At 39.3% G+C, this 72089-nt stretch overlaps 1 protein-coding gene across 1 annotated transcript; it reads right to left on the bottom strand.

Annotated features, from left to right (window-relative positions):
- Window positions 1-46175: 46175 nt before the first annotated feature.
- LOC140817844 (uncharacterized) lies at window positions 46176-49448 on the bottom strand. Its single transcript, XM_073177635.1, has 4 exons — window positions 48993-49448; window positions 47694-48251; window positions 47202-47585; window positions 46176-46802 (listed from the first exon to the last, which is right to left on the bottom strand). Exons 1-4 carry the CDS (start codon window positions 49446-49448, stop codon window positions 46176-46178), a joined length of 2025 nt encoding a protein of 674 aa, XP_073033736.1.
- Between the last annotated feature and the right edge of the window lie 22641 nt (window positions 49449-72089).

Genomic DNA, 72089 nt, shown 5'->3' with positions numbered 1-72089 from the left:
TTTCTGTTAAAATCATACGAGCGCCCAAAGCAAAACATATTTTGATTGTCAAAATAAATAAAAATTTTAAACTTCCGCTGTGTTTGGGCGTGTAGAAAACCGAGATCCAATAGTGGTATCAAAGCCAAGGTTTTTCTAAATCGTATGGTTTGATATTGAATAATTTATTTCTAACCACACAAGAAAATTTTTCAGAAAATTTAGCACCACGCAAATTTATTTTTTTCCAGATTTTCGAAACAAAAAAAAAATTAAATCTGCCTGGAACTGTTCCGGGCAGTCCGTGCGCGCAGGCGCAGGCGCCGGACGCCTGCGCGCCACGCGCGTGGCGTCGGCGCTCCAGCGCGCAGGGCCGCTGCCCGAAACGTTCGGGCAGCGGGCGGGCAGCGAGGGCGGCTGCCCGGGATAGTCTCGGGAAGCGTGCTGAATGTTGGGCCTGAATTGTTTGGGCCTAGGGTGCAATTTTCTGAATTTTAAAAATTTTTGGTAAAATTGATATTTTTGAAAATTGGTTCAATTTTAATTTTGGAAAATTGATTTTAAAAAATTAATAATTTTCTTGTGAAATAAATAATTAAAATATGATTTTAATTATTTATGGTAAAAATGAGTTTTACATGAAATCAATTATTTTGATTTATTTGGAAATTAAATAAAGGAGTTTATTTAATTTGTTAAATTCTTTAATAATTGTGGTGGTTAGTGATAAAATTATTAGATATATGATTTATCAATTAATTAAATTGTTTAATTAAATTGATGTTAATATTTGATATTAAATGCATGAAGGATGATCGAGAGCCTTGACCAACGTGTTAGGTGTATGTTAGGATATTTTACTGTTTTATTCATTTTGTTAATATTTGATATTTTAAATTGGGCCTGGTTTATGGCCCGTTCCAACCCATGAGATGTATCCTTTATGTGCCATGGCTATTTAAATGTAATTATTAGAAATAGTGGGAGATCAAGACTGGAAGATGGTGGGCCCGATGAACGAGATGAATACATGTAAAAAATTAGAAGCTCTTGTAATAGTTGCATTTGCATCCCTGCATTCACCTAGGTTTGGACCTGGATCCATGTATGGCTCACATGGATCTAATAGTGTTGGCTATCGATCATCCTTATTTATTGTTGAATGTCATATTATGATATATGTGATATATAGTAGTATGCATGTATGTATATTATTATATAATATAGTTGCATGAATCCGGAAAACATACAAACTCGTGGCACGCGATTTTAAATTAAAATGATGAGACAATTTTAAAATTAAAATCCCTCATTTTGAATAAGATTCAAAATATATCAAACCGAAAAAGTAAAAATTAAAGGATTTTAATTTTTCCTTGCCTTCCATCAACCGTGGTTGCATGTTGATCGCTGCCCGCGAACAGTGTCTGGCTCATATTATTGGGGAGGCCTATACGCCGGAAAGCTGTGACTTCCACCAGACATATGATGTGAATTGAGTGGAACTCCTATGACTTCGGCTCATATTATTGGAGGAACTCATGGCGACCGTCTACTACAATTCAATATTGATGGGTTGGTTTGACACGCGAAAATAAATGACGTCATATTATTGGGTCCTTATTAAACATGAGGCAAAACACGCGGAGGTTGCATAGGGATGCAATTGCATTCTTCTTTTTAGAAATTATAATTGGCTGATATTATTCGGGATTATAATTGGCTAATTGGACTCTACGTGCCCACTAAAGAAATACGATTTCTCTTTTTCATCAGAGGGTGGTGGAAATGTCAAAATAGTGGGAGGGAATTTATAAAATAAAAATCCATATTTTATATCTTAAAATTATTTTAAAATAATCAGCAACTATTATTTTGTTTCCGTATCAGTATATTTTCGATTTCGTCACGTAATAAATTTTTTAATATTAACAAGCTAATCGAATCTAATTTTCAAGACTGGTTGGGAAAATTGTTCTGAATTCAGAGAAAATGGCATACACACTAATGTCAGTCCTGTTGAACCGACAAAGCATGCAAGATGGTAGGACCATAGTATGCAAGCTAAATTGTAACATGCTCGCTTCTTTGTCAAATGAACTGTAGGGACAGTTTGAGGAAACTTTGAATGCTGCTGATATTCGAATGCACGTGCAAGAGTTGCATGGTGCATGAAACTATGCACACCACTTTCAAGGAGCTCATGACTACATGCATGCAAGACAGGGCTTTGGCCCATGAGCATGGTGTACATATGACTGGGCTTATTAAGAATGTGATGGCCTGGAATATGTGATTCCTAATGAGTTACTAGATAACATCAATTTGTTGTCTTTCTCATCATCATTTGACGGGGTTATGGTGAACTTCAATTTGAATAAGATAGGTGATAGCCTTGAAGAGCTAGTCAATACGCTTATAACTTATGAGATCACCATAAAACAGGGAATTGTTATTTTTCTAATGGGCCTCTCGTCAGACGAAAAATAGCCCACAAGGTAAGGGAAAGAAATGTTCCGCCCCTCACAAGAAAAACAATCCCAATAAGAGGCAAACTCTGAAAGACACTTAAAAGGCCTCCAAAGCCCGATAAATTAGAACATATTTATTTCACTGCAAGAAGTCCGGACATAAGAAATTATATGTGCCATAAATGTTCTGGAAATGATAAGTGAATGTCAAAGTAAACATTATTTCAACAACAAACAAAAGAAAGTTAGATGATCCAAATCCACACAAATATGGCACGCTAGACTATGTCACATTTCCCAAAGAAGGATGCACAAACTAGTGGGAGAAGGCATGTTTGACTTGTCAGACATAAATTCTATACCTACTTGTAAATCACGTCTAAAAGGAAAAATGACAAAGGCTCCATTCGATGGAAACGTGGAACATGCGCATGGTCTATTGGATTTGATCCACACAGACATTTGTGGCCCGTTAAGTGTTAGCACAGAATATGGACAATCCTACTTCATTACCTTTACTGATGACCATTCGAGGTATGGGTATGTTTATGAAACACAAATCTGAAGCATTTGAAAGGTTCAAAGAATTCAGATCTGAAGTAGAAAACCAGCTAGAAAGAAGTATTAAGGCATTTCGATCTGATCGAAGTGGAGAATACTTGAGTGCTGAATTTTTGGGTTATCTAAAAGAGAATGTGATTCTCACAGTGGACTCCACCAGCAACACCAAAATTGAACGGTGTTTCTGAACATTGTAAGCGAACCTTGTTGGACATGGTTCGATCAATGATGAGATTCACTGAATTGCCTACATCGTTTTGGGGCTTTGCGCTTGAAACTGCGGCAATGTTGTTTTATAATGTCTATACTAGAGCAGTGGATAAAACACCATATGAGATATGGATGAGAAAAACTCCCAATTATTCTTACATGAGAATATGAGGATGTCTTGCTTACGTGAAGCAGACAGTGGGAGACAAATTGGATAGTAGATCCACTTTGTGCTACTTTGTAGGATATCCAAAGATTTCTGTTGGATATTATTTCTATCTTCCTAATGAAGCAAAATTGTTTGTTTCAAGAAATGCCACCTTTTTGGAAAAGAAATTTCTATTAGATAGAAAAAGGCAAGATGATAGAACTTAAAGAAATTCAAGATACTCCCTCAACTATAGTAGTTGAACCTAATCTCCAACAACCAGTAGTTGAAGTACAAGCTTCTAGGAGGTCTGATAGGCTTATTAGACCACCTGCTAGATATACGCTTCTTCATGAACAAGACCATGATGAGTCTTGTGTTGGATATGATCCAATGAACTTTAAGGAAGCAATATCTGATACTGATTCAACCAAATGGCTTGAAGCCATGCAATAAAAAATGGACTCTATATATTCAAACCAAGCCTGGACATTGGTGGATCAACCTCAGGGAATCGTTCCTATAGAGTGCAAATGGTTCTACAAAAGAAAGCTTGGGGCGAATGGGAAGGTAGTGACCTTCAAAGCAAGGCTGGTTGCAAAAGATTATATTAAAAAGCAAGGAGTTGACTATGAGGAAATTTTTCACCACTTGATATGTTTAAGTCCATTAGATTACTACTAGCCATAGCATCATGGTATGACTATGAGATATGGCAAATGGATGTAAAGACTGCATTCCTCAAAGGAGACATCAAAGAAGAAATTTATATGTGTCAACCTGAGGGATACACATCATTAGGAAGTGAGCATAAGGTATGCAAACTTCAGAGATCAATATATGGTCTCAAGCAGGAGTCAAGGAGTTGGAACCTCATATTTGATAGCACTATCAAAGAGTTTGGTTTTGCTAAGAATCCTGAGGAACCATGTGTGTACAAGAAAGTTAGTGGGAGTGCAGTGACATTCCTAGTACTTTATGTTGATGATATCCTGCTCATTGGGAATGATGTAGGATTACTGAAATCAAATAAAGTATGGTTAGCAAGTAAATTCTCCATGAAAGACATGGGTGGAAACGAAATTACGGCGTTTGACAAAAGATTTACCAACGGAATCCAGCAACTGAATTTGACTAACTGATCGACGTAACTGAACACGTCACCAGTCAACTGATCGCTACAACTGAAGTCTACTCCATCGTCAACTGATCTTTACCAGCTGATCTCTCAGCTGTACACGTCATCAGTTGAAAGCAACAACCGACAAATAGTACAGCTATCTGCAACTGGTAGTGGCTCGCCGCATTTCAGAATGAACAGTGTACGATTGTCAGAATATATCGACGTGGCAATCAATGGTTAGAATATTCAAATATATTTAATGTTACCGTTGAGAGGGAAGCCTATAAATAGTCAAAGACAGCAGCTGAAGAAGACCCCGACTCTCAGTTATCTTATCTTACTTGCTATTACGCTGCAAAAATATCCAATTACATTCAGAAATCAAGCTCACGCTTATCAGTTATATCAGTAGTATTCTAGACTACGCTCTTGAGCTTATATAGCACTTTGTAATCGATTGATAAATTCTATAAGTTGTGCTAAGATCAGTTACGATCTGTAAAAGTGTTGTATATTAAGAGTTTCAGTATTGGCAAAGTGATAAGTCCAAACTGAAGTGGGTCAGTACAACTTTTTGTATTTGATCAAAGTCTTTTAGTAAATATCTTATCTGCGTGATAGAAGGGGTGACGTAGGAGTTATTCAAGTCTCCGAACATCCAGAAACAAATTGTGGTGTTACTACTTCCAGTTATCATTTTCAGTTAGATACTCTATCTTTCAGTCAGTTAGTTTTCCGCAACTGTTTGTTCAGTTTAACTGATTGTTGTTGACCGAAAAGATATTTTAGATTCAGTTTGTAATACAACTGAAATCAGTTTGTCGAAGAATAATTTTAATCGAGCAGTGTTTATTCAACCCCCCCTTCTAAACACTCTTCACCCGTTTCATCGATCCTTTCAAGTGGTATCAGAGCGAGTCATATCCTTTCAAAGAATATCTATACTCAAATCGCTCACTATGATTTCATTCAACAAGATTCCTATGTTCTCCAGAGAAGACTTCGACGATTGGAAAATCAGGATGCAGGCTCATCTAGCTGCACAGGATGATGACATGTGGTACGTTATAACTGACGGACCCATGAAGATTTTGAAAGCCAACACAGCAGTTGCAATCACAGATGGGGCACCTCACCGTATTGAAAAGACCAGAACTGCTGAAGACAAGAGAAAAGCTAATTTGGATAATGTAGCAAAAGAAATATTGTATAAAACATTGGACAAAGTGACGTTCAGTAAAATCAAGATGTGCAAAACAGCCAAAGAGATTTGGGAGAAATTAATTCAGCTTTGCGAAGGCAATGAAAAAACTAAAAAAAACAAGCTATATGTTGCTGTACAAAAGTTCGATAACATCAGAATGAAAATTGGAGAAACAATGCATGAATATGATGAAAGAATCAGCTGCATCATCAACGAACTGAATGCACTTGGAAAAGTGTATACCAATAAAGAAGTAGCATTGAAGGTTATCAGAGGTCTTCCCAAAGAATGGGATCTGAAAACCATGGCTATGAGGGAGTCTAAAGATCTGAACAAAGTTGAACTCCATGATCTGTTCGCTGACTTAAAAGCATATGAGTTTGAACTGCAAACTCGAGAAGGAGAACCATCTACCCAGCAGCAACTACTGCCTCAGCTGCTGTAAGATCAGAACCAACTGGTTCAGTTGAGAAAGCTGCAGATCAATTAAGCAATGACGCCATGTCATTGTTCATCAGAAAATTCGGAAGATTCATGAGGAAGAATCAAGGGAATTTTCAGAAGTAGTACCAAAGAAACAATCCCAGAGAAGAGTCCAATGCATGCTACAACTGTGGCAAACCTGGTCATTTTATTGCTGACTGTCCCAAGCCTAAAAAGGATAGTCAAGTTTCAACTGAAAGAAAGAAGAAAGTGTATGAGCATAAGAGGAGATCTAAGGACGACAAGAAGCCTTACAGAAAGAAGCATGAAGTACTCCTAGCTGAGGATAGCAAAGCCAAATGGGCAGAGTGACAGCGAAGAGTCAGAACCAGAAACCTCTTGTAGCTCTAGTGAAGATGAGGAAGAAGTGAAGTGCTTGATGGCTGATGACACAGAAGTTCAATGAAGCAGCCAACAGGCAATAGGTACAAGCATTGGATCTATATGGTATTTGGACAGTGGATGTTCACGTCACATGACAGGAGATTCAAATTTATTAACTCAACTGATCAAGTACACTGGACCAAACATCAGCTTTAGAGATAATTCTAAAGGTAAAACTGTGGGTAAGGGTAAGCTTATCCATGGTAATTTCACCACTAATGATGTTTTATTAGTTGAGAATCTCAGGTATAATCTGATCAGTATCAGTCAGTTATGTGATAATGGATTCTCAGTTCAGTTTGACAAACATTCTTGTTCAGTCAAAAACTCAACTGAAGAGATCATCCTAACTGATAAAAGGTGTGGAAACACTTACAAAGTCAGCTGGAATGATCAACCTTATGCACCAGTATGTTTTATTGCCTCAAAATCTTCTAAAAACTGGTTGTGGCATAAGAGATTGAACCACCTAAATTTCAAATCTATTGCATATTTGAGTAACCACGATCTTGTTACTGGATTGCCCAAAATGGATTTTATCAAAGATAAAATTTGCTCAGCATGTCAGTTTGGTAAACAAATCAAATCTTCTTTTAAGAACAAGGGTCGTAAATCTTCTTCCCGATGCTTAGAACTGTTACATATGGATCTAATTGGTCCTATACCAGTCATGAGCTTAGGGGGAATGAAATACACCTTGGTGGTTGTAGACGATTTTTCAAGATTTACTTGGGTTATATTTCTCAAGTCCAAAGACCAAACTGCTGCTCAACTGATTAAGCTTTTCAAAAGATTATTAAATGAAAAATCAGTTGGAATTGATAGAATCAGGTCTGATCGAGGAACTGAATTTATCAATCAAATTCTTTCAAATTATTTAGAAAATACCGGAATCAAGCATGAGTTCTCAGCAGCCAGAACTCCTCAGCAGAATGGTGTAGCTGAAAGGAGAAATCGGACCCTCAAAGAGGCTGCTAGAACAATGCTTGCTGATTCCTCTATCTCTCAAAGGTTTTGGGCAGAGGCAGTGAACACTGCGTGTTACACTCAAAACAGATCAATGATTAATAAGAATCATATGAAAACACCTTATGAGATCTGGCATGGAAGAAAAAGTGTGGTTTCATACTTCAAAATATTCGGCTGCAGATGTTTTATACTTGTCAATGGTAAAACCCATTTAACAGCTTTTGACGCTAAATCTGCAGAAGGAATATTTCTTGGTTATTCATCAGTGAGTAAAGCCTATAGAGTCTTCAACAAAAATACTTTGAATGTTGAAGAATCTATTCATGTTGTGTTTGATGAGTCTACACTAACTTCTAAGCCAACTGATACAGTTGAGCTAGCTGATAGATTTACAGATATAAGCTTGGACGATGATGATGAAGAAGATATCCATCTTAATCAAAACAACCTCCAATCACCTGAACCTGACATATTGGATCAATCAGCTGAATTTGAAGCAAATCTTGACAATCAGTTAGTGGAGCACACAAATGAGAATCAGTTGCCAACTGAATTAGCTCCAACTGAAACTGAAGACATTCAGTCACCTACTGAGGGAATTGCTAATACAGAAGAAACAAATGCTGAACTTAGATGGAAGAAATCACATCCTCCAGAATTGGTGATAGGTAATCCATCTGATCCGGTAAGAACAAGAAATCAAATGCTTAACTTATTTATTCATTCAGCTTTTGTATCTCAACTGGAGCCAAAGAAAACTGATGAAGCTCTTGCTGATCCGAACTGGATAAATGCAATGCAAGAAGAGCTAAATCAGTTTATCCATAACAATGTCTGGAACTTAGTTCCAAGACCACTCTAAAAAACTGTGATAGGTACAAAGTGGGTGTACAGGAATAAGCTAAACGAAGATGGATCAGTTGTGCGCAATAAAGCAAGGTTGGTAGCACAAGGATATATGCAGGAAGAAAGAATTGATTACGATGAGACATATGCACTAGTTGCAAGGCTGGAGGCAATCAGAATATTCCTTGCCTATGCCTCATTCAAAAACTTCAAAGTTTATCAAATGGACGTAAAGAGTGCATTTCTGAACGACCAGTTGCAGGAAGAAGTTTACGTTGAAAAACCTCCAGGTTTTGTCAATCATCACCTTCCTGATCATGTCTATCATTTGAACAAAGCCTTATACGGTCTTAAACAAGCTCCAAGAGCTTGGTACGAAACTCTTTCAAAATTTCTAACTGATCATGACTTTTCTGTTGGATCAGTTGATAAGACATTGTTCAAATTTTCCAAGAATGATCATATTCTACTTGTTCAAATTTATGTTGATGATATTATTTTTGGGTCAACTAACCCCAAATTATGCGAGAAATTTTCCAAGTTAATGCAGAAGAAATTCGAGATGAGTATGATGGGTGAACTGACATTCTTCCTTGATCTACAAGTGAAACAACTAGATTCAGGAACTTTTATCAGTCAAACCAAATACACTAAGGAATTGCTGAAGAAATTTGGCATGGAATCATGTTCAGCTGCAAGCACCCCTATGAGCTCATCAGCTAAATTAGACACTGATCAAGGGGGAATATCAGTTGAGACGACGCTTTACAGAGGTTTAATAGGTTCATTATTGTACCTAACTGCTAGTCGTCCTGATATTGTGTTTGTTGTATGTATGTGTGCAAGATTTCAAGCTAATCCTAAACAATCACATTTCTCTGCTGCCAAACGTATCTTGAAATATCTTAAAGGCACGCAAAATGTTGGATTATGGTACTCTAAAGACTCATCTTTCAATTTAGTTGGCTATTCAGATGCAGACTATGCAGGATGTAAGCTTGATCGAAAAAGCACAAGTGGATCATGTCAGTTTCTAGGAGACACACTGATTTCTTGGTTCAGTAAGAAGCAAACATCCATAGAAACTTCCACAACTGAAGCAGAATATCTTGCTGCTGGAAGCTGCTGTGCCCAACTGCTCTGGATTCAGCAACAACTGAAAGATTATGGTGTTGATGCAAAGGAATCGCCAATATTCTGTGACAACACAAGCACCATTGCTATTACGTATAATCCAGTTCTTCACTCCAGGACTAAGCACATAGATGTCAGACATCACTTCATCAGAGATCATGCTTTAAAGAAGAACATCAGATTGGAATACGTATCAACTGAACATCAAGCGGCTGACATCTTCACCAAACCTCTGGCTGAGACTAAGTTTTCTCATTTTCGCAATATACTTGGATTAATTGATTTGTCTTAATTAATTGTTATTGCTTATGATTCTTATGTCAGCTGTACTGTTGTTCTACTGATTATTTAAAATCATTGAGTGCAGAAACAAAGAAAAACGAAGCTTCATCAAAATAATCATTTTATTTATCCATATAAGTTGGAGAGGACTACATTTTCACAAGTTTCCTCTACACTAGCTATCCACATTTTCATCTAAACAGCTAGAGCTGAGGAAGAGGTCTTGCAGAAGCTGTGAGTAGAGGCAATGCTATTAAGAGTTTCCAGCTCCTTGCGAAGCATCAGCTGATAGAGATGGCCCTCCTTGAAGACATCCACCTCTGCAGAAATATTTAAGTGCTTTCGTACCTCTCTCAACTGGGCCTTCCGCCTGAAGGTGGTCACCCTCCCAGTGTTGTACAAGAGCTCCAGCTCCTGTAACTCTTCCCAGTAGGGAAGACTGGCATAGAACACTTCGTCTTCTATAGCAGATTTTCGGGATTCAAGAGAAAAGAGAGAGACGATTGAACTACTTGCTCCTTCCATTTTTTTAATATTGTCTGCTGATACTTATGACTAACCCCTCAACTCTTATTTATAGGCCAAGTCGAGGAAAATGAAAGGACATTTCGTTAAGTGACGATTACTCTACCAAGCCTCAGGATTTTCTTAATTAATTTGGCTTATTTTATTGTTATTTTCTTTAATGCATCTATTTAGGGGGAATGGTGGTTTAAGAGGTTAACTGAGAAGACAGTTGTTAGTGAATTCTCAACTGAAAGGACTCAGTTTTACTAACTGATCGTTCAGTTGAATATGCTACTAATCTTCTCATATAAGTTAACTAATTAAATCTATTTTATTCCAAATCAAGGACGTGACTCCCTGCTAACTCATGATGTATTTCAGTTTATAACGTGGACTCATTTTTAACCGCTCAAATTGTACACACGCTTATGGCACACGTACACACTCTATTTTTTTTAAAAAATCTCTACGGACTGACACGTGTCCAGAATTTGAATAGTCACGTACATATGTACCTTTACCCGCTTCATTTCAGTTTCACCTTACATTTATCCACAAACTTTTGAGAGCAAGAACTATTCTATTCTTCAATTTCGTTTCAGGAACTCATTCACTTATCGATGACAACTCAAATTCCCGCTTTTATGCTGAACGCTATGGCCATCAATTTTGGATCCATCTTTCCTTCGGCGATACTGAAGTCAAGAAGGTGTTTCAGAAACTTGAAGCTGCTGGACTCAGAACATTTTTGGGACAATCCTCACAGGACATCTATCCCAAAGAACTTCAGGATTTCTACTCTACCGGCATGGTTGATTCTGAGGGTAACATTAATTTTACTGTCAATGGTCAATTGCTGATCATCTCTGAAGACTCTCTTGCGGAATTATTTTCGTTACCTTCTGATGGTTTGGCACAACTTTCGGATGTTAAAGCATCTGATATTGAAGAAATGCAAACCCTTCTCTCTGCTGATGGACGGAAGATTAAGGTTTCCGATCCTAAGAAGGAACTGAAGCATGAAATTCAGTTGCTTGCTGATGTAGTTGCTAAAGGGCTTTTGGCAAAAGCTGGATCATTTGCTGCCCTCACCTTGCAGAAGTTTCAAGCCATTTCTGTTATTATGGCTGATCGCAAGCTCAACTAGAAGCGCCTTATCTTTAACACCCTGAAGAATATGTTTCTGTCTTCAAAACAGTCCAAGGGTTTTGCTGTTCAAATCAGTTATCTGTTGAAAGTAAAAGGACTAGTGGCTGATGATTCTGAAAGGTCATCGAAATTTAAGGTGTTCAATGCAAAGAACACGATGCCAATCAAAACCAAAATGGACATAACTCCTGCTCAGTTAGTGCAAATCAAACAGGAGATTGGGACTCAGTTAGCAGCTCCTAAATCAGTTAAGAAGGCCAAAACGTTGGCTCAACTAAAGGGCACCAAAAGAAAATTAGTGTTGAGTGCCTCTGAGTCAGAGAAGACTCCATCCCCCCAGATTGCGAAGAAACCAAGAACTCAAAGGGTTAAAACAACTTCTGAGGTATCCATTCCTATTGATGCAATGATTTCTACAACTGATCAGCAGCCTATAGAAGCAGTTCCTCTGCAGGTCATCCCACAAGAAGTTTCAACTGGTACCAAAAATGAATCAGTTAGGATCAAAGCTCCTCTGATTCAAATCTCTCGTCCTACTGGTGTGGCACCTGCTAGACCTAAAGGCATAAAATTTGTAGAGCAGGTGGAATCTACTCGAACAGAATTGGAAATTCCTCACATCATGAGTACTGATAAAGGGAAGTTGATTGAAGAGCCCAGACCCTCCAACCAAATTCAGACTCATATTGACCTTGTATGGGCAAAGGTTAACAGTTTTGCTGCTTCAAAAATTAAGTCCTATGATGCTTGGACAGCCTATCGCACTGAAGTCTTTGCCAAGCAATTGAAGAAGAAGTCTGAACTGAGCAAATTCATCAAACTGGAGGCCTTTGTGCTCAGGACAGTCAAAGCTGCCTCAATTGCTCAAGCTATGGAGAGGAAAAATTATCTATTTGATCAGACAAGAGCGAAGAAGTTGGCTTAAATTGTTGTCAAACTGAAGACCAACTATTTACCTACAAGTCCTACTGCCTATGCTGATCAAGCTTTAATTACTCAGCTAGTTACTGATCTTCTAGGACTACTATCTCAAATCAAGTTTTGGGAATTGAATCAAGAATTGGTTCTCCATCAAGGAGACTCAGATGATGACGACGAGGACATATTTGAAGAAGCACTCTCTGACAAAACAAAACCATCATCAGCTTTAGTTCTTGTTCCAACTGAAGAGCCAGCTCATGATAAGCCTCTTTCACCTCCTGTTGAACAACAACTGTATACTGAAGCTGAGCTTTCCTTCGCACACAGTGATGAAGTTATTCAGGCCGTTGTGGAAGAATCCCAGATTAGTGCACCCATTTCTGACAAAGTTGATCACTCTGTTGATCAAATCAATCCAGAAGTCATTTTTTCTGCAGAAGAACCTGTTCAGCCAGATCCATCTACTGATCAGGTTATCCCAACTGATGTGCCAGTTGATTCAATCGATCACCCTTTAGAGGCACCAGTTTCAGTTGTGTCACCATTCGCTGAACCAAATCCTCCTTCACCACCTCGGGATCAAGGAGAAATTACTGCTGCTGATACTTCAGTTCGAGATGCTGCTAAAACAATCTCAACTGATCAAGCCTTGATAATTTCTGAACATACTACAAGTGAACCAAGCACTTCTCGACAATCTCATCCTCCATCTTCATCAGATTTTGATCTTATTTTTGAAGAAGTTCAACATATGCAAGACAGTATGAGTCAAATGATTACTGCCATCTCCAAGATTCAAAACACTCAATTATCGCATACTCTGAAGTTGGGCGATAATCAGGAATCGTTAAAAAATCTGAAGGATATAAAATCTGCTGTTACTGCTCTTTCATTCGCCGTCAACGATATTCAGAAAAATAGAGGAATTATTTCAAGCCTGACTGCCGCTCAAAACTCTATAAACCGACGGGTCGACAGTATGGAGTCACTTATATCAAGAAAATTCGAACTGCTACAAATCACTATGACTACTGCTATCGATAACATTTCCACCTCTGTCAAGCTCCTTTCTACTGACGTTGGGAAGCTATCTCTCAAGATGGAGCAGTTTGACAAAAAAAGGGGAAGAGATCAAGGAGATCTTAGAACAGCAGAAGAAACAATAGGAGCAGTATCTATTGTATTTATTTTGAAGAAATGTGAATTCAGTTGATTTAGTTATTTTATCTACTTTGAATTAAATCAAGTATCTTTCACCATAGTTTTGTCAAACACCATAAAGGGGGAAATTTTTGGAAACGAAATTCCGGCGTTTGACAAAAGATTTACCAACTGAATCCAGCAACTGAATTTGACTAACTGATCGACGTAACTGAACACGTCACCAGTCAACTGATCGCTACAACTGAAGTCTATTCCATCGTCAACTGATCTTTACCAGCTGATCTCTCAGTTGTACACGTCATCAGTTGAAAGCAACAACCGACAAATAGTACAGCTATCTGCAACTGGTAGTGGCTCGCCGCATTTCCGAATGAACAGTGTACGATTGTCAGAATATATCGACGTGGCAATAAACGGTTAGAATATTCAAATATCTTTAATGTTACCGTTGAGAGGGAAGCCTATAAATAGTCGAAGACAGCAGCTGAAGAAGACCCCGACTCTCAGTTATCTTATCTTACTTGCTGTTACGTTGCAAAAATATCCAATTACATTCAGAAATCAAGCTCACACTTATCAGTTATATCAGTAGTATTCTAGACTACGCTCTTGAGCTTATATAGCACTTTGTAATCGATTGATAAATTCTAGAAGTTGTGCTAAGATCAGTTATGATCTGTAAAAGTGTTGTATACTAAGAGTTTCAGTATTGGCAAAGTGATAAGTCCAAACTGAAGTGTGTCAGTACACCTTTTTGTATTTGATCAAAGTCTTTTAGTGAATATCCTATCTGCGTGATAGAAGGGGTGACGTAGGAGTTATTCAAGTCTCCAAACATCCAGAAACAAATTGTGGTGTTATTACTTTCAGTTATCATTTTCAGTTAGATACTCTATCTTTCAGTCAGTTAGTTTTCCGCAACTGTTTGTTCAGTTTAACCGATTGTTGTTGACCGAAAGGATATTTTAGATTCAGTTTGTAATACAACTGAAATCAGTTTGTCGAAGAATAATTTTAATCGAGCAGTGTTTATTCAACCTCCCCTTCTAAACACTCTTCTTTCGTTTCATCGATCCTTTCAAACATCCTACGTATTGAGAATACAAATCTATAGAGATAGATCAAAGAGGATGCTCGGACTCACCCAAGCCACCTATATCGAAACCATTATAAAACGATTCTCTATGGAAGAGTCCAAGAGAAGATACTTACAAATGTGTCATGGTATTATTCTATCTAAATTTGTGTGTCCCAAAACTGATGAGGAGATAGAGATGATGACACGTATTCCATATGCGTCAACTATTGCTAGTATCATGTATGGTATGATATCGACACGTCCTGATGTTGCTTAAGCTTTGAGTGTTACAAGCAGATATCAGGCAAACCCTGGTCCAATGCATTGGAAGGCCGTGAAAGATATTCTTAAGTACTTGAGAAGGACTAAGAACTTGTTCACGGTCTATGAGGGTGGAGAATTGAAATTGAAAGGCTACATAGAATCTATCTTCCAATGCGACGTAGATGATACGAAAACGACCTCTGGATTTGTATTCGTGCTAAATGGTGTTGCGGTCTCTTTGAAAATTTCAAAGCAAGACACTGTTGCGGATTCCACCACTGAAGCTGAATACATTGCTGTATCTAATGCAGCCAAAGAAGTAGTTTGGATGAGGAATTTTGTCCAAGAGTTGGGCGTTATTCCTAATGGAGTTGATTCAGTCCCGTTGTACCGGGACAACATTGGTGCCGTTGCGCAAGCAAAGGAACCAAGGTCTCATCAGCGATCCAAACATGTACTGAGGAAGTTCCACATCATACGGGATATAGTGGGAAGAGGATACATATAAGTTGAAAGAGTACCCTCTGCAGATAATGTTGCTGATCCACTTACAAAGCCCTTGCCAGGACCATTGTTTGAAAAGCATCGCGAAGAAATGGGATTATAGTTATGGGTAGTTGGCTCTAGGGCAAGTGGGAGATTATTAGAGTAGATTCCCTGCAAGCCAACGGTTGGCTAGGGAATTTATTGACTCAAGTGATATAAACAATCTTTATTTTAATATAATTTAACCTTTTATGGTCTTGTTATACTTTATCTGTATACCCATGCAAACAGCATAGATAAAGTCCTTGATTATGCTTTAATACAAATGAATCGTAATTCGATGTTGAAACTCATTTGTAAACACTGCATATTCTAAATTCGTTTCTAGTCGATTCTGCCGCCTAAAACATGGATAAAGGCCGCTTGAGCTCGAGACTAGCATATGTGATGTTGTGTACTGCGTTTCTTGGTAAGGGCATGAAGATGTCCAAACATGCAGATGGGTAGTCATATGATGATTATACCGAACAACCCTCCCTCGGACTTTCCAAGTGGTTATCATTCATCGAGAGGATAAGTCCGTGGTTATGATTGTACACCATTAGTCCTTACGACCCGGGACAACACTGAGGCTCTATATGCTAGGGCTGTGTTTTGACTCGTTTATCGGCTCCAGGAGAGTCATCAGGTGGCGAGGTTGGGTATAGTTGCGACACATATAGGAGCCAGTGCATTGTAGTCGGGGATTCACCGCTCACCTGCGGGTGTGGATATCATATGTGATCTGATGAAATAATAGTGCATGGAATCTCTGACCAGAGTACGAGATGTACGTTAGAGAATGAGCCACTATTATAGTTATCACATAGTTATCGAATTAATATGCAACCCTCGATGAACCAATGGTTGCAGATTCGATCGGGATATATGAGATGAAGGGACCGTATTGTACGTTAATCATAATCGACTGGTTCTTGCAGGCACTATTAATGATATCTAGGAGATCATGGGGCGATGCTACTAGACGCTCTTACCATGATCCGATGGGTGCAATCAGAAATGAGTTCTGACATTCTTGATCAAAGTGTTGATGAAAAGAATGGGGATAACTAGGGTAAGCCCGGATAAAAGATTATGTCCTGAATCACAAAGAGTTGTGAACCCACGACTAGCTGTATCCCTAAACCATTGAGGGTCACATAAGCACTGGATCGTTTGTTCCCGTTGAGAGAATAAATTCAAGGAATTGAATTTATATTATGATATAGTAAATTCAAGGAGTTGAATTTATGATAATTAAATTTTGAGAAAATGAATTCAAGGAGTTGAATTTGTGATATAGAAAATTCAAGAAGTATAATTAATGAAATTTGGAGAGAATAAATTCAAGGAGTTGAATTTATAAAATTTGATAATTTAATTTATTAAACTCAAAATTAGGGTTTATTAAATATTAAATTTTGGAGGTAATCAATTCAAAGAGTTGAATTTATAATTTAAATATTAAATTCAAATGTTGAATTTATAATGAATTTAAATTAAATGTAATGGGTTTATGTATTATAGGCTTGTAGGAGTACAAGACCAACATACAAATTATTAAGGTTCTTAATCGGGCTTTAAAAGATTAATTAATTAATTAAACTAGTTGGACTAGAGTAATTAATTTATTAAGCCCATTAAGTGTTTGATTTAATTAATGGCCCCTAAGCTTATATATATGTGTATTAGGTTTAGGGTTAATTAATCAACACTCATAATTTCGAAAGAAAAAAAAAACTAGCCTCCACCATTCAATTGTGATTCACGTAAATCACATAAAAATTCCTCCAAAATTTTGGCCAACTTTTCAAGAAAAAGAGAGTTGTGCCGTCTCTCGATTTTAATCTCCAACGTTGAAACTTCTTCCAAATATTCTAGTGTTATTTGGAAGAGGAACAAATCTTCTAGTCGTGGACCTAATTAGAAGAATCGAAGAAAGTTCGTAGGGATTCATCAAGAGCTAATCCGTTCATACCAGATTAGTTGGAGCCAAGAGATTTAATTCACAAAGGTATAATCTTTAACATCCTATGAATGTTTCTGTTAAAATCATAGGAGCGCCCAAAGCAAAACATATTTTGATTGTCAAAATAAATAAAAATTTTAAACTTCCGCTGTGTTTGGGGCGTGTAGAAAACCGAGATCCAACAGAATGAACTTCCAGTAATATCCAACCAATCCCAAGAAACTGCGGATCTCAGTCAAACTCTTAGGCTTTAGCCAATCTCGAACTACCTCAAACTTGCTGGGATCGACCTCCACTCCATCTCGGGATACAATGTGGCTAAAGACTAACACTCTGTCTAGCCAGAATTCGCACTTACTGAACTTGACATACAAGCGTCTGTCCTGGACTAAAAACTCGACCCGGGTGCAAAATGACCATTTTACCTTTGAAAACTCTAATTGACCAATTTACCCCTGGACCTCAAAATTCCGACCCGAAGCCTACCAAACTCCTTAAAACACCTCAAAACATAATAATAAGCATATCTTAGACATAAACTCGAGTCCGTTTCAAAACTTATACAATTCTTTTTAAAACTTGGACCGGGGTCCCCATTTTAATCTGAATTAACACAAAACTCAACCAAATCTTTCCAAACTTAAACCATGACTTAGTAAAACAAGACCAGACCTAAAACCACCCAATTTGAGCCACTTATGACCTTAAAACCTAGTTGGAACTTGCTGTAATTTTTCTGCACCAAGGTACCCGAAAACCCTAGTTAACTCCTAAGCTAACTTATGCCCTAGTTCAATCCTAGTCCAACACCAGCCCGGACCAGACCCCACGAGTTACCCTAGGACCTTGACCAGACCCTCTTGGACCCAATCAATCACGTCCACTAGTCCCACGCACGCAACCGTGCTTCCATCACTCCAAAAATGTGAACCCGACGAATTCTAGGCTAGCAACTTGTCCAAGGACCACTACCAGGTGTGCACCGACCACCTAGGATCACGACTCAGAACCTATATGGTCTGAACCACAGTTTGGAGTAAGCCTGCACACAGTCGTGAACCCACACACAACATTCGAACCCTAACGTGTCCATGAACAAAATCACTCGATCGGCTCCTTCACAGTCCCATCCAGACCTGTTTCTAACACGTCAAAACACTCCCAATATGCTGTAAAATATGACCCATACACTAAGCCTCGCAGTCGCATCAAAATCGAGGAGAAAAACGTGAACATCAACACATGGGGGTTCGGTTTTCTTCATGTACATGCATTCGAAATTCATAAAAACGTTATCTCTACAACCTTTCATGCATAAAAAATCGAAAACATGTAATATGGTGTCAAAGATGAGAAAATAAAGATTTTGGTCGTGCCTGTGCGTAGTAACGCTCGAAAACTCAACCACAACCGCGTAGAACTCACACCGGAGATATGGGGGATGATTTTTCTTGAAAAATCGAGACTTGCTGCTGAAGGAATTTGAAAATGGGACTGCTGCTATGGGGTGGGCGGCCGAGGGATTAGGGTAGGGTCAGGGTTTGATTATGCAGAGTTTAAGTAGGAAATTCATGCATAAATTGGCTTTTATTAAAAATTAAATGGATTAAAAGGGTTTTGGTCTCACTAAGCACTAAAATAAACCCATCAAGCCCAATAACACTCCTAAAAAATATTTCGTTTAGGTACGTTTTTGAAAATATTGCCTGAATCCTCAAAAAGTCATCTGAATCGTTAAAATTTGCATGCCGTTTAAAAATATGACCCGACGAGTAAAAATACCCAACCAAGGTCCATTTTAAAAGTCATAATTAAATACATGATATATTAAATAATTAAAAATTAATTATTTAATAAAAATATTTTTCCCAACTATCCTCGGTCTCCGTTACTCGTTCGAGCGTGAAATGCAACTTAAAATCCTAATGCATGAAATTTTAAAGTAACCATGAAATAAACAATTGTCCATGCAATAATCATGTGTTAAATGCTTAAAAATCATTAAACACATATTTTAAATATAAACCCTAGATTTCATGCAGTCGGGTTACGTAGTTCGAATTTCCTAGACCTTACAGGTAAAGGGTGTGTTTTTGGAAAAAAACACTCATCACGTGAGGACTAATCAAACATAACAAATAAAAAATACATATATAAATATATATGAATCTTTTGAAAGTGATATGTCACGGAGCATGTTGCAACCAAGATCAAGACATAGTATGAACATAATTTGAAACATAGCTCAGAACAAAACATAATAATCATAAATCACTAAAATTTCATCAGATTTTCATGGTTTATAGATCATTCACTTATATGTTACTGATCTAAGATGTGATGTCATTAGGAGTGTTCGTGGGGTCAGTTAACTGCCTAAACCGAAACCGTAATTTTGGTTCGAACTGAAAACCGAGCAAAGAAATTTGGTTCGTTTTTTTTCGTATTTGATTTTCGCTTCGATTCATTTTTTCAGTTAACCGAACCAAACCGCAACCCGAATTTTTTTTAAAAAATTATTATTATACTAGTGTAATACCCCATAATTAAGATGTATACATATATAGTGTTTTATTTTCATTACTTAAATTTATTAATTATTATATAGTGCTAAATATAAAAATTGAAATAACTAAATCAAATATATAAACAAATATATATATATATATATATATATATATATATATATATATATATATATATATATATATATATATATATATAGACACAGACACACACACATATATATACAAAGGGATGTAATATCATCATCATCATATTTACTTAACCAATACACCACCGTCTTCCTTGGCCAACAAGTGATCAGAAGTTGTCTAACATGGATTGGAGAAAAGGCTTGGTTCTTGTCTATAAAATAAAATTCTCACTTGGATAATTCCAAGAGTGTCATAGCCTAATTTGGAGTTTAAGGGGCTGGTAGAATATGAAGAGAGTGGTGAGAGAATAGAGGTTTAAAAAAGTTGAAAAGACGGGAAAAATCTTTTATATATTTCGAACTCTCAAAAATTCTAGAAGAACTCAAAACCCTCTCTATTTGCCCAGAAAGCTCACTATGTGAAAAATGACATTTTACTTCGCCAGGCGTTACTTCGGCAAAAATAAATTACGAAGTAATATATTACCAATAACTTCATTAATAACACAAGCGAAGTAAAATAATATATTTTACTTCGGATGTTTAAAAACACGGGCTTCACTGTATTTTTTTTATATATTTTCCTTCGGCATATCAATTTTGATGAAGTAAAAAATAATGAAAATACGACCTAGTGAAGTAAAAAGATTAAAACATGCGACGGGTTTTTTAAACCGTCGCCAAATTTTAAATCGGCGACGGTTTAATTTAACCCGTCGCTAATTTTAGCGACGGTCAAATAAAAATCGTCGCATATTTAAAACTAGCGACTGTTTTTTAAAAACTGTCGCTATATTTAGCGACGGTTGTTATTTGACCGTCGCTAAAAGTAGCGACAGGTTAAAGTCAACCGTCGCCGATTAAAAATTTGGCGCCGGTTAAAAGAACACCGTCGTCATTTTCAAAAAAATTCCACCCCGGATATATTTCCCTCCATTTTAACCGTCGCCGATTTAAAATGTTGCGAAGGTTTTTAATAAAACCGTCGCCATTTTCAAAAAAATTCAATCCCGCCTATTTTTCCCTCTATTTTCTTCCACCACTCTCTATAAATACATACAAATTCTCTCCAATTTCTTCCACTTCACTTCACAACAATTAAAATTTTTTCTCACTTACTATAAATACATACAAATTCTCTCCAATTTCTTCCACTTCACTTCACAACAATTAAAATTTTTTCTCACTTACACAATTTTACAACTTCACAACACTTATCACTTACACGATTTTACAATTTCACAACACTTAAAATTTTTATTTCTTACACGATTTTGCCACTTTACGATATTTAAAATTTTTATCTTTTACACGATTATACCAATTCATAACACAGATTTATTAAATTTTTTATATTTTACCGCACCAATTCATAACACAGATTTATTAAATTTTTTTTTAATTTACCTAACATATTAGCGACGGAACTCATATGAAACCCGTCGCTACGTAGCGACGGTTTTTTATACAAATTCCGTCGCACACTAGCGACGGTATTTAACATTTCCGGCACAAAATAGCGACGGTTTTGAATATGAATTCTGTCGCAAAATAGCGACGGTTTTAAACATGAATTCCGTCGCTAAATAATAATTAAGAGGAAGTTATATGATATACTACTTCATTATTCACTATAATCGATGAAGTAAAACACATTTATTACTTCGACACCGGTCCAATTCTGGACCGGTTTTTCTCCCAAAACCGGCCAAAAGACTTCGGTATTTTCAATACTACAACTTCGGGTATTATGCGAAGTAAAAGGTACATCTATTACTTCACGTCCATATACTTCGGCACTTAAGTACCCTATTACTTCAGATATTATCTGAAGTAAAAAGTGATTTTTGGCATAGTGGCTATAACAAAATGAGGTGTTGAAAAATCATCTGATTTTTTGTTAAAGTTCAAAAACCACAACTTACCGCGAAGAAAATAGTGTCAGAAAACTCATTTTTCATACATATTATGATTGTATTGTTTCTTAGTCTGAGCATGAAATTTGTTCATTATATGTCATATTTCTCACTTATGTTAGTAGTTTCTTGAATCGGTGTCGAAAATAGTGTTTTCCGGCAGTCAAAGTAAGGGTACTAGTTATATTAGTTATTTTGTTTCTGGCATGATTCAACAGCGAATTTGGAAAAATTTATAACAAAAATGGTAGGAAATCATTTTTGCATATGATGGGAAAAAATTGGGTCGCGCGTGTAAGCTAGACACATGTACCCGACTTGTGTAATACACGCATCGGTGAAAATAAAGTTTTTAATTTTCCGAACCTTGTTCTATATTATTCTATGCTACAGTTCAAGTTTCGTGAATATTTGATGAGATTTCATTTACTAAAATTTTAAATGTAAATACTATGTTTTCGGATATGATTTGATATCTATAGGATCATCTAAACCTTTTTATATGTATTACTAGACTTCAATACTTTAAAATTTTAATTTATATACACATATCGAGTTCAAACACTTACTAAGACATAGGACGAGTCCAAAGATTATTTGAAAAAGAAATCTTCTTATTACTATTGTATTTTAAGACACCAAATAAAATTTATAAATTTATGAGCTAATACTCATTATTTTGATAAATTTTAGGGATAATATATATTAAAATGAATTACAAAGTGCTATACTATACTAATGATAATCACCTTGGTCAATAAGATTGGTGTGAACTTTGGATTCTCATACTCATCTATAGTAAGTCACTAAGGTGAGGAATAATTACCATTCTTCCTATAGCCTTGACATGTGTCCTAGAAATTATGATATATTCTTAAATGATATTTGTCATGTTTTATTGATTTCTTGCGCATGTGTGTAATTAAGCCATCTCTTAATCTCGTTGATGCACATGAAATATGCATTACTACGATAGCCACTCTTTCCATCATACTGAATCCTCAATCATGCAGATTTCCTTCTTATCAATCAAATCTATCGTATTGATCAACTTATTTAAGAATTTATTTTTCTTAATTTACTCATTACTATTATTTGGCAAAGATTTATTGAATGCTTCAATAAAATGTTCTCATTGTAATATCATCATCCTAAGTGATTCTTATCAAGATTTCAACAAATGATGTTTTTGTTAATCATCGAATGATTGAATGATAAAGTGATTGACCGGGATAGAGCCTTGGACAACGGACTTTGTTATGGTGATTCAGTCAATTGAATAACATGAATTTGGTCCGGGTATATTAGTTCACTTGGCTTGTTATTCCATACTAACTATATTTTTTTTCCTGCACTCATATAACCGGATTTTGATCTTATTCTCTATCGTATCATTCAGTTAAATTTAATATCATATTTATTATTATATAATTATCACTAAGTACTTAAAGATTTAATCTCTCTATTTTCTTTATGTACTGTAATTTCCAGAGCTAAGTATCTAGGAATTTGATAAAGAAGGAAAAGTCAGTGAATGATCTGTCAGTTGTTGTCTGGAATATTTGTAATAAATTATTGTCATTTTTTTATCTTTTATTTTAAATTGGTCTTGTAAAAATTTATAGTAATTTACTAGTACTTTGTAAGATTGACTTCCGTTAATAAAGTTTATTAGTTTTTTTTACCGCCTATAATACTGCAAATGAGACAAAATTTCCACACGAGGTGTAATTAGGGAATGTGGCATTCTTCGAGGGCTAAATCCCAAGTTGTGTGCCAGAGAGGTGGTATCAGAGCCCAACATGCTAGGATATGTTACCTAGAAATGTAAAGTATACTTAATTATAATTCTTTTAAAATATGCTGATCAATAATGATTGTTTCCATAATTTTTATTAATTTATCACAGGATGTCCAACTCTACCAGTAGCCAGGGAGGTCATTTAGACACTATCTATGTCCGTATAGATTCCTCGACCCTGACTTTCACCTCTGGACCTCACCATTTAGGCCATTATCCTGACCATGTCACCCTACATATTGCTGGGGATCAAGATAGGGGGAGAGCTGCTAAGGTGACTGACCAAGCTCTTTTTAATGAGGAGATTTTCAAGGATGATCAAATCTTACGAAACAAATTGGCCATTTACAGGTGATACTTTGATATACGAGGGGCTCTTGATTATTATCCCTCATACTTGGAGATGCCTTGAAGAGTCGGATTCCAGCCTATAGAGGTTTCGTAAGGCGAGCAGTATACGAGAGAGATATGATGATCATGAGTCTATTTTAGATGCATGGGTTTTTTGATCGAGAGCTGAGGGCCCTAGAGAAAGCAGAGTACTACTCTGAGGTTCATTTTGATTATTTACTTGCAGAGGGTCATACTATGTTTTACTATGCCATCTATGGGTTAGAGCCTTTGTTAGCAGAACTCACCAGCCTTCGAGATGGCGTAGGACCTAGCACCATCCCTACCCAACACATAGAAGTTGACCCACCAGTTATCTCATTAGCTGATCCACCAGCTGTTCCCATAGTTGTTCCATCAGTTTTCCTATTCGTTGGTCTACCAGTTGTTCCCCCAATTGATCCACCAGCTATTCCACTTGTGGAGCCGCTCGTCTCGGAGACCGAGTTACCTCCCTTGCCACTAGCTTTAGAGGAGGATGTATGGCTGACAGACCCAGATGATGAGGTCGACCTGCAGGAGTTTCCCGATTAGCTACCATTGATAGCGCAGCTAGAAACTTTTCAAGGAGATGACCCTTTAACCGTGTTTGGAAATATTGGTGACGAGGTTATCATAGAGATATCAGAAGATAAGGTTGCATCTGATGCCGAGTCGAGTGTTACTGCTGAGAAGTAGTACCAAAATTTGGCTATGAACAATATTTTTTTTATCTCTAGTATTATTTTTAAAAAGAACACTAAATTGTCACATATTGTTTTGCACAATTGATGATATCTCTTATCAGTAGGTCCTATTAGAAAGATTTATTTGGTATAACTTTTCACTAGATGATAATTTCTCTAGTGATTATCAATTTTCTCTATAAATGATGACTATTTTGTGGTATTATAATTATAAGATTGTATGTGCTATTGATTTTCTTAAATTTTATTGCACAAGTTCTTATATTATGAGAATATTCTCATTATTGCAAATTGATGGCATCTTTGAATGGAAGAAACCAAGCAAGGAGTAAAGAAGATCAAAATCATCGGCATAGAGATGAACACATACAACAAGAAGAACCTAATCCTCACCATATGCTCAAGATGATGCAACGATTCTTTCAGGATTTCCAGAATCCATCAAGAAACCAAGAAGCGGGTGATCGGATCTTTGAACGTTTCCTTTGATTCATTCCTCCAAGATTCCAAGGGACCTCAGATGCAACCCAAGCTAAGTCTTTGCTGACAAAGATCAAGAAAATAGTTTTTGTTCATAACTACTCCGATGAACATAAAATAAATATATCTACTTACTAATTAGAGGATGCTGCATACAACTGGTGGAGAGTCATAGATCTTCAGTGGATCTGAAATAATACCTCCAAAATTCAAAGGAAAATATATCACCCAAGTTGAACGAAACACTCGAGAAAGTGAGTTAATGAATTTGGTTCAAGGATCTATGATAGTAGCTCAGTATGAGGTTAAGTTTCATCGCTTGATCCACTATGCCCCTGAATTTAAGGAAGACAAACTAAGAAGAAAAAAAAGTTTGTAGAAAGGTTAAACTAGAAATCCGTTGTTCCACACTATTCTCAGAGGTAGCTGATTATAATATCTCAATCAACCATGCTCTACGAGTGGAGTCAGATATCAAAACACTCCTTAAGAGAGAAGAAGTAGAAAAAATATCCTGTAACCCCAATTTCACCGAGAACAACCAAAAAAAGAGGAAATACAGGACCACGAGAAGGTCCATCAAAATAAAATTTTCGAGCAAGGCAAGAAAAAAAATATGGTACACATATTTTCCCATGGTCATCTAGCAGGACTATGAATCGAATCAGAATTCAAGGATCAAGCAAAACCAAGACATTGATCTCGATGTGATGAAGCTCAAAGAGACTAAGGGAGGGAAAGATTATGATTTCACCACCAACCCTCACGGTATACTATTCTGTCATAAATGGATATGTACACATGTCTCATTTAAGAAGGAAGTTTTGGAAGAACCTCAAAGATCTCACTTCACCAACCATCCTGAAGGAGCCAAAATGTACCAAGACTTAAAGAAATACTTTTAGTGGAAAGACATGAAATGTGATGTGACAAATTTTGTAAAGAAATGCCTTACATTTCAAATGGTGAAAGCAGAACATCAAATACCACAAGGAAATTTTTAACCTGTAACATATCATATTTTGAATAGCTTGAAATTTGCGGAAAAATAAAAGTTTTCTTAAGTAGATAGTAATCATTCAAATTGCAATAAAGACAAACTGTTCGACAAAAATATTTTCAAGAAAAAAGTTACAAATAAAGTTTTTTAGAAAAATAACTTGTTCCAACAACATGAAGAAATCTCGTAAAAATCAGATTATTAAAATCGTCATGCATAAAATCTTAAAACATTGGCGATCCTCAGGTTTAGCCTCCCGCGCAGTCCAAGCCGGCTCACTGGTCCCCACCCCTCGTCTACTCATACTCATCCTCATCTGCATCGATCAAGTCTAGTGAGTCTAAAGACTCAACATGTATAAACTTGAGATAACAAGTACTATATAATAAAACGACATGCATCTTTAAAGCAGAACGTACATACTTGAAACTTGAACGTAATAACATAAACATAGACGTGCCATCATCAAAAAACTTTTCGTAAACATAATTGCATCATACATACTTGAACATGTATAACTTCATCTTTTTGCGTAGAGATATGTTTCAAAGAAAGTGACCCATACATAAATGTGCCTAATCAGACTAAACCACAGTACTGGGCTGGCAGGGAAAATCCACTATATCCCCGGTCATGCTTTACCGGGTTGATTGGTCCCTTGTCATGCTTTACCGCTTTCAATCCTGATCTAAACCTGGTCATGGTTTACTGGGGTGGAGAGGTCATCAGCCACGTTCACCGACTTCCAAACTCTTTCATAATTTGGTCATAAGACATTTAGCATACCTCAAAAAACATAAAACATTTTCTTTTTGCACGTCGAACATACTTAAAAACATCGAGGGCTTCGTTGGAACACTCTGGACATATTGCCCTAACCACAGCAGCAAAAATACAGAAGATCCCAACGAAGCCTGCCACCAAAACTTGAGAAAACGTGAAGAACATGCACAAATTTTCACAGTTTGAGCGGTTTTACGATAAAAATCATCTCTCTCATTTCTTATCAGAAAATAACGAATTCACTGTTAAAACGAATGTATGAAAAAATACTAAGTTTTATGTGTTAAAAGTTTTTCCAGAAAACGACCTAAATTCACATGATTCAAAATGAATGCAGATTTGGTTTTTCAGATCTAAAAACTATTCCAAAAATGATTCAAACATTTTCGCTCAAATTTTACATAACATAAATGGATTTTCACACACAATATGCATCAAAATATTTAATATGACAAGATCGATGTGGAAAAATGAAAGAATATACATGTCTTGATGATTATACTCACGAAATGACTAATAACAAAGCGAGGATATGCGAGAATCGATCCGAACAACTTGTGCCGTGTTTCTTGCTATAATCGAATGTGAATCTATTGAAGAAAATTGAAGGGGAAAGGGTGGCTGCTGGAGCACTCTAAAATTCCTAGTTCTTTTCAAAAGAAAAGAGAATGCAAAGTGTGTGTGTGTGTGTGTGTGTGGGGGGGGGGGGGGGGGGGGGGTGTTGAGGGGGTAGAAACGTATAGGTAGGTGTGTGTATTGATTAAGATTTAATTAGGGGAGTTAATTAGGAATTAATTAGGTTAATAAAAATACTAATAACTAATTAACATGATAAATAAAATACAAATCTCCCTCTAATTTAGTAGCACCCATAATTTAAAATAAAATGCACAAGTGTCAAATTTCAAGATTTAAAATCCCCAACTAATCAAATTATTATTTTTGAAAAGCTTAAAATTTTAAAATCGTATAATAAATTAAATTAGGCTTTAAAATGCTAAAAATTTCGTAAATCATTTAAAATAATTATTTTCTTGGCTTGAAATAAAATACCCATTCGCCTAAGTCGTCACGGGTCTTTTTTCTCGATCCCGCATCGAATATTCATCTGAAACACAAAACTCAAGAAAATTTTTTAACTTGCATCATATAAACATAAATAACTTAAAATAATGCAATTGAATAAATCATGCATTGCTAAAAATCAATTCAAATTAAATAAACAATTTAAATAATTGTATGGGTTTTACGTGAACTGAATTTGGGCTCTACAGTTCCTCCCCCACTTAAATAAATTTCGTCTTCGAAATTAAACCTTACCAAACAACTCCGGGTAGCGACTTCTTATATCTGTCTCAGATTCCCAAGTGGCCTCCTCTACTGCTTGATTCAGCCACCGGACTTTGACCAGCTTGGTCACCTTGTTCCGAAGTCTACGCTCCTGTCTGTCTAGGATTTGGATAGGTCTTTCCTCATACGAAAGATCCGGAACGAGCTGTAATGGCTCATAGCTCAAAATATGTGAAGGATTAGCTAGGTACTTTCTCACAATCGAGACGTGGAACACATTGTGTACACCGGCCAGATTCGGCGGTAGGGTAACACGATAAGCTAGTGTCCCAACTCTGTTAAGGATCTCGAACGGTCCAATACATCTCGGACTAAGCTTACCTCTCTTCCCAAACTCATAACACCCTTAATGGGTGCTATCTTTACAAAGACTTGATCACCTACGGCAAACTCAAGATCTCTCCTCCTCTTGTCAGCATACTTTTGACGACTCTGGGCAGTCTTCATCTGTCTCGGATCTTGACCACCATATTTGCAGTCTGCTGAACAATCTCTAGACCAAGTTCTGATCGCCCACCGACTTCATCCCAATGAATCGGAGATCTGCACTTCCTTCCATATAATGCCTCGTAGGGAGCCATACCTATAGACGAATTAAAATTGTTGTTGTACGTAGGTAAACTCCACTAGAGGTAGCTTCGATTACCAATTCTCATGGAAATCGATCACACAGGCTCGCAATAAATTCTCCAAAATCTGAACCACACGCTCAGACTGGCCTTATGTCTGAGGGTGGAATGCGGTAATGAATAGCAACTTTGTCCCCATGGCTGTATATAAACTCTTCCACAAGGAAGATATAAACCTCAGATCCCTGTCGGACACAATAGAAACTGGGATCCCGTGCAATCGAACTATCTACATGATATAGAGCTCTACATACTATGTTATGGAGAAAGTCATCTTCACTGGCGAGAATTGTGCTGACTTAGTAAGTCGATCCACTAAACCCAAATGGCATTGTATCCTCTGACTGGCCTCGGAAAACCAACAACGAAGTCCATGGTGATGTTCTCCCACTTCCACTCGGGGATAGGGAATGGCTAAAGCATCCTTGCTGGCATCTGATGCTCTGCCTCCACCTACTGACAAAAGAGACATTCAGACACAAATCGGCGGATGTCTCTCTTCATACCTGGCCACCAATACAGAATCTGCAAATCCTTTTACATCTTGGTACCTCCTGGATGAATGGAATACGGAGATGTATGTGCCTCTGTCAGAATATCCTCTCTGATTGAATCAACACTAGGCACCCACATTCTTCATCTGTATTTCACAATACCATCCGGCATAGTGTAGAGTACACTGCCCTTGGCTTTATCCTTCAGTCTCCATTTCTGTAATTGCTCATTCGAAGGCTGACCTCTACGGATTTGGTCTAGCAATGAAGATTGGACTGTCAGCTTAGACAGCTTAGGGGCTCTGCCCTTAGGATAAACCTCTAAACCAAATCTTTGAATCTCTGACTGAAGATATCTCTATACTGACAGCTATGCTACGACTGAAACTTTTTTGCTCAAAGCATCTGCCACAACATTAACTTTCCCCGGATGGTAGCTAATCTCACAATCATAGTCTTTCACTATCTTTAACCACCGTCTTTGTCTCTTATTCAACTCTTTCTGCGTGAATAAATACTTGAGACTCTTGTCATCAATAAATATCTGGCATTTCTCGCCGTACAAGTAATGTCTCCAAATCTTCCACGCAAAGACAACTTCAGCTAACTCAAGATCATGAGTTAGATAGTTCTTCTCATGCACTTTCAACTGTCTGGAGGCATAAGCTATAACCCGACCGTGCTGCATAAAAACTGCGCTTAAACCGAGCTTAGAAGCATCGGTGTACAACACGAAATTACCTTGCCCTGTTGGCATGGCTAAAACTGGCACTGAAATAAGATCTTGCTTTAAAGTATCAAAGTTCTTCTGGCATTCTCCACTTCATAAGAATTTAGCATTCTTCTTAGTCAATGAGGTGAGTGGCACTGCTATCGAAGAAAATCCCTGAATAAATTTCCTGTAGTAGCATGCTAAGCCTAGGAAACTACGGATCTCTGACGCATTCTTTGGATCCACCTATTTTTTAACTGCTGCTACCTTAACTGGATGCACCTCGATGCTACTGCTAGATATTATATGACCCAAAAACGGTACCTTCTCCAACCAAAATTCACACTTACTGAATTTTGCAAACAACTTGCGACTCTGCAAGACCTGCAAAACTGTACCCAAATGCTGACTGTGCTCCTCATGGCTCTTCGAGTATATGAGAAAGTCGTCAATGAACACTATGATGTACTGATCTAAGTAGGGCTGAAATACTCGGTTCACGACGTCCATAAATATCGCTGGAGCATTCGTCAGTCTAAACGGCATCACTAAGAACTGATTCTGAAGGTTGTCTTATGAACATCTGCATCTTTTACCTTCAGCTGATGATACCCTGATCGAAGATATATCTTAGAGAACACTGTAGCTCCCTGCAACTGATCAAACAAGTCTTCGATACTTGGAAGTGGGTATTTAATCTTGATCGTTACCTTGTTCAGTTCTGAGTAGTCGATAGACAACCTCATGCTCCCGTCTTTCTTCTTTACAAAGAGCACTGGTGCGCCCCATGGTGAGAAACTAGGGCAGATGAACTCTTTATCTAGGAGCTTATGAATCTGCTGCTTGATCTCTAACATCTCCACTGCAGATAAACGGTACGCTGCCTTTGAGATTGGCTCGGTGCCTGGCATAAGATCAATAGCAAACTCCACCTCTCTCTCTCTGGTGCAAGGCCTGTGACGTCATCAGGAAAAACGTCAGGAGAATCTCTGACTACTGGCACACCAGATAACGACGGAGTGGGTACGTCAGGTGGAGAAATAGTGATAGCTAAGAAAGCCTGACACCCCTTATGAATAAGTCTCCATGCTTGCATGCAAGAGAGCATGCGAGGGAAACTCTTCCATCTATCTGGCTCAAAGAGAAACTGCTCCATGCCCAAAGGTGTTACTAACACTGACCTTTTCTGAAAAAATAAATAAGAACTATGTTCTTCGTCAGCCAGTCCATTCCCAAGATGATATCAAATTTTGGCATTGGCAACACAATCAGATCGGCATACATCAGGTGGCCCTACAGTTCCATATCGTTGTCTCTGACCACGGTAGTAGCTGATAATTCTTCCCCTGATGGGACTATCACAGAATAGCTCACGTCGAATCCAATAGACTTGATGTCCAAATGACCAGCGTACGTCTCCAAGATAAAGGAGTGAGTGGCCCATGAATTTATCAAGGCCTTCGTGGCTACTCTTTTTATGAAAATATTTCTAGTCAACAGGGTCGTGTCTGGGTTCGCCTCCTCTGCCTGCAAGGCGAACACTCTACCCTGGGCCGGCTGCCTACACTGTGTACAGTCTTTCAACATATGATCGCTAGCTCTGCATTTGAAGCATTTGCCTGATCTCATTAAACACTATCCTGGATGCTGGCAGTGGCACTTCGGGCACACTGGGTATTCACTGGGATTCTGTGAAGCCTTCTGTTGAGGAATAGGACCCTTGCCTTTCGGCGGTCCCTAAAATGGCCTCTTTCCTTGCTGCCCTTGGAAATGTCTCTTGAACTAGGGTCACTGCTATTGTTGCTGTTGAGGTGCCTGATAGGGCCTCTTGCCCTGCCTATCGACCTCAATGTCCCTCTGGTTCTGCTCTGTCACCAAAGCTCTCAACACGGCAACTGCATAAGTAGTAGGACCAGCAACTCAAACATCAGGGTGTAAGATCGGCCGCAACCCATCCATAAAATGCCTCAACTTCTCCCGGGCATCATTTGAAATCAGGGGCACAAAGTGACACCCCCTCTCAAACTTCCTGACGAAGTCTGCCATGCTGCTGTCTCCCTGTCACAGCGACATGAACTCCCTGGTCTGGCGGGAGCGCATTTCTTCAGTGAAGTACTTGGAGTAGAAATCCTCTTTGAACCCATTCCACGTCGTTGTTTGTAAGTTCACTGACACTGATGCGCTTTCCCACCAAAGTCTGGCGTCTCTTGTCAGAAGGAATGTGGCACACCTGACCCTTTCTGCATCCTGCAGCTCCATAAATTCAAAGATTACCTCGATGGACTTAATCCATCCTTCCACTATCATCGGATTAGTAGTCACCGAGAACTCCTTCGGATCCATCGTCCTAAAATTCTCGTAAACTGCCTCTGGTCTGGGCCCCGCCCCTGTATCCACTGTAGCTTGGTTCCCCGCAAACTGTGCGAAGAACTTAGTCATCCATGCAAGCATCTGAGCTTGCATATCTGGGGTTGGACGAGGAGGAGTGACCCTCTCCCCATCCTGGGCTTCCTATTCTCATCGCCTTCTTCACGCACAATCCTATGTCTGGGAGGCATACTGTTCCAAAATTTGCCCAACACGTAAACCCAACATGCATGAACATAATACTAAAATCATAAGATGCACGTAAATTGAATTTAAATATGCACATGCTGAAATCATGACTTGATGCTTACTACATGAAATAATTTAAACCTTAAAACTTACAGACTTGAGGTGTGACTTCGTGAGCTTCTCCCAACTGATAATGGGCATAACCCTTTACAAGAACAACGTTCTGATACCAACTGTAACATACCATATTTTGAAAAACTTGAAATTTGCGAAAAAAATAAAAACTTTCTTAAGTAGATAGTAATCATTCAAATTGCAATAAATGTAAACCGTCCAACAAAAATATTTGCAAGAAAAAAGTTACAAATAAAGTTTTCAAGAAAAATAACTTTTTCCAGCAACATGAAGCAATCTCGTAAAAATAGAGTATTAAAATCTTCATGCATAAAATCTCAAAATATTGGCGGTCCTCGGGTTTAGCCTCCCGCGCAGTCCAAGCCGCCTCACTGGTCCCCACCCCTCGTCTCCTCATACTCGTCCTCACCTACATCGATCAAGTCTAGTGAGTCTAAAGACTCAACATGTATAAACTGGAGATAAAAAGTACCATATAATAAAATGACATGCATCTTTAAAGTAGAACGCACGTACTTGAAACTTGAACGTAATAACATAAACATAGACGTGCCATCATCACAAAAATTTTCATAAACATACTTGCATCATACATACTTTAGCATCCATAACTTCATTATTTTGCGTAGAGATATGTTTCAAAGCAAGTGACTCATACATAAATGTGCCTGATCAGACTAAACCACAGTACTGGGATGGCAGGGAAAATCCACTACCACATACATGAGATCTCCGGTCATGCTTTACCGGGTGGATTGGTCCTTAGTCATGATTTACCGCTTTCCAATCCATATATAAACCCGGTCATGCTTTACCGGGGTGGAGAGGTCCTCGGCCACATTCACCGACTTCCAAACCCGTTCATAATTTGGTCACAAGATATTTAGCATACCTCAAAAAAAATAAAACATTTTCTTTTTGCACGTCGAACATACATAAAAATGTCGAGGGCTTCGTTGGAACACTTTGGACATACTGCCCTAACCACAGTACCAAATATACAGGAGATCCCAACAAAGCCTGGAACCAAAACTTGAAAAAACGTGAAGAACATGCACAAATTTTCACAACTTGAGCGGTTTTACGATAAAAATCATCTATCTCATTTCTTATCAGAAAATAACGAATTCACTGTCAAATAGAATGCATCAAAAAATACTAAGTTTTGTGTGTTAAAAGTTTTTCCAGAAAACGACCTAAATTCGCATGATTCAAAATGACAACAGATTTTGTTTTTCAGATCTAAAAACTGTTCCAAAAATGATTCAAGCATTTTCGCTCAAACTTTGCATAACATAAATGGATTTTCAAACACAATATGCATCAAAATATTTAATATGACAAGATCAATGCGGAAAAATGAAAGAATATACATGTCGTGATGATTATACTCACGAAACGACGAATAACGAAGCGAGGATATGCGAGAATCGATCTGGAACGACTTGTGGCGCCTTTCTTGCTATAATCGCACGTGAGTCTGCTGAAGAACATTGAAGGGGAAAGGGTGGCTGTTGGAGCACTCTAAGAACCCTAGTTCTTTTCAAAAGAAAAGAGAATGCAAAGTTTGTGTGTGTGTGTGTGTGTGTGTGTGTGTGTGTGTGTGTGTGGGTGGGTGGGGGGGGGGGGGGGGTTGGGTGTGTGTAGAAACATGTAGGTGTGTGTGTATTGATTGTGATTTAATTAGGGGAGTTAATTAGGTTAATAAAAATACTAATAACTAATTAATATGCTAAATAAAATAATAATCTCCCTCTAATTTAGTAGCACCCATAATTTAAAATAAAATGCACAAGTGTCAAATTTTCAAGATTAAAATCCCTAACTAATCAAATTAGTATTTTTGAAAAGCTTAAAATTTTAAAATCCCCTAATAAATTAAATTAAGTTTTAAAATGCTACAAATTTCGTAAATCATTTGAAATAATAATTTTCTTGACTTGAAATAAAAAAACCCATTTTCATAAATCGCTTAAATCGTTACCGGTTTTTTTTTCCCGATCCGGCATCGAATATTTGTCTGAAACACAAAACTCAAGATATATAATTATAATTCTTTTGTTATTAGTTGAAATTAAATTAATAGATTTTAACTTGTGATAATATCTTGTTGTTCTTAAATATTATTACTATAAAGTTCGCAAGTAAATTTAATTATTATTAAATTTAATATTTTTTTTTAATCTGTATTGAATAAATATTAAAAAATTATAATTTTTAGCGGGTCGAACCAGAATTGGTGTAACGTCCAAAAATCAGCTCACATAAATCACAAGCATGAAAATTATTTTAATTGTTTGTTTATTTTATTCAATTAATTTAAATGCTTAAGTTATATATTTTATATGATTAAACGTTTAAATTACATGATTTCATGATATTAAAGATTTTTTCTGGATATTCGATATTATGCCGGGGGAGGAGAACGAGGACGACCAAGATGAAAATATTTTTTTAGGCTCGATAATATGATTAAATAGGATTAAAATTTTTTAAAAATGTTGGAGTCCATATTATTTCACAAGTCGAGTCTTATTTTATCCGAGAATATGGTTTTAGCCAAACGAAAGACTTTTTTATGGACCAGAAAGTTATTATTTTTTAAAGAGATTTTTGTAAACTTTTATTTTATAATTAATTGGAACTTAATAAGTCTAATTTATCTAGGATTAATAGGCATAATTATTCCTAAACCCAAAAACCTCAAAACCCTAACTTTTGAGCTCTAGATTTCAAAATTATAAAAAAACAAAAACCTAGGGTTCTAGACTCATAGTTGCAGCCAAAACACACAAAACACACACAGAAAATTTTCGAGAAATTTTGAGAGCCAAAATCCAAGGTTGTTCGTCGTCATTTGTTCTTCTTTGCAACCCGTGCCAACAATCGAATATTCGAGCGTTCTAAACGCAAAAGGCACGCTTCTAAAGCTTTTTTTTTGCACCATTTAATCCATAATATGTGAGCTTTATTTTTGAAGCATGAAAAATGATTTAGATCAAATATTTAACGTGTATAGGCTATTTCTCAAAACACGTGACATTTCTATGATCATACAAGTCATGTTATGAGTTCGAATGGGTACACTGCCTATATAAAATGTCAAATGGATGGGAAAGTGTCGTATAAGGACACAATGAAGGCTGGACAAGGGCTGGAACGCCTGGAGTCTGGAGCCTAACGCTTAGGGTTTTCATGGGGTTAAGGGGCTTGTTGCTCTGATAATGGAAGGGGCCGCACCAGGGCTTGGTCAGGCTGAGACAGTAGGGCTAAGGGGTCTCCTAGGCACTGGACTCGGGGTTCTCAGTTGGAGAGGCCGCGAGCCAAGGTTTCCTCACGCATGGGTGCACGCGGCTAGCTGGGGGCTGGTGTGCAGGTCAAGGCTGGTTTGGGTAGGATCCAAGAGGGTCTGGCATGGTCTGGTCCCATAGGGTTCGAGGGTAGCTCGGTAGAATATGTGTGTGGCTTGGTTTGGGAGAATGGTTCGAATAGGGGCTAGGGCAAGACCTGGGGCCGCTCAAACCGTGGTTCACCGGGGTTGGTTCTTTGCTTACGAGGGAGTTTTAGGGATGAAAACCTTATGTTTAAAATTTGGAATAAAATATCAAGTTTAGAATTTATTCGGTTTTGTAACACTTCACGGTTTAGCTATTAAATCATTAAATCGAAATGCTCGGGTTTACGTCTAAGAAAAATATTAGAATTCAAATTTAAACTTGTATGATGGTTTAGGATAGGTACAAGTCAAGAAAAGTAAGAAAAAGTCAAAATCGAGAAGCTTGGAGTCCAGGGGTAAAATGGTCATTTTTTGTTTGGGGTAGCTCGAAAGGTCTGGCAGTGTCCCAAAGAATCCTAATGCATGATAAATGATAATTTAAATGTTTATGATAAAAATATGATTTTTTATGATATGTACGAAGGCTGTACGATTTTTCTTACAAAATGCTATTTTACGAATTTTGGAAGAAAATGATATTTTTATAAATAAAAAGAAAGATAAAAATATTGTTGGAAACTAAATTTTTGTGATTTGACAAACTAAGCTTCGAAACGTATTTGAATAACTGATCAAAAGGCAACGAGCTTAACTAACTCAAATAATTACAACTGTTAGTTGTCTCTAGCTGAAGATTAATGCGTACCAGCTAAATATTATACACGTCATCAGTTGAAGCAGAAATCTAACTGACTGATCAGTTGAAACAAATGAGTTATGAGTTTTTCATCAAAGTATCTTTCAGCTGATCCCTCAGCTGTACACGTCATCAGTTGAGAACGACAACCGACAAATAGTACAATAGACTGCAACTAGTAGTGGAATGCCGCATTTCAGAGATTGCAGTGTACGAATGTCAGAGAATATCGACGTGGCAATCAACAGATATAAAGTTTCAAATGGAATTTAATATTACCGTTGAGAGAGAAGCCTTTAAATAGGTGAAGAGAGCAGCTGAGAATAACACACATGTGAACTACTATTCTATTCAAGCTTGTTGTTACTTTGCTAAAATCACAACTCGCATTCAGATATCAAAGCTCACTATTATCAGATTTATCAGTAGCAATCAAGGCTACCTTTACAAGCTTGTTAGCACCTTGAAATCTTTGTTAGATTTATCCTCAAGCTTTGTTATATTCAGTCGCACTGTAAAAGTTTTTGTGAACTAAAAGTTTCAGTTTGGCAGTGTTAAGTCCAAAATGAAGTGTGTCAGTACAACGTGTGTATTTGATCAAAGTCTTTTAGTGATAATCCTATCTTCGTGATAGAAGGGATGATGTAGGAGTTATTCTATTCTCCGAACATCCAGAAACATATCGTGTGTTCTTCATTTCAGTTACTTTAAGTTATTCTAAATTTCAGTCAGTTTACTTCCGCAACTGTTTTCCAGTTAAACTGATTGTTATCGACTGAAGAGATACCGAGTGTCAGTTTGTAACTAAACTGAACCCATTATTCGAAAAGAATACATAATCAGTGAGTGTTTATTCAATCCCCCCTTCTAAACACTTATCACCTACTAACCGATCCTTTCAAGTGGCATCAGAGCGGTTGTATCTTGTCTAAGAATATTTCTACTCAAACTATTGATCATGTCTTCCTTCAACAAGATCCCAATGTTTCCAGAGAGGACTTCGATGATTGGAAAATCAGGATGCAGACTCACTTAGCTGCACAAGACGATGATATGTGATACGTCATCACTGACGGACCAATGAAGATTCTGAAAGCCAACACAACAGTTGCAATCACAGATGGGGCACCTCATATAATTGAAAAGCCCAGAGATGAGTGGACTGCTGAGGACAAAAGAAAAGAAAATCTGGACAATGTAGCAAAATACATACTGTACAAAACACTGGACAAGGTAACGTTCAGTAAAATCAAGATGTGTAAGACAACCAAAGAGATTTGGGAAAAGTTGATCCAGCTTTGTGAAAGGAATGAACAAATCCAAGAGAATAAACTTTCTGTTGTTGTTCAGAAGTTTGACAATATCAAAATGAGATCTGGTGAAACGATACATGAATATGATGAAAGAAGCAGTTGTATCATCAATGAACTAAATGCACTTGGAAAAGTGTATACCAACAAAGAAGTTGCATTAAAAGTGATCGGAGGTCTTCCCAAGGAGTGGGACGTAAAGATCATGGCAATGAGGGAGTCCAAGGATCTAAACAAAGTTGATCTTCATGATCTATTTGCTGATCTGGAGGCCTATGAGTTTGAGCTGCAAACTCGAGAAAGAGAACCCTCTACTCCAACAGTCACAACTGCCTTAGATGTTGTTAGAACAGAACCAACTGGTTCAGTCGAGAAGGTTGCTGATCAACTAAGCAATGATGCCATGTCATTGTTCATCAAAAAATTCGTAAGATTTATGAGGAAAAATCAAGGGAACTTCCAGAAGCTTTATCAGAGAAACAATTCTAAAGAGGAATCAAACGATTGCTACAGCTGTGGCAAACCCGGTCACTTCATTGCTGATTGTACCAAACCCAAGAAGGACAGTCAAGGCTCAACTGAAAGAAAGAAGAAGTCATATGAGCACAAGAGGAGACCCAAGGATGATAAGAAATCTTTCAGGAATAAGCATGAGGTACTCTTAGCTGAAGAGAGTAAATCAAAATGGGCAGAAACTGACAGCGAAGAGTCAGAGCCAGAAACATCATGCAACTCCAGTTATGGTGAAGAGGAAGTGAAGTATCTAATGGCTGGTGATACAGATTTGGAGTCAAGCAGTCAACAGGTATTTGACTTTAGCTCAACTGATTTCACTAGAGAAGAACTTATTTCAACTCTTCATGACATGGTTAGTGAGTACCATAAGCTTTCCTTATCATTTTAAAAGGCTAGAGCAATGCGAAATGATCCCATAGACAATAAAACTAAAACTGATGTATTAGTTGATGTGTTGAGTCTAAAAGAGAAAATTGCTGAGCTCAATGCTGAAAGAAGCAGGCATCAATCAATGATTCAGAAGTTGATGCTTGAAAATTCAAAGCAAACTGAGCTTATTCAGGCTTGGAACAAATCATCTGTTGCATTAACTGATATACAAAACTCACAGAAATCAGTTACTGATAAAACTGGTTTAGGGTTCAGTAACCAAGATGAAATGTTTTCCAATGATATTCGACCGAAACTGAATATGGATAAAGGGAAATACATTCACTTTGTCAAAACATTTGCGGCACAAGAACAAATTGAGCCAAGTAAACTGATTGAACAGCCTACTTAGTACGAACAAGGCTAAAAGATATGGTATTAGTTATAGCCCAAAAGTTTTAACTGACTCACGCAGTCAGTCATCAAAAAGATTCAGCAGGAATTATTCAAATGGCTACTCCAATTACTATAACAACAAGCCGCTTCAGAAAAGATATCTACCGAACAATCAGTTGAACAGAGCCAAATCACATGTTGTCTCATCTACACACTACACACCAAGCACACACAAATCAAAAAATACCATCTGGAATACAGCAACTGGACAGTTAGTTAGACTGATCCAAGTCTGGATTCATGAAGGACTAATAGATTTTGGACCCAAATAGAAAAGGGTACCAATATTATATTTTGTGTGTGATTGCAGGTAACAGGTACAAGAAAGGAATCAATCTGGTACTTGGATAGTGGATGCTCATGACATATGACAGGAGATGCAAATTTGCTATCTCAACTGATCAAGTACACTAGACCAAACATATAGTGACCCGTTCCAGAATCACCTACTAATCAAGAATTAAGCATGCGATTAACTTAATTAATAACAATCAGAGATAATTGCGGAAATGGTCAACAAACGATAGTTATACAACCCAATCGAAATCCAGAACAACTCAAACTAAAATGAAAATATGTGGTACAACCATATCGAAACAAAACAGTATTGAAGAACTAAATCAACCGGCTACTCAACGTCCTCCTCATCCTCCTCCTGAGCCATCCAACCTGAGGCCTGCCCCGTGGGAATGGGGTGTCCAAGATAAACAAAACCGAGGACGTGAGCGATAAGAACGCCCAGTACAAAAATATGAGTATACAAACCTATATGAAATGCACATGCTATGATATGATACCAGGGTAGTCAAGGAACAGGAATCACAAAAGATCTCAACATGCTCAGTCTAGAGGCGCCAAGTGGATAGTGCCGCGCGGTACTCCTCTGGGTCACTACATCCACTACAAGATCAGACGTGGACATGAAATGTCCCGGATCACCGAAGCCCTCCCGACCCGTCGGCCACTGTGTACTCTCGGTGTCCATGCGTCCACAAGACAGGGCTGAGCGGCCCCATAAGATATAGCTTATCTCGAAAGAGATACAGATCAACAGTAAAGGCTATCTCGAAGGAGATACGGCTCAACATGAAATGCAACATGCATCATAAAGCGTGACATAATAGCATGCATCATATGACATATAACAATGCAGCAAATAATCATGCAACACATATAAGAATGTATACTCAACCAGGATATCTCGGATAGTACTTTCGTACCTCTATCACTGCAATCCTAATCCACTGGAAAAACCAGAACAAATAGGTCTAGTCCAAGCCTAAACATCAAGTGAAAACCATCACTAAAACTTATACATCAGACTTAACTAGATAATCCTAAAATAATAATGATACAATTCCAAACCTTCGTCCGTCGTTAGCCCGCTGATGACGATGCTCTGAGTCCAACCTGTCCAAGTTCAAACAGTTCGTTCCCTGACTGCTTCGTTCCCTAGCTGTCCTGTCCGGACTGCTCGGCTCGGCTCGGACTGCTCGGCTCGGTCGGGCCGCTCTGTCCTGTCCGGACCACTCTGCTTTGTCCTGTCCGGACCACTCTGCTCTGTTCAGACCAATCTGCTCTGTCCTGTCCGGACCAATCTGTCCTGTCCGGACCACTCTGCCCTGTCCGGACCACTCTGCTCTGTCCTGTCCGAACAACTAGGATGGCTCGGACTGCTCTGCTAGGTCGGACCGCTCTGTCAGTCCGGACCGCTCTGCTCAGTCCGGACCACTCTGTCTGTCCGGACCGCTCTACTCTGTCCGAACTCACTAGGGTGGCTAGGACTTGCACTAAAACACACAATACCCCTTTCACAATGAGAAATCCCATGGCCTATTTATAGACCTCAGTTCGGGACTCCCGAGCCCTTGCATGCATGACGTGTCAACCCAATGCCATGCACTTCGACACCTATCCGGACACATGTCACTCGGCCACATGCACAAAGACACCTGTCCCGACTTGTGACACATTACTAGACACCTCAGGACATGTTCCCTAGCACCAGCTCCGTTCGGACATTCCCTAGCACTGCACTGGTTCGGACTTCCCTAGCACTGCACTGTTTCGGACAACACTGGTTCGGACATTCCCTAGCACTGCACTGGTTCGGACCAACCACTTCTGCTCCGCCACTACCTAAGCTGCCATGACTTCTGAATTCAGGTATGGATTCTGAAATCAGCTATGGCGTGACCAATGTCAATTAACACATGATTTACTTAATTAAAGACACTTAATCATGTTTAGTTATCTTAGTAGAATTCGGGCTACTACATTCTCCCCCACTTAAAAAGATTTCGTCCTCGAAATCAGGCTTAGAGGATGAACAAAACGGAATAACAACATTGTTATTACATTTCAATTGTTGTTGAACACAACTGATATTTGTATTACAATGGAAAAACACACATACATCCATAGTACAACTACAGTACAACTCAAAAGAGCTCTGGATGCTCTGAACGCATACGGCTCTCTAACTCTCAAGTGGCTTCTTCAGTGCCTGTTGCAAGTTTTCTTAACTGCTCGCAAGCGCACGATGTCAAGTTAGAGTAAAATGTACTTTTTAGTACAAGTATCGATCCCACGAGGAGTGTAAAAAAAAATGTATATCAATTCTTGTAATTAAAATAGCCTCAACTTTATTTAGAAAAATCAATAATCAGTTTTGTTTGTTTACACGAATTAATTGAAAGCAAAGAATAAATTAAGTCACCGAATCGAGAGATAATAATGAGAGAAAGTATCTAGAGAAATGATTTCACAAAGTTTCCACGATAATTATTCACAATTTAATTTATATTCCTGAATTCCAATCGATTAATGGCCAAGAACACTTAGATTGTTTTATTCCCCCTTTCCCAAGTGACGAATAAAGTGTATCTATCAACTTTGATTCAATTATTCCTAATTAGAATCTACGGTTCATAGATAAGCGCATTCAATGTTCTTACTAAGCCTCGCTAAAGTTATACGCCTTCCGAACGCTATAAACATTCAACGATGTGTCTCTAATGATCTATAATCCTAGTCCCTCTCCCGAGTTATAAGATTAATCAAACAACAAACAATTTATGGCCAGTAAATTGCAGTACAGTAAATGCAGAGAACACAATTAAACGAAAACAGAATTCAATCAATAAATAACGGTGTCAAATCATCGTTTCAACAGAGTTACATCATTCTCCAGAATGAGAATTTAGTTCATCACGAAATCCAAGAGAAAACAAGACATGTTTATGATTCTAGACATGTTTACGCAATAAAATAAAGAAACAAAGAAAAAGATAACAAATCGAAGTGTCGTCTCTGTCCCCAGATCCGTCGTTCTTCGTATTTGCGATGATTCTTCGCACTCTGAATCTCTATTCCGTGTATGTGCTCTGGTTCGCGTGTCTTTTTCTCCAATGACGGCTCTCCACGGCGGCCTCTTCCTTTTTTTTTTATTCTGACCTAGATCTTGCACTTTATAGTTTTCTGGATCGCGGCGCGCGCGGTGGCGCGACAAGTGGCGCTGGGGCGCGCAAGCTCCTGCTCTTCTTGCCATGCATGTGTGCGCGCGGCAGCGCAAGAAGTGGCGCGGGCGCGCGCTTGTCTCGGGTTCCAGCTCGTCTCGCTGCGCGCGGCAGCGCGAGACTTGGCGCTATCGCGCGTTGGTCTCGGGTCTTCAACATGGCACTTGGGCGCGCGGGTGCGCGAGAATTGGCGCGGGCGCGCGGGACCCTCGGGTAGACGCCTTGCGTGATGTGCGCGCGCGGCAGCGCGAGATGTCGCGCGGTCGCGCGGTAGCTGCTGTCCAAGGTAATGGCAATGACCCTTGTTTTCTTGGTTACTTGGCTTCGTGCCCTCTGTTTCCTTCATTCCTGAAATGACAGCAAAAACAAACCAAAAAACGCATAATACTGTTCGTAACACGCATAATTCATAATGGATTCTAATGTAATTTAAGCGCAAAAATTGCACTTATCAAACCTCCCAAACTTGAATTTTTGCTAGTCCCGAGCAAAATAAAACTAATAAACAAGAAGGAAATGCAACTACTACAGTCATGGATATGCGAAAAGTGATATTGGCCTCCGACTTATCTGATAAAACGTAGTTCAATGATTTCCCAAGAGTCACGTGTGTGTGTGATATGTCAATGTTCGTTTACCCCATCGAATACTCAAATAGAGTTGTTATACCCATCCGCCTTACAGACTCAAGAGATCATCAACTCAGTGCACTCACAATTCATTAAAATGCAATTTCACATTCATAGATCACAAAGGACTTTATCGGTAATTAATTTGCTCAAAAGATATTCAACAAACATGTAAACCAAAGAGGAAATCACACATTGAGATGCCCGCATGCAAGTGACTAAAATTTAACTTGATGACAATGTTTTTCAGGTATCCATAGGCTTGACTTGAGCAGCTTTTCTCCACTAGTATATTGGGTAAATGTGACAAGGTTAATAGGTCTTGTAAGCTTGTAACGTCAGGCTACGGCTCATGGCTACAATAAAGGAATGGAATTCAAAGTTTGAGAGAAATAATCATTTCATTCACCATCTCTTTATTGTTTTCCTCTCAATCATATCACTCATGTTCTACATTTTTTTTTTTTTCACCACTTGTTTGATTCTTTTCATTGTTTTTCATTCTCTTTTCTTCGCCAACTCCCCGTTTTTTTTTAAGGAGTATTCGAATCATTACAACACCGATGAATTTATTTCTCTCAAAATCAGGTAGGAAAATAAGTGTATAAGCTTCATTTGGTAGTTGTTGTGGGATTTTAGAACAGATACAAGTAGGGGCTATTGTGTGTCACTGACACACGCCACTTGATTTTCAGCAAGCTCAAAATGGGTTACTAGTGATATTTCATGTTCATTTGGTAGGCTCGAAGGCTCAACGGTTCCAAAGATCGCCTAAATCATCCCTATGTCACATATTATCCGTATTTCGCCTCGAAAAGTGCTCAACCAAGTTCTAGATTACCGTCAATCCATTAATCATCTCGTATAAACTAATCACATGCATTTGTTCAAAAAAATGATATGCGAGGTAAGTACAAAAGGAATTTTTAAACATCTCAATTTCTTCAAAGCTCAACGGGCTACAATTGACAGTAACAAAGAACACAGGCCCAAAGATGTTGTGAAGAAGTGCCTAGATCGTTTCTATGTCTGCAAAAGTGTCAATCAATGTCATGCAAGATTACCAAGATTCAGATCTCCATCGTCTATTTAGCACCACAGGCACGCAACTTGTCTCTAAGAAACAATAGTATGAACAAACACGACAGTGCAAAATATTTGTGACTCTCAAGGCATTATGAACACATATATAATTAAAGACCACAATTCAATTTTCATCATCGGCCACACATTTTACTTATCCATGACTTTTCCTAACAAAACTAGCATGCAGAAATAAAATCTAAAGAAACAAATGCAAACTTAACTAATGAGCAAAAATTTAAAAGAAATCACAAGCAGAAAATTTCGCCCCTCCCAAACTTAAGATATGCATTGTCCTCAATGTATAGAAATAAAGAATATGACAAAACATACCTAGCGCCCGAGTGTCAGAACTCGGGGCTCGAGTCATCGTCCATGGTCTCGTCCTCATCATCATCATCTTGTGGTGCGTACTGTGGTGGCCAAGGTGGAGGTGGTGGCGCTAGAAGGGCGGCGGCTGAGAGGCGGCGGCGTGCGGTAATGGTGGTTGCTTGTGGTGGTTGGGTGTGTTGAAGTGTGAGGGAGGTGGAGAGGTAAGTAGATGGTGGTGTTGGAATGAAGATTTTTGAGTGGGGGAGGAGTTTGATATGAGAAGGAGGATGGATTTGTGAGGGGGAGGCGGCTGAGTGGTGAGGGAGAGAAGAAATTAGGGTAGAAATCGTGAGGAGGGGTATTTAAAGTGGTGAGGTCGAATGCGTCGCGCGGGCGCGCGAAAAGTCGCGCTATCGCGCGTTGTCCTCGGGTCAGTCAGCAATAATTGAAGGCGCGCGTTCGCGCGAGATGTCGCGCTACCGCACGCGAGCTTCTGTAAATGGGTGATAAAGGTCACGTGCGAGCGCGCGAGAAGTCGCGCTATCGCGCGTGACCTACTGTCTTCGTGCAAAGTTGCTGTGCGCGCGATCGCGCGAGACATGGCGCTGGGGCGCGCGAGCTTCTGTAAATCCAAGGGGTCCTTAGCACGCTGCCGCGCGAGATGTCGCGCTTGGGCGCGCATGCGTCTGTAGATCCAATATTTTTTTTTTTTTTAACACCTGCAAAATAAAGTGATTCAAATTAAAAACTTGACTAAAGAAAATTACAAATATTAATTATGAAATTGAAATGAAGTAATGAAGCAGAGCGAATGCGAAAATAAATAACTGCGGGTTGCCTCCCACACAGCGCTTGGTTTAACGTCATCAGCCCGACGGTACCCTGTCTGATCAGATCAACTTGTAGCTGTCGATATTTCTTGCTTCAGTCCCATAGTAGGGTTTAACTCGCTGTCCATTTACTTTGAAAGTTCGTCCGTCATGGCACTTTAGCTCGACGGCTCCATAGGGGGACACCGTTTCCAAGACAAATGGCCCTGACCATCTTGACTTTAACTTACCAGGGAACAACTTCAGACGAGAGTTGTACAGCAGTACCTGTTGTCCTGGTTTTAGCTCCCTTCGAACTATGATCTTGTCATGCCACTTCTTGGTCTGTTCTTTGTAGATCTTTGCATTCTCATAGGCGTCATTTCGAAATTCGTCCATCTCGCTCAATTGCAGCTTTCTAACCTCGCCAGACGCTTTCAGATCAAAATTCAACTTCTTCACGGCCCAAAATACCCTATGCTCCAACTCCAGTGGTAGGTGGCATGCTTTTCCAAATACAAGCCGGTAGGGAGACATCCCAATAGGCGTCTTGAATGCAGTTCTGTAAGCCCATAGCGCATCATCCAACTTCAATGCCCAATCCCTCCGGTTTGTGTTGACAGTCTTTTCCAGTATCTGCTTAATTTCCCGGTTGGATACTTCAGCTTGTCCATTTGACTGCGGATGATATGCTAGTGCCACCTTGTGCTTCACATTGTATTTGGCCAATAGTGAGTTGAAAATTCTATTGCAAAAATGTGTACCTTCATCACTTATGATGGCCCTCGGTGTTCCAAACCTGGTGAAAATGTTTTTCTGTACGAATTTCGCTACAACATGAGAGTCATTAGTACTGGTGGCGATTGCTTCCACCCATTTCGACACATAATCAACAGCTAACAGAATGTAAGAATAGCCAGAGGAAGGGGGAAAAGGTCCCATGAAATCTATGCCCCAAACGTCAAAAAGTTCCACTTCCAAAACATTTGTCAGTGGTAATTCGTGACGCCTAGAGATGTTTCCTAACCTTTGGCATCTATCACATGATTTCACTAAGGTATAACTATCCTTAAACAAACTAGGCCAGTAAAAACCATATTGTAATACCTTAGCTGCTGTTCGTGATGCTCCGAAATGTCCACCATATGGTGAAGAATGGCATTTCTCCAGAATTTGTTGCGCTTCGATATCCTCTACGCACCTCCTAATCACTTGGTCAGCACACCTCTTATACACGAACGGATCGTCCCAATAGAAGAACTTTATATCATGGACGAACTTCTTTTTCTGATGGTAGCTCATATCTGGGGGAAGGGTTCCACAAGACAAATAATTAGCAATATCAGCAAACCAAGGAAGTACAGAGTTTACCTCAAAGAGCTGCTCATCTGGAAAAGTTTCTTGTATAGCTCCCTCTTCTTCCTTCTCCTCTCGCTCAAGTCTTGACAGGTGGTCAGCCACTTGATTTTCACATCCCTTTCTATCCCTTACCTCAAAATCAAACTCTTGGAGCAACAAGATCCACCTTATCAAGCGTGGCTTTGCATCCTTCTTGGCAAATAAGTATCGGATAGCTGCATGATCGGTGAAAACTATTACCTTTGTACCTACCAAGTAGGGTCTGAACTTGTCAAAGGCGAATACTACTGCGAGCGTCTCCTTTTCGGTGGTTGTGTAGTTTTGCTGTGCAGCATCCATGGTACGACTTGCATAGTAGATTGATCTGAAGAATTTATCACGTTTCTGTCCCAACACCACACCCACTGCATAATCACTGGCATCGCACAACAGCTCAAAGGGTTGCTCCCAATCCGGCACTATCATGATTGGTGCAGTCACCAATGCTTTCTTGATCTTCTCAAATGCCTGCAGACAATCATCATCAAAAATAAAGGTGGATTCTTTTTCAAACAAATTACACAGAGGTTTAGTAATCTTAGAAAAATCTTTGATAAATCTACGATAAAACCCGGCATGCCCTAAGAAGCTCCTTATTCCCTTGATGTTCTTTGGCGGAGGGAGTTTTTTAATTGCAACCACCTTGGCTCTGTCAACCTCTAATCCCTTAGAAGATACTTTATGTCCAAGAACAATGCCCTCTTGGACCATAAAGTGACACTTCTCCCAGTTAAGAACTAGGTTCTTTTCTTGGCATCTCTGCAAAACAAGGGATAGGTTATGTAAACAGTGATCAAAAGAAGAGCCAAATACCGAGAAGTCATCCATGAAGACTTCCATGATGTCCTCCACCATGTCTGCAAAAATGGCCATCATACACCTCTGAAAAGTAGCAGGTGCATTACATAGTCCAAAAGACATCCTTCTAAAGGCAAACGTGCCATAGGGGCATGTGAATGTTGTCTTCTCCTGATCTTCTGGTGCTATGGCAATTTGATTATAACCTGAATATCCATCTAAGAAACAGTAGTGACAATAACCTGCAAGTCTATCAAGCATCTGATCAATAAAAGGCAATGGAAAATGATCTTTTCGTGTGGCATTGTTCAACTTTCTATAATCAATACATACTCGCCAACCAGTTACAGTACGAGTAGATATTAACTCATCATTTTCATTTTTTGCCACTGTCATCCCACCTTTTTTTGGTACAACTTGCACAGGAGATACCCAGCTACTGTCAGAAATAGCATAAATTACACCAGCATTTAACAATTTCAGTACTTCATTCTTCACAACCTCTTTCATTGCTGGGTTCAACCTCCTCTGGTGATCCACATAAGGAGTATACGCATCCTCCATCAAAATTTTATGCATGCATATAGTGGGGCTAATTCCCCTAATATCAGATATCGACCATCCTAAAGCAGTTTTATACTTTCGCAGCACTCTCAATAATTTATCTTTTTCATCACATGAAAGGAATGAAGAGATAATTACCGGATACGTCGACTTCTCACCTAAAAATGCATAGCACAGGTGGCTTGGCAACTCCTTCAAATCAGGGGAAGGTGGTTTTACCTCTAGTTTCTCATTCACATTCAGCTCATCATGCGGTGCATCTTTTCTCTTTTCTTTTGGCAGCGCGTCAAGAGCCACTAATTGCTCTTTCACTTCCCAATTATCTTCATCGACAGTTCCTGCCGCACCTATCAGACAGCTCTCCAAGGGATCTCTCATTCCTGCACAATCAAGAGACATACATGAGTCTATAACATTAATGCTTTTACAAGTGCTTACCTCATTGGATCCCTTCATGGCGTGATAGATGTTAAAAATAACTTCTTCACCACCAACTCTCAAGGTGAGTTCACCCTTATGAACATCGATCAATGCCCTTCCAGTCGCCAAGAATGGTCTCCCAAAGATCAATGGAGCATCATGATCCTCTTCCATATCTAAAATCACAAAGTCAGCAGGAAAAATAAATTTATCTACTTTTACCAGTACATCCTCGACGACCCCACGTGGATATGTGAGACTTCTGTCTGCAAGCTGTAGGGTGATAGTAGTTGGTTTAACTTCTCCAAGCTCCAATTTCCTGAAAATAGAAAAGGGCATCAAATTAATACTTGCTCCTAAATCACATAAAGCTTTACTACAATGAGAACCACCAATAAAACAAGGAATAGTAAAACTCCCTGGATCTTTCAATTTTTGTGGTAATTTCTTTTGCAAGATGGCACTACACTCCTCAGTAAGCTTCACTGTCTCAAACTCTTGCAACTTCCTCTTTTTAGACATCACATCTTTAATAAACTTGGCATAGTTCGGCATTTGCTCCAAAGCATCAGCAAATGGTATGTTGATGTGTATCTTCTTGAAAATTTCCAAGAACTTTGCAAACTGATCATCCAAGCTCTTCTTCTTGAATCTCTGAGGGTAGGGTAGAGTCGGCTTATACACTGGAGGTGGTTCAACTTTGATTTCAGCCGTGGATTTCTCCATTTCACCTTCTTCAACTGTCTTCCCACTGTCCACTCTCTCTTTGGGATTCTATACCTCTAATTCCTTCCCACTCCTCAAAGTGACTGCCTTGCACTGTTCTTTTGGGTTAACTTCCGTGTTACTAGGAAATTGACCCCTGTTCTGATCTCTCAAGGCGTTGGCCAACTGTCCGATTAGTGTCTCCAGAGATTTCATTGTGGCCCCCATATTTCCCATATGAGTCTCCATGTTGTCCAGACGAGACTCGGTTCTCGCCATCCTTTTTCCAGACTCAGTAACAAATGTTCCTACCAAATCTTCCAATGAAGGCTTTCCCTCCCCCTTTGATGTATTGAACCCCGGTGGAGGATTCAACACATTTTTATTGTTTGCATAAGAAAAGTTTTCGTGATTTCTTAATCCAGGATGATAAGTGTTAGGGGGAGGGTTACCTCTATATCCTCCATATCCACCTTGATTTCTGTTGTTGATGTACTGTGCTTCTTCAGGGGTGGATAGCTCTTCAGCAACCATCGATGGACCTTCGATGTCAGATGTACTCACTTTGTTCATCGCGGCTATTTGAGTGGTCAATGCAGATACCTGAGCAGTGAGTGACGTGATGGGATCCACAGCATAAATTCCAGCTGTCCTCTTTACTCCTGCCCTTTCTGACGGCCACTGGTAGCTATTTATTGTCATCTGTTCGAGCAAGTCATAAGCTTGCTCAGGAGATTTTGCAAAGATCGTACCACCAGCTGCAGCATCCACTGTTCCTCTGGTTTGCCCATTAAGACCGTTGTAGAATAACTCAATCTGCACCCAGTCTTCAAAGCCATGGTTTGGGCATTTTCTCAACAGCTCCTTGTATCTTTCCCATGCTTCATACAATTGCTCGAATTCAGTCTGCCTAAACGTGCTGATCTCAATCTTGAACTGGGCAGATTTTGCAGGGAGAAAGTATTTTGCTAGGAATTTCGTGGCTAGCTCATGCCATGTCGTGATGCTTCCCAAGGGAAGCGATTGTAGCCATCCTCGTGCTTGATCTCTGAGAGAAAACGGAAACAAACGCAGTCTAATAATATCATCAGAAACATTATTAATCTTTACCGTGTCCGTTATCTCCAAGAAAGTTCTCAGGTGAACATGAGGATCAGATGTGGCTGTTCCAGCAAACTGGTTTTGCTGAACCATATTGATTAGAGCGGGCTTCAACTCGAAGTTGTTAGCATTGATGGTCCCTCGAGCAATGCCAGAATAGTGGTTAGATAGCATTGGTCTAAAGTGATCTCTGATGGGTCTAGCCTCTGGCTGGATGTGTTCATTATTCTCCCTGTTTTCTGCCATTGCGTTAATCTCTTCCCTCCTTGCTTTCCTTAGTTTCCGTGCAGTTCTTTCGATCTCCGGATCAAACAAAAGCGGCTCAGAGCTTTTCGATCTTCGCATACACTGTCAAACAAAGAAAATAAATGAATCAATACCCAGGAAATGAAACAAAGAGATCTAAATTAAAATTTAGACTAATTGGTAACAATATTGATATAAATTTAAATTTAGACACTCCCCGGCAACGGCGCCAAAAACTTGTTGCGCGTTTTCTTAACTGCTCGCAAGCGCACGATGTCAAGTTAGAGTAAAATGTACTTTTGAGTACAAGTATCGATCCCACGAGGAGTGTAAAAAAAAATGTATATCAATTCTTGTAATTAAAATAGCCTCAACTTTATTTAGAAAAATCAATAATCAGTTTTGTTTGTTTAAACGAATTAATTGAAAGCAAAGAATAAATTAAGTCACCGAATCGAGAGATAATAATGAGAGAAAGTATCTAGAGAAATGATTTCACAAAGTTTCCACGATAATTATTCACAGTTTAATTTATATTCCTGAATTCCAATCGATTAATGGCCAAGAACACTTAGATTGTTTTATTCCCCCTTTCCCAAGTGACGAATAAAGTGTATCTATCAACTTTGATTCAATTATTCCTAATTAGAATCTACGGTTCATAGATAAGCGCATACAATGTTCTTACTAAGCCTCGCTAAAGTTATACGCCTTCCGAACGCTATAAACATTCAACGATGTGTCTCTAATGATCTATAATCCTAGTCCCTCTCCCGAGTTATAAGATTAATCAAACAACAAACAATTTATGGCCAGTAAATTGCAGTGCAGTAAACGCAGAGAACACAATTAAACGGAAACAGAATTTAATCAATAAATAACGGTGTCAAATCATCGTTTCAACAGAGTTACATCATTCTCCAGAATGAGAATTTAGTTCATCACGAAATCCAAGAGAAAACAAGACATGTTTATGATTCTAGACATGTTTACGCAATAAAATAAAGAAACAAAGGAAAAGATAACAAATCGAAGTGTTGTCTCTGTCCCCAGATCCGTCGTTCTTCGTATTTGCGATGATTCTTCGCACTCTGAATCTCTATTCCGTGTATGTGCTCTGGTTCGCGTGTCTTTTTCTCCAATGACGGCTCTCCACGGCGGCCTCTTCCTTTTTTTTTTATTCTGACCTAGATCGCGCACTTTATAGTTTTCTGGATCACGGCGCGTGCGGTGGCGCGACAAGTGGCGCTGGGGCGCGCAAGCTCCTGCTCTTCTTGCCATGCATGTGTGCGCGCGGCAGCGCAAGAAGTGGCGCGGGCGCGCGCTTGTCTCGGGTTCCAGCTCGTCTCGCTACGCGCGGCAGCGCGAGACTTGGCGCTATCGCACGTTGGTCTCAGGTCTTCAACATGGCACTTGGGCGCGCGGGTGCGCGAGAATCGGCGCGGGCGCGCGGGACCCTCGGGTAGACGCCTTGCGTGATGTGCGCGCGCGGCAGCGCGAGATGTCGCGCGGTCGCGCGGTAGCTGCTGTCCAAGGTAATGGCAATGACCCTTGTTTTCTTGGTTACTTGGCTTCGTGCCCTCTGTTTCCTTCATTCCTGAAATGACAGCAAAAACAAACCAAAAAATGCATAATACTGTTCGAAACACGCATAATTCATAATGGATTCTAATGTAATTTAAGCGCAAAAATTGCACTTATCAGTGCCTCTGCGCTGCCACTGAATTAAGACAAGAGAAATGATCTTATTCCGCAACACCTTGTCTTTGCGATCGAGAATCCGAACTGGTAGTTCCACGTAAGACAAATCCGAATCAAATTGAACTTCGGAGGGATGTAAGATGTGAGACTCATCTGCTACATATCGTCTCAACAAAGATACGTGGAACACATCATGAATACTTGATAAGTACGGCGGCAATGCAAGTCTGTAAGCCAAATCTCCCACGCTTTCCAATATTTCAAATGGACCAATAAATCTCGGAGACAACTTACCCTTGAGACCAAATCTCAAAATCCTGCGAAAAGGCGAAACTCGGAGAAACACTTTCTCACCTGGCTGAAATTGAAGAGGTCGACGCTTGATGTTCGCATAACTAGCCTGTCGATCCTGAGCAGTCTTAATCCGCTTCTTGATTATTGAAACCTTATCAATAGCCTGCTGGACTAACTCCGGTCCCTCAACATGTCGTTCCCCAACTTCGTCCCAGAATAATGGAGTACGACAACGTCGCCCATACAACGCCTCAAATGGTGCCATACCAATACTACGATGATAGCTGTTGTTGTACGCGAACTCAATCAAAGGCAAATGATCTTGCCAAGCGGTTCCGAAATCCATAACACAAGCTCGCAACATATCCTCAAGCGTACGGATAGTCCTCTCTGACTGACCGTCGGTCTCTGGATGATAAGAAGTACTCAAACTTAGTGAAGTACCCAATGCTGACTGGAAACTACCCCAAAATCGTGAGGTAAAACGAGGATCTCTGTCACTAACAATACTGACTGGCACTCCATGCAAACGTACAATCTCTTGAATATACAATCGAGCCATACGATCGAAAGTGAAATCACGGTTATATGGCAGAAAATGAGCAGACTTGGTGAGTCGATCCACCACTACCCAAATAGCATCACTGTTCCTCGAAGACAATGGCAAGTGAGTAATGAAGTCCATCGTGATATGCTCCCACTTCCATTCAGGAATAGGTAAGTTCAACAATAATCCTCCCGGTCGACGGTGCTCTGCCTTAACCTTCTGACAAACTAGACACTTGGAGACAAACTGATAAATGCTGCACTTCATCCCTTTCCACCAAAATCGTGTCCTCAAATCTTTATACATCTTATTGCTTCCCGGATGAACACTCAACTTGCTTCGATGAGCCTGAGACAAGATCTCTTCCCTCAAAGTATCATCCTCTGGTACTACAACCCGATTAGACAAAACAGAAGACCATTAGACTGATAATGGAAATTGCTATCTCCACCAACTAACCGAGCTAATCTCTGAGTCTTGAGATCAGACATCTGAGCATCTTGAATCCGAGTGAACAAAGTTGGCTCAGATAAAATGGTAGCAACACGAATGCTCTCCATACTTTCTGATGTTTGAATTTAAACCCCAAAGAACAATAATCCTGGACAGCACTAGACATAGCACTGGTCTGAAGTGCAGAGGCTCTCACCTTGCGACTAAGAGCATCGGCTGTGAGATTCGCAGAACCTGGATGGTATTTGATCACACAGTCATAATCCTTAAGTAGATCCATCCAACGACGTTGTCTCATGTTCAACTCAGCCTGAGTGAATAGATACTTCAGACTCTTATGATCAGTAAAGATTTCAAACTGAACACCGTACAAATAATGACGCCAGATCTTCAGCGCAAACACAATAGCTGCCAACTCTAGATCATGAATAGGATACTTTTCCTCGTGAGATTTTAACTGTCTGGAAGCATAAGCGATCACATGACCATTCTGCGTCAACACACACCCTAAGCCTTGAAAGGAGGCATCGGTGTAAACACTGAAACCATCAGATCCTGACGGTAACGCCAAAACAGGTGCAGAAGTCAGAAGTCAGAAGTCGACGAAGCTCTCTGAAACTATCTTCGCACTCAGATGACCACTCAAATGGAACATCCTTCCGAGTAAGCTGCGTCAATGGTCTAGCTACCTGAGAGAAATTCACGATGAAGCGACGATAATACCCTGCCAGACCTAGAAAACTACGGATCTCGGCCACTGTCGTCGGACGTGACCAATTCAGCACTGCCTCAATCTTGCTAGGATCCACAGAAACTCCTTCCTTGGAAATCACATGACCAAGGAATACTACACGATTAATTCAGAACTCGCACTTACTCAGCTTAGCATACAATTGCTTCTCGCGAAGAATCTGCAACACAATCCTCAAGTGCTGGGTATGCTCTTCCACACTATGAGAATAAATCAAGATATCATCGATGAAAACCACAACAAACTGATCTAGAAAATCCCGAAAGACTCGGTTCATCAGATCCATGAACACCGCTGGTGCATTTGTCAATCCGAATGGCATAACTAGAAACTCGTAATGCCCATATCGAGTACGAAATGCAGTCTTGGAAATATCATCATCTCAGACTCTCATCTGATGATAACCAGATCGCAAGTCAATCTTGGAGTAAACAGAGGTACCCTGAAGCTGATCGAACAAGTCATCAATACGAGGTAATGGATACTTGTTTTTGATCGTCACACGATTCAGCTGGCGATAATCAATACACAATCGCATCGATCCATCCTTTTTCTTGACAAACAAGACTGGAGCTCCCCAAGGTGAAACACTCGGGCGAATATAACCTTTATCAAGAAGATCCTGCAATTGCTGCTTCAGTTCCCTCATCTCTGACGGAGCCAGACGATAGGGGGCACGAGAAATCGGTGTAGTCCCTGGCATTAACTCGATGCCAAATTCCACCTCTCTAATCGGAGGAAAACCAGGAATCTTATCTGGGAAAACATCAGGAAACTCACAAACCACTTGAATATCCTCTGTACCAACACTACTTGTGGATGAATCAATCGCATAGATGAGGTAGCCTTCCCCGCCCGACTCTAAAGCACGACAGGCTTTCAGAGCAGATACCACTGGCATCGGAGGTCGCGCTCCCTCACCATAGAAAAACCAACTAGAGCTCTCAGTCGTACGAAACTGAACAAACTTCTGGTAACAATCCACAGTAGCTCGGTAGGTAGTCAACAAGTCTATACCTAGAATACAATCAAAATCTTCCATCTCTAGGATCATAAGATTCGCAGTCAACTCGTTACCCTCAAAATCTAAAGGACAACCCATCACTAGACTCTTTGCTAACACTGAATGACCCATCGGAGTAAAAACGGAAAGAATGACGTCTAGAGAAACATACGGTAACTTATGACGCTTAACAAATCGGGCAGAAATGAATGAATGTGATGCTCCGGTATCAATAAGAACAAAAGCAGGAATACCGCATAAACAAAAAGTACCTGCTATGACTCTCCCTGTCTCATCTGCAGCCTGATCCTGGTTCAGCGCAAATACCTGACCTTGGGCACGAGGTCGAAGATTTGAACTGCCCATTGCCTGACCCTGCATCCTCTGCTGAACAGTCGTCTGAGATCCGGAACAGTCGTCAGATAATTAATAACAATCAGAGATAATTGCGGAAATGGTCAACAAACGATAGTTATACAACCCAATCGAAATCCAGAACAACTCAAACTAAAATTAAAATATGTGGTACAACCATATCGAAACAAAACAGTATTGAAGAACTAAATCAACCGGCTACTCAACGTCCTCCTCATCCTCCTCCTGAGCCATCCAACCTGAGGCATGCCCCGTGGGAATGGGGTGTCCAAGATAAACAAAACCGAGGACGTGAGCGATAAGAACGCCCAGTACAAAAATATGAGTATACAAACCTATATGAAATGCACATGCTATGATATGATACCAGGGTAGTCAAGGAACAGGAATCACAAAAGATCTCAACATGCTCAGTCTAGAGGCGCCAAGTGGATAGTGCCGCACGGTACTCCTCTTGGTCACTACATACACTACAAGATCAGACGTGGACATGAAATGTCCCGGATCACCGAAGCCCTCCCGACTCGTCGTCCACTGTGTACTCTCGGTGTCCATGCGTCCACAAGACAGGGCTGAGCGGCCCCATAAGATATAGCTTATCTCGAAAGAGATACAGATCAACAGTAAAGGCTATCTCGAAGGAGATACGGCTCAACATGAAATGCAACATGCATCATAAAGCGTGACATAATAGCATGCATCATATGACATATAACAATGCAGCAAATAATCATGCAACACATATAAGAATGTATACTCAACCAGGATATCTCGGATAGTACTTTCGTACCTCTATCACTGCAATCCTAATCCACTGGAAAAACCAGAACAAATAGGTCTAGTCCAAGCCTAAACATCAAGTGAAAACCATCACTAAAACTTATACACCAGACTTAACTAGATAATCCTAAAATAATAATGATACAATTCCAAACCTTCGTCCGCCGTTAGCCCGCTGATGACGATGCTCTGAGTCCAACCTGTCCAAGTTCAAACAGTTCGTTCCCTGACTGCTTCGTTCCCTAGCTGTCCTGTCCGGACTGCTCGGCTCGGTCGGGCCGCTCTGTCCTGTCCGGAACACTCTGTTCTGTCCTGTCCGGACCACTCTGCTCTGTCCTGTCCGAACAACTAGGATGGCTCGGACTGCTCTGCTAGGTCGGACAGCTCTGTCAGTCCGGACCACTCTGTCTGTCCGGACCGCTCTACTCTGTCCGAACTCACTAGGGTGGCTAGGACTTGCACTAAAACACACAATACCCCTTTCACAATGAGAAATCCCATGGCCTATTTATAGACCTCAGTTCGGGACTCCCGAGCCCTTGCATGCATGACGTGTCAACCCAATGCCATGCACTTCGACACCTGTCCGGACACATGTCACTCGGCCACATGCACAAAGACAACTGTCCCGACTTGTGACACATTACTAGACACCTCAGGACATGTTCCCTAGCACCAGCTCCGTTCGGACATTCCCTAGCACTGCACTGGTTCGGACGTTCCCTAGCACTGCACTGGTTCGGACCAACCACTTCTGCTCCGCCACTACCTAAGCTGCCATGACTTCTGAATTCAGGTATGGATTCTGAAATCAGCTATGGCGTGACCAATGTCAATTAACACATGATTTACTTAATTAAAGACACTTAATCATGTTTAGTTAACTTAGTAGAATTCGGGCAACTACAAAACATCAGTTTCGGAGATAATTCCAAAGGTGAAACTGTGGGTAAGGGTAAGCTTATCCATGGTAACTTTATCATTAATGATGTTTTATTAGTTGAGAATCTCAAGTATAATCTGATTAGCATTAGTCAGTTATGCGATAATGGACTCTCAGTTCAGTTTGACAAACATTCTTGTTCAGTCAAAGATGCAACTGATGAGGTCATACTAACTGGCAAACGGTGTGGAAACACTTACAAAGTCAGTTGGAATGATCAACCTTATGCACCAGTGTTTTTTATTGCTTCAAAATCTTCTAAAAACTGGTTGTGGCATAAGAGATTAAACCACCTGAACTTTAAATCTATTGCTTATCTGAGTAATCACGATATTGTCACTGGTTTGCCCAAAATGGATTTTACCAAAGATAAAATTTACTCAGCATGTCAGTTTGGTAAACAAGTTAAATCTTCTTTTAAAAACAAGGGTCGTAAATATTCTTCCCGATGCTTAGAGCTGTTACATATGGATCTATTTGGTTTAATACCAGTCATGAGCTTAGGGTGAATGAAATACACCTTGGTGGTTGTAGATGATTTTTCAAGATTTACTTGGGTTATTTTTCTCCAATCAAAAGACCAAACTGCTGCTCAACTGATCAAGCTTTTCAAAAGAATATTAAATGAGAAATCAGTTTGAATTGATAGAATCAGATCCGATCGAGGAACTGAATTTATCAATCAAATTCTTTCAATTTTTTTAGAAAATTCTGAAATTAGGCATGAGCTCTCAGCAGTTAGAACACTTCAGCAAAATGGTGTAGCTGAGAGGAGAAATCGAACTCTTAAAGAAGCTGCTAGAACAATGCTTGCTGATTCTGGTATTTCTTAAAGGTTTTGGGCAGAGGCAGTAAACACTGCGTGTTATACTCAGAACAGATCGATGATTTATGAAAATCATTTAAAAACACCTTATGAGATCTAGCATGGACGAAAAAGTGTGGTTTCTTACTTCAAACTATTCGGCTGCAGATGTTTTATTCTTGACAATGGAAAAAAATCATTTAAAAACCTTTGATGCTAAATCTGCAGATGGAATATTTCTGGGATATTTGTCAGTTAGCAAAGCTTATAGAGTCTTTAACAAGAGCACAGTAAATGTTGAAAAGTCTACACATGTTGTTTTTTATGAAATTGTTCTAATTGATAAGCCAACTGATCCAGTTGAGCTAGTTGATCGATTTACAGATATCAGCTTGGAGTATGATCATGAAGAAGAAAATCTTATCAATCGAAACATCCTTCAAACACCTGAACCTGAAATTGTGGATCAATCAGTTGAACAGGAAATAGTTCCTGAAAATCAGTTAGAAGAGCAAAGAAATGATATTCAGTTACCAACTGAAATAGCTCCAACTGAAACTGAAAACATTCAGTCACCTACTGAAGAAATTGCTGATACCGAAGCAACTAACGTTGAACTCAGATGGAAGAAATCGCATCCTCCAGAATTAGTAATAGGTAATCCATCTGACCCGGTAAGAATAAGAAATCAAATGCTTAATTTATTTATTCATTTAGCTTTTGTATCGCAAATGGAACCAAAGAAAAATGATGAAGCTCTTGCTGATCCGAACTGGACAAATGCAATGCAAGAAGAACTAAATCAGTTCATCCATAACAATGTCTGGAACCTAACTCCAAGACCAATTTCAAAAACTGTTATAGGTACAAAATGGGTGTACAAGAATAAACTAAACAAATATGGTTCAGATGTGCGCAACAAGGCGAGACTGGTAGCACAAAGATATAGGAAAGAAGAAGGAATTTATTACGATGAAACATATGCACCAGTTGCAAGACTGGAAGCCATCAGAATATTCCTTGCCTACTCATCATTCAAAAATCACAAAGTCTACCAGATGGATGTAAAGAGTGCATTCCTAAATGACCAGTTGCAAGAGGAAGTCTATGTTGAACAACCTCCAGGTTTTGTCAATCATCATTTTCCTGATCATGTCTACCATTTGAACAAAGCCTTATATAGTCTTAAACAATCTCCAAGAGCTTGGTATGAAAATCTTTCAAAATTTCTAACTGATCACGATTTTTCTGTTGGATCCGTTGACAAGACATTGTTCAAATTTTCAAAGAATGATCACATTTTACTCATTCAAATTTATGTTGATGACATCATATTTGGTTCAACTACCCCAAATTATGCGAGAAATTTGCAAAATTGATGCAGGAAAAATTTGAAATTAGCATGACGGGTGAACTGACATTCTTTCTTGGATTACAGGTGAAGCAATTGGAGGCAGGCACTTTTACTAGTCAAACTAAATACACGAAGGATTTGCTTAAGAAATTTGGCATGGAATCATGTCCAGCTGCAAGTACTCCCATGAGCTCATCAGTAAAATTGGACACTAATCAAGGGGGAATATCAGTTGAGGCGACACTTTTTACGGAGGGTTTTACATTCATTATTGTACCTAACTGCTAGTCGTCCTGATATTGTATTTGCTGTCTGTATGTGTGCCAGATTTCAAGCAAATACTATGCACACTTTTCAGCTGCCAGGCGTATTTTAAAATATCTTAAGGGCACACAAAATGTTGGGTTATGTTATTCTAAAGACTCATCTTTCAATTTAGTTGGATATTCAGATGCAGATTATGTAGGATGTAAGCTTTATCGTAAAAGTACAAGTGGATCATGTCAGTTTCTAGGAGACAGACTGATCTCTTGGTTCAGCAAGATGCAAACATCCCTAGCAACTTCCACAACTGAAGCAGAATATCTTGCTGCTGGAATCTGCTGTGCACAGATGCTTTGGGTTCAGCAACAACTGAGAGATTATGGAGTTGGCGCTAAAGAATCGCCCATATTCTGTGACAATACAAGCACGATTGCTATTACCTACAATCCAGTTCTTCACTCCAGGACCAAGCACATAGATGTCAGGCATCACTTCATCAGAGATGATGCATTGAAGAAGGACATAAGACTGGAATACGTCTCAACTGAACAACAAGCAGCTGATATCTTCACCAAACCATTGCCCGAGACTAAGTTTTCTCATTTTCGTAATATACTTGGATTAATTGATTTAACCTAATCAGTTTGTTGTTTTTATATCAGTTGTTAATCAATTTATGTCATCTGTCAGTTCCATTGACATTCACTGTTCATTCAGCTAGTCTTTCATCTATTTGATTTTCAACTGATGTCAGTTAATCATTTGTCAGTTAATTTTTATCATTTATTTTGTTCATGATTTACTTGTCAACTGATCAAATTGAGTAATGCAGGAAAATAAAAGGCAAAGATAAAATAAAATATCATTTTATTCACTTGAAGAAATTGGTGCGAATTACATCGTACAATTCTTCCTGAACAGAAGGACTCCACTTGGTCATCCAATGGTTTAAATCACCGGTGGAAGTCTTCAGGAAACTATCGGAGTCAGATATTCGCTCCAGGATCCTCCGTTCCTTGTAGAGCATCAGCTCGTAGATATTATCACCTTCAAAGATTTCCACTATACCAGCAACGTGCAAACGTTCCCGATATTTTTCCAGCTATTCCACCAGTATGGGAGTGGGAGCCATCTCATTCTCCCAGAGAAGCTGGAGTTCTTGTAGCTCCTCCCAGAAGCGAAGGACTTTATGGAAGACTTCATCTTCCATCTCAGCCTTTCGCTGCTCCACAGCTGAGCGCATGAAGTCGTCTGCCATGTCTGGAGTCTTTGAGCTACCTGCACCTGCCATTTTAGCTGCTGAATATTACTTGCTAAAATATTTAAGACTAACCGAGCTACTCTTATTTATAGCACATGGACGAGGAAAATGAAAGGACAAAGTCATTACGGAAGACGATTAATCTTCTAAGCATAAGATTTTATTTAATTCGTCTTGCTTAAACTTCTCGTAATCTTTATATGCATTTATTAAGGGGGAATATTGGTTTAAAATGTTAATTGAGAAGACAGCAGTTAGTAAATTCTCAACTGAAAAGTCATAGTTTCACAACTAATCGTTTAGCTGATTATTTTACTAATCTTCTTACATAAGTTAACAAATTAACCATTTTTATTCCAAATTTAGTGATGTGACGGATTATCAAGCATTAAATGCTATCTTTCAACAAATGACAGGTTGAAACGTGGATCTTTTTTAATCCATGTATCTTTAACACGATTTTACCACACGTACACACATCTTTTATTCAGAATTTCCTAGACTGACACGTGTCCAATAATTCGAACAGTCACGTACATTAGTACTTTGCCCGCTCCATTTCAGTTCTTCTTCCTTACGCTTACTAAAAATTCTCACAGAAAAAGAAAATTCAAGCTTTCGTTTTCGCAAGAAATCATTCACTTCAAATGGCCAATCAAATTCCCGCACACATGTTGAATGCAATGGCTATCAACTTTGGATCAGTCCTACAGTTGGAGAAGCCGATGTCAAAAACGTGTTTCTGAAGCTCGAATCAGCTAGACCGAGGACTTTTTTGGGGCAATCTTCACAGGAGATATACCCGAAGGAACTTCAAGACTTCTACTCCACTGGAAAGATCAATTCTGATGGAAGAATCATTTCTACTGTCAATGATCAGTTGTTGACCATTTCTGAAGATTCTTTTGGAGAGTTATTCTTATTGCCTTCTGATGGATTGGCACATTTTGCTGAGGTGAAAGCATCTGACGTTGAAGAGATGCAAACCCTCCTCTCTGCTGATGGACATAAAATCAAGGTTTCCAATCCAAAGAAAGAACTAAAGCATGAAGTTCAGTTGCTGGCCGATATTGTGGCCAAAGGGCTATTGTCGAAGGCAGGTTCTCTTGCTGCCCTTACCTTGGAGAAATTTCAAGCCATCACTGTCATCATGGCTGGACGAAAACTAAACTGAAAGCGCCTTATCTTCAATATTTGAAAGAATATGTTCCAGTCCACCAAGCAGTCCAGGGGATTTGCTATTCAACTAAGCTATTTGATGAAAGCCAAAGGGTTGGTGGCTGATGATTCTGAAAGATCGTCTAAATTCAAAGTTTTCCATGCCAAAAATGTTCAGCCACCAAAGACTAAGCTGGACATGTCTCCTGATCAGTTTGTGAAGATCAAGAAGGAGATTGGGACTCAGTAGGCTGCTCCCAAGTCAGTTAAACAGGCCAAGACTCTGGCACAAATGAAGACTACCAAGAGAAAACTGATCGTTAGTGGATCAAATTCTGAGGAAACACCTTATCAGTTGATTACCAAGAAACAAAGGACGTAGAAGACAAAGCCAGTGGCTAAGTTGGCATATATCCCAGCTGAGAGACTAAAGCCTTCAGATGCTCAACAGCCTATTCAGGCTATTCCTTTGAAATATATCCCAGCTGATCAGAAGAAGGAATCAGTAAAAGTTGCAGCTCCTTTGATCCGAATCAATTGACCTTCAATCCTTGCTCCTGCTCGACCCAAGGGAATCATTATTCAAGAACGAGTGGACACTACTCATTCTGGACTGAACATTCCACATATTCTTACTGATGAGAAAGGAAATGGCAAGTTGATTGAAGAGCCCAGGCCATTGAATGCCATTCAGACTCATATTGACCTTATATGGGAACATGTCAATGCTTTTGCTGAATCAAAACTGAAAGTTTTTTATGCGTGGACAAGGTTCAGAACGCACACTTTTGCTAAACAGCTGAAAAAGAAGTCAAAGCTGAATACATTCATCAACTTGGAGGCAACTGTTCTTAGAATGGTCAAAGCTGCTACAATAATTCAGGCTTTGGGGCGAAAGAACTATTTCTTTGATCAAATCAGAGCCAAGAAGTTGGGCCAACTGATTGATAAATTTAAAACCAACTATATTCCCACAAGTCCAACTGCCTACAATGATCGAGCTGTGCTCACGCAGCTGGAAAATGATCTTATGGCTTTGCAATCACAGATAAAATTTTGGGAGATGGATCAAGAACTAATCAATCATGAAGGCACTTCAGAAGATGAAGAAGTTGAATCGCCTTCTCAGCACAGAGAGCCATCCCCTGTACAAGCTGCTGCTACAACTGAAGAGCCAGTTCAGGATGTGCCTCAATCTACTGCTGCTGATCATCAAATATATTCAGAAGCTGACTTGACACTCGCAAATATTGATGAAATCAATCAGTCAGTGGTAGAAGAATTTCAAGCAAATGTGCCTTCCACAAAATCAGTTGATCTCCCAACTGATCAAGCAGCTACAGATGTTCTTATCCCTATCTCTACTGAACAAGAGGTTCAAACCGATGTGCCTATTCAATCAAATGTTGAGCCAACTGAAGAAAATGTTGTCACTGAAGAAGCTCAGTTGCATGTTGAAGAACCGCAGCAAGATTCAGTTGAACAACAGTCAGAACCATCGGTCACTGACCCTCCAACTGAAACTACCGCAGATTCGCAACTGAATCAGTAGGGCAGTCCATCTACTGCTCCTATTCAATCATCTTCTTCTCCAGTTCAACAAGAAGTCAATGAGGAAGACGTGCCAGAGATGACGACACATGAGGTAACAGAGGTTTCTGACCGAACTTTGGTGATATTTGATCGATCTACCAAGGAACAGGAACCAGGGCCGTCTGGACCAGTATCTCCTAATCCATCATCAGACATGGATTTGGTCCTTGAAGAAATTCAGGGCATTCAACTCAACATGTCCAAAATAATGCAAGAAATAAAGGAGATTCAAAGCACTCAGCTTTCTCATTCTTTGAAGTTGAACTCCTCCAGTGAATTTTTCAGGCAAACTGAAATCCATTCAAACAGCCGTGAATTCCATCACCTTTGCAATCGACGAGCTCAAAAAGAACAGAGGGCTAGCTGAAAGTATTTCTGTTACTCAAGACTCAATCAACAAGAGAGTTGAATCCATGGAACTATCTGTTTCAAAGTAAATCGATTTGCTGCAGTCTACCATATTGAATGCTGTCAAAGACATTGCAGCTGATGTTAGGATTCTATCTCTCGAGGTCGATGTGCTTGACAAAAAGGGGGAAGCAGCTAGGTTAATGAAAGAATAAAATAGGATACAGCTGAAGAGACATTCTTTTGTCAGTTATTAGTTGAAGATTATTTGTTTTCTTTGTACATTAGAAATTATTTTATCTACAATGATTCAAAAAATTCTTTTACTTCAAATGATCAGCTTATTTTATTCTGAGTTTTTTCAATCACCAAAAAAGGGGAAATTAATGGAAACTAAATTTCAGTGATTTGACAAACTAAGCTTCGAAATGTATTTGAATAACTGATCAAAGGCAACGAGCTTAACTGACTCAAATAATTACAACTGTTAGTTGTCTCTAGCTGAAGATTAATGCGTACCAGCTAAATATTATACACGTCATCATTTGAAGCAGAAATCTAACTGACTGATCAGTTGGGAACTGATCAGTTGAAACAAATCAGTTATGAGTTTTCCAGTAAAGTATCTTTCAGCTGATCCCTCAGCTGTACACGTCATCAGTTGAGAACGACAACTTTCGCATATTTTCTTAATTGCTTGCAAGTGCACAACGTCAAGTTTGTAATAAAATGTATTTTCGAGTACAAGTGTCGATCCCACGAGGAATGTATTTCTAAATTTATATTAATGCTTGTAATTGAAATAGTCTCGACTTTATTTAGAATAATCAATTGACAGATTTGTTTATACCAATAACTAGATTTGAAACTAAATTAAATTATAGTACAACACCAACTTTTTATAACAAATAAATATGGAATAAAAGATCTAGAGGTCCGATTTCACGCAACTATCCACCATGTGTTATTTTGTGTAGCTATATTATAAATGTCCTTATTATACCTTAGCCAAGAATTCTAAATTATCTACTCCCTCTCCCGAGTGCTAAGTAGATACTAATTATCTAACAACAGATTGTAACGTCCCCATCAACAATCTATAATTAAATAACACAATAAGTACTAAATTCTTTTAATGGCTTCAATAGCAATATATGTCCTCCCGAACTATATAAATACTATCGATGTATTTTTCCCTTTCTTGTTTATAATTTCCCTTTTCCAAGTGATAAATTATAAGCATAAGAATCATTCAAGATATGGCCAATAAAATGAAAGCATTAAGATTGGAAAAATACAAATGAACAATAAGGAAACTTATATAGAATCATAAATCCCAACACATGATGTCTAGTTTTGTTCCATCATTCCTCTAGAAATAAGAATTAGTTCATAATAAAAATAAAACAACAACACATAAATCTTAAACAAGACATATCAAATAAAAGTAAAAATAAAGAAAGAAGAACTTAGAACAAGAGCTTGGAGTGCAATGAAATTCCTTTCCAAAAGTGTGCAAGAGAATTCTCAAGAACTTGATGAACTTGATCTTCAATCTTTCTTTGTAGCCTCCAATCCTTCCCTTGGCTCCTCAACGACCTAGATGATGAATAATGAAAGCATTTTATAGTATAGACAAGCTTCCCCACGCAGCACACCATTTTCCTCTACTTTTATTCAAAGTCCACAAAGTTACAGATTTTTCGGACTTTGTTTTGCATGGACCGCGGGTGCGGTGATAACAAGACCGCGGGTGCGGTCATGGTTCGGTATAAAAATCCATCTTCAAACATGTGAGACCGCGGGTGCGGTGCTAGGAAGGACCGCGGGTGCGGTTGTGTTTCGGGGAAGACCGCGGGTGCGGTGATAACAAGACCGCGGGTGCGGTCGTGCTTCGGCAAGCTTTGTCCTTTGCACCTTCTAATTCATCACTATACTACTCCAAATTCTCATTTCTAAGCTTCCAAACTACAATAACAAAAACAACAACAAATCAAATAAAACCTGCTCAAGAATCACAAAATTCCAAGTTAAAAACAAGTAATAAAAGTACAATAAATTGCACTTATCAAACTCCCCCAAACTTAAGATTTTGCTAGTCCCGAGCAAAACAAAACAACACAAACAAACAAACAAGTCATGAAATACTTTAAAGAACTTGGCCTCAGGATAAATTTACAAACCTTCATGCATTCACAATTCAAATCAATCCAACCACTTGTTCATCCGGATAAAATCATGCGATCGGTTAATTCTCTTAACTTCTAATCTATTCAACTCATGTTTCAAATCATTCTCAATTGATTTCAAATTTTTACAAACACACATCAAGAGGTCTTTTCCGGTAAAGATTGGGTTCAAAGCAATATTCATTAAAGAAAAGGATACCCAATAAATATTAGATGCAATGAGGTGTGTGTAAAATTGATCAAAATTCATACTCAATGAAAGTGTTTATCGATTGTCCATAAGCTAGATCCTCCCAATCACTTTCCACTAGTATATTGGACAACTATGACTAGGTTAATAGGATTTTCAATGGTTGTAATGTTAGGCCTCGGTTCATGGCTACAAATAAAGATTAGGAGTTCAAATAAGGGAGTAAGTTGAATTTTTATCTCTTTTGCAAACTCCACTTTTTCTTTTATCTCCATTTTTTTTTATATTCATTTCATCTCTTTTTCCCCCTTTTTTCTCCAACTTCATTAATGTAACATCATTCATTTTTTTCTTTTCTTTTGTAGGAGAATTTTCATTTCTTTGATCCTTTGAATTCTTACTCCCTTGGGAAGGTAGGAAATAATTGTATAAGATATTCAAAGGGTTGGTAAATGTGGGATACTTGAAAGAATATTCGAATGGGGGTCTTTTACACATATTAACGTGTACCATTCGAATTCATATAAGCTCAAAGAGGTGACAAATGATAAATTATTTTTATTTGGTAGCTTGAAAAGCTCAATCGATCCAAAAATCACCTAAATCATTCCTAAATCATAAGTTGTCAGTATTTCGCCTCGAATGATGTTTGGATAGTTCTAGACAAAATCTCAATTCACCAACACAGAGTAGAATCTAATCATCGTGAAAATTGTGTCTCAATGCATCAACCAAATACATATATATTCAAAAGAAAAGTGCTTGGCTTCCAAGAAATTTCAAGAACACAATTTTTTTCTCAAATAGGCTCAAGAGGGCTTCAAATGAATATTTATGAACAATATAAATGGCCCAAATAACATCAAAGACTGCCTCAATCATCTATGTGTTTGAAAAAAATTTATTTCAATATCCAATGAAAATCGCAAAGTTTTATAGAAATTATAAGTCTCAAACTTACCAAATCTTATGATTGTTCTCTAAATTTTTCAAATTGATCGATTAACATGAATGTAATGCATGACCTTTCTTTTCAATAAAAAATATTTTCATCATTGGCCAATTCAAAATAAAAAATTTCATGACTAAAAACACAAAAAAAAAAAAAAACTAAAAACACACAAAATAACCTAAATAAATAAACACACCAAATAATATAAAATAAACCAAATGTCCCCCAAACTTAAACATGTGCATCGTCCTCGATGTAAATAAGCATGATACTTAGGAGAATACACATACACTGTGCAACGACCGTCAGTGGTCATTGCCATCATCCTCATCTTCGTCGTCGTGGGGTTGTTGGAACGCTGGCGGGTGGTAAATGGGTGGCCACTGTGGAGGAGGTGGAAATGGATTGCCCGAGGTAGAAGCAGATGGAAATTGCTGAGCCAAGACCGATGTGAAATCCATCATATACCCCATGAATGTATTGGTCCTAAACCGAAACGCATCCATCTCTTGGCGTTGAACTCGCATATCCTCTTCCAACTGAGTCAATCTATCTCTCCTGTGCCTTTGTTGCGGTTGTGGTTCTTGAGCTTGAGCCTGGGCACGTCTCTCTGCAGCCCTCCTGTTGAAATCCCTTTCAGCTCTGCGTGCTGCAGCTTGGTCATTTCTTACTGCCCCATATGGTTGGATTACCAAAATTTCATTTTTTGGCTTCAACAATTCTTCATTCGTTGCCCAAGTTACTCCCGCATTTTTGCATAATGCAGTGATGAGAGAAGGGTGGAGTAGTCCACTCGGAGAGTTACCTCTTGCATAGTCAAGTATCGAATTCTGAAGCAATTGACCTAAATCAATTGTCTTCCTTGTCATAATGCAAAAAGTGAGGATAGCCCTCTCCTTGATGACTGTAGTGGTGTGTTCGGTAGGCTTAATCCTAGCAGATATAAATGAATACCAATGTTTCGCAACAGTCTTCAGATCAGACTTTGCTAGGCTGACGTGCACATCGTCTCTCATTCTCCACTCGGCTCCCTGTATGCAAATTGTTTGAAGAATACTATTATAATCAACATGCTCGTTCCGGTATTCTTCATATTCATCGTGCATGATTGCAGGGATACCATATAACGTGTTAATCGTATGTGCATCTGTAGTAACCCGATTCCTAATTTGAGTTAATTATCGGATTAATTATATTTTCGGTGGGATCGGAAGGACCGAACAAGTTCGGATCGTCCGATGAGTTCGGATCGTCCGATGAGTTCGTATCGTCCGAGCCAGTGTCGGACCGTCCGAGACAGGTGGCTGGACACGTGGAAGGGTTCTGGACACGTGGTAAGGTTCGGATCATCCGATTGGGGTTCGGATCGTCCGAGACAGGTGGCTGTACTCGTGGAAGTCATGCAAGGATCGGATCGTCCGATCAGAGTTCGGACCGTCCGAAGTGTGCCGGATCGGAGCTTCCGAAATGGTTCGGATCGTCCGAACATTGGCTATAAATAGAGGCGCGAGGCTTCATTTGTGACTCGCCAATTCAGAGAGTTCCATAGCATTTCAGTCGTTTCTGTGAGATTCTAGTCTTTTTCCGAGGTTCGGGCACTAGCGGGGAGCTGCTGGTCTTGTAGCGGAGCTGTGCTCTAGTTGGGAGCTAGCGGCATCAGTGGGCTAGCGACGGACGAAGGTTTGGAATTGTATCAGTATTATCTCAGGATTATCTAGTTAAGTCTGGTAGATAAGTTTTAGTGATGGTTTTCACTTGATGCATAGGCTTGGACTAGACCTGTTGTCTGGTTATTCCAGTGGATTAGGATTGCTGTGATAGAGGTACGAAAGTACTATCCGAGATATCCTGGTTAAGTATACATTCTTATATGTGTTGCATGATTATGTGGTGCATTGATATATGTCATATGATGCATGCTATTATGTCACGTTTATTACTGCATGTTGCATTTCATGTTGAGCCGTATCTCCTTCGAGATAGCCTTTACTGTTGAGCTGTATCTCTTTCGAGATAAGCTATATATCTTGTGGGGCCGCTCAGCCCTGTCTTGTCTTGTGGACGCATGGACACCGAGAGTACACAGTGGCCGACGGGTCGGGAGGGCTTCGGTGATCCGGGACATTTTAGGTCCACGTCTGTTCTTGCAGTGGATGCAGTGACCCAGAGGTAGGACCGCGCGGCACTATCCACTTGGCGCCTCTAGACTGAGCATTTTGAGATCTTTTGTGATTCCTGTTTCTTGACTACCCTGGTATCATATCATAGCATGTGCATTTCATATAGGTTTGTATACTCATGCTTTTGTACTGGGCGTTCTTATCGCTCACGTCCTCGGTTTTGTTTATCTTGGACACCCCATTTCTACGGGGCAGGCCTCAGGTTGGATGGCTCAGGAGGAGGAGGAGGACGTTGAGTAGCCGGTGGAGTTATTTACTCTTTGATTCGATATGGTTGTACCGTATTCTTTCTTTTCATTCTGAGTTGTTATGGATTTTCGATGGGGTTGTATAACTATCATTTGTTGACCTTTTGCGCTATTATCTCTGATTGTTATTAATTAAGTTAAGTTGCATGCTTAGTTCTTGATTAGTAGGTGATTCTGGAACGGGTCACTACATTTATGGTATCAGAGCATGCTTACGATTTTGGGATATAGATTCTGTTTTGGGATTTTCGTTGACCATTTTACCATTTTCCCCATTCTATCTTGTAGCGATGGCTGACCACTTTGGTGATGAGAGTAGTCAGGGGAGTGTAGGTCGTTGGGGCGACCAGGATGATCATAGGCGTCATCGTGAGCATCGTCATCGTCGGGATGGTCCTAGGCGTTTTGATTTGCATCGTTTTATTCAGATGGGGCCTAAGCCTCTAGTCGGTGGACAGACTCCCGATGATGCTGAGGACTGGTTAGAGCGCATGGAGAGTTGTTTCCGTGCATTTCAGTGCACCGAGGAGCAGAAGATAGAGACCCTTAGCTTTCTTCTCGAGGGCTGTGCGCGCAAGTGGTGGCGATCGACTTCTGCGCCGATAGTCCAGTCCCAGGGTAGGGTGACTTGGGCCGATTTCCGTGCAGCTTTCATGCAGCTGTATTTTCCTCCAGCCCTTCGCCAGGCGAAGACGATTGAGCTCCTGAATCTTAAGCAGGGGAGTATGTCTGTTGATGAGTATCAGCAGAAATTCTTCGAGTTGTTACCCTTCGCTCCTCATATCAGTGGCAGTTCTGAGGCCAAGTATGACCATTTTCTCCAGGGTCTTAACCAGGAGATCTTTGACCGAGTCACTGTCTGTGATAATCCTACTTCTTATGATGGGTTAGTGAACCGGTGTCGCCAGGCAGAGATCAGTCTCCAGCGTGGTAGGGCTATTCTTTCTTCTAGACCTCCGAGTACTTTGAGGCCTCGATCTCAGTCGTTCAAGAAATCTGGTTCGTCTTCTTCTGGATCTGGATCTCGATCTAGCGGTGTTTTTCGTTTTGGTAAGAAGAAGGAATCTTGTGCGCATTGTAGGAAGAACCATCCATCGGAGCAATGCCGAGCAGCCGCAGGAGCATGTTATCAGTGCGGAGAGATGGGGCATATTAAGAAGAATTGTCCTCAGTTGAGGTGGAGCAGGATCCAGTTCTGGATCTCAGACGACTGTTCAGCAGAGGAGGCAGGGTCAGGCAGTGGGTAGTTCGAATCTTCGACCTCGTGCCCAAGGTCAGGTGTTTGCGCTGAACCAGGATCAGGCTGCAGATGAGACCGAGAGAGTCATAGCAGGTACTTTTTGTTTATGCGGTATTCCTGCTTTTGTTCTTATA

Source organism: Primulina eburnea, chromosome 17 (genome assembly GCF_022965805.1).
Source record: "Primulina eburnea isolate SZY01 chromosome 17, ASM2296580v1, whole genome shotgun sequence".
Classification (NCBI taxonomy): domain Eukaryota; kingdom Viridiplantae; phylum Streptophyta; class Magnoliopsida; order Lamiales; family Gesneriaceae; genus Primulina; species Primulina eburnea.
Note: the sequence above shows the minus strand (reverse complement) of the source record. Positions and strands in the feature narration are given on the sequence as shown.

Bases quoted from the DNA above. Each gene is read 5' to 3' on its own strand.
- LOC140817844 (XM_073177635.1), bottom strand. From the start codon at position 49,448: ATGGAAGAGGATCATGATGCTCCATTGATCTTTGGGAGACCATTCTTG. The intron at 48,252-48,992 runs GTAATTATCTCT...CTTGTTTTGCAG, and splicing joins GTGAGAAGTCGACGTATCCG to AGATGCCAAGAAAAGAACCT. The intron at 46,803-47,201 runs GTATTACAATAT...TACAATGTGAAG, and splicing joins CATCACGAACAGCAGCTAAG to CACAAGGTGGCACTAGCATA.